The 71,178-nt window shown below is 42.1% G+C and overlaps 4 protein-coding genes across 9 annotated transcripts in view; 2 read left to right on the top strand and 2 right to left on the bottom strand.

Moving 5' to 3' along the window:
- tdrd7b (tudor domain containing 7 b) overlaps positions 1-10,296 on the bottom strand; it is a 13,733-nt gene extending 3,437 nt beyond the window's left edge. The window contains exons 1-12 of the mRNA XM_030780177.1: positions 10,087-10,296; positions 9,378-9,522; positions 6,597-6,756; positions 4,668-4,750; positions 3,757-3,980; positions 2,981-3,564; positions 2,439-2,628; positions 2,129-2,240; positions 1,675-1,877; positions 1,383-1,517; positions 766-849; positions 29-163 (exon numbers count right to left, since the gene is read on the bottom strand). Coding sequence (XP_030636037.1) covers positions 29-163; positions 766-849; positions 1,383-1,517; positions 1,675-1,877; positions 2,129-2,240; positions 2,439-2,628; positions 2,981-3,564; positions 3,757-3,980; positions 4,668-4,750; positions 6,597-6,756; positions 9,378-9,522; positions 10,087-10,296 — 2,265 coding nt within the window. The remainder of the gene's footprint in view (positions 1-28; positions 164-765; positions 850-1,382; positions 1,518-1,674; positions 1,878-2,128; positions 2,241-2,438; positions 2,629-2,980; positions 3,565-3,756; positions 3,981-4,667; positions 4,751-6,596; positions 6,757-9,377; positions 9,523-10,086) is intronic.
- An 11,146-nt stretch (positions 10,297-21,442) lies between these two features.
- sh3tc1 (SH3 domain and tetratricopeptide repeats 1) lies at positions 21,443-38,042 on the top strand. Its single transcript, XM_030780174.1, has 17 exons — positions 21,443-21,913; positions 22,837-22,908; positions 23,994-24,124; positions 24,422-24,527; positions 24,823-24,966; positions 25,430-25,628; positions 25,718-25,794; positions 26,037-26,232; positions 26,440-26,570; positions 30,450-30,488; positions 30,650-32,341; positions 34,083-34,263; positions 34,985-35,135; positions 35,362-35,484; positions 35,844-35,994; positions 36,388-36,584; positions 37,009-38,042. Exons 1-17 carry the CDS (start codon positions 21,772-21,774, stop codon positions 37,270-37,272), a joined length of 3,996 nt encoding a protein of 1,331 aa, XP_030636034.1. The 5' UTR covers positions 21,443-21,771; the 3' UTR covers positions 37,273-38,042.
- A 671-nt stretch (positions 38,043-38,713) lies between these two features.
- htra3b (HtrA serine peptidase 3b) lies at positions 38,714-46,823 on the top strand. Of its 6 annotated transcripts, none has more exons than XM_030780199.1 (9): positions 38,714-39,414; positions 42,432-42,531; positions 43,395-43,617; positions 43,922-44,116; positions 44,320-44,352; positions 44,614-44,728; positions 44,875-44,932; positions 45,109-45,204; positions 45,833-46,823. In XM_030780199.1, exons 1-9 carry the CDS (start codon positions 39,003-39,005, stop codon positions 45,999-46,001), a joined length of 1,401 nt encoding a protein of 466 aa, XP_030636059.1. In that variant the 5' UTR covers positions 38,714-39,002; the 3' UTR covers positions 46,002-46,823. The 6 variants fall into 6 exon arrangements, with proteins under 6 accessions (XP_030636059.1, XP_030636061.1, XP_030636060.1 ...); XM_030780201.1 differs by having other exon boundaries at positions 44,614-44,738; positions 44,888-44,932; XM_030780200.1 differs by having other exon boundaries at positions 44,614-44,744; positions 44,882-44,932.
- A 3,663-nt stretch (positions 46,824-50,486) lies between these two features.
- acox3 (acyl-CoA oxidase 3, pristanoyl) lies at positions 50,487-70,867 on the bottom strand. Its single transcript, XM_030780182.1, has 18 exons — positions 70,808-70,867; positions 69,988-70,180; positions 69,383-69,616; positions 68,719-68,793; positions 67,297-67,386; positions 65,813-65,956; positions 65,489-65,577; positions 65,070-65,166; positions 63,438-63,620; positions 59,597-59,719; positions 59,112-59,232; positions 58,561-58,683; positions 58,156-58,269; positions 56,077-56,192; positions 53,713-53,887; positions 53,304-53,371; positions 53,077-53,163; positions 50,487-51,392 (listed from the first exon to the last, which is right to left on the bottom strand). Exons 2-18 carry the CDS (start codon positions 70,153-70,155, stop codon positions 51,273-51,275), a joined length of 2,127 nt encoding a protein of 708 aa, XP_030636042.1. The 5' UTR covers positions 70,156-70,180; positions 70,808-70,867; the 3' UTR covers positions 50,487-51,272.
- Positions 70,868-71,178: the final 311 nt, after the last annotated feature.

Below are 71,178 nucleotides of genomic sequence, written 5' to 3'. Positions count from 1 at the left end.
ATAAAACCCTCCCACTGGTTAATCTGACCTGGGGAGGAATGGCGATGAGGTCACGCAGGAAAGGAGGCGGGACTTCCCTCAGCTCGATGACCTCCACAGAGGCCTGGACGCCTAAATCCACAAACAAGATGTCTAGCACCCGACTGCCATGCAGGTTAGTGATCTAAGACAAACAACAGAGGAAACCGCAGATCATTCATTTATTCACGCATCTGCAGAGACCTGTGGCTGGCTGAGAGACGCTAAGGGGCGGGGCTGACCTGTGAACTAGCATGATTTAGATTTGATCAACTTTGAACTGTGATGGATATGCAGTTTATGAACCGTGCCGTGAAGACACATTCCCAGAATTAGTGATCTTGGTCGGTAATCCCGCACCATGAATGGCAATACCTACACTGCAGACAACTACATGTCCCATGAAATATTGCTGCATTATCAACAGTCAAAAAAAACTTAAATGACAGATCTTATTTGAAAACATTTGTACTGATGTGGTGTAATACACATTTAAAGAGTTAAACATTATATATTATTTTATTGGTTATTGTTATGTCCAAAATGTAACAAAGCCAGAGTCGGCATAAATCTCAGTCCAACGCATGTGCGCTTTTCGCTAAAGTCATCATCCCGTTTTTGTTTTTTGTTTTTTTTTTAAAGGCCAATCAATATTTGTTTCGGCAGTAAATCGCTGAGTACTGAAAAAGTCCTTTGTTCTGGGGGGCAGCTGTTGACTAATTCACGAGTCAACGAACGCTCCCTTACCTCAACACGGGACCATTTGCCTTTGTAACGAGCCAGACAGATTTTCCCACAGAAAGGTCTGGAAACCAGTGACTCTGATGTAACCTGTTAAAAGAGAATGGGACTTCAGCACTGGCCATCTGCCATTCAGGAATTCAATGCCTAATGAGATTGGATTATCTGTGAATAATGTACATTCAAAATACATTTCACTGAGATAAACTACCCCTTTAAATTGTTCTTCTGTGCTGAAAAGTTACATGAGATGCAGTTTTTGTGTGTTTCTCCAGAGTCCATATCAAGACAGTGAAAAGACCGTTATTGTAATATCAGTCAATTAGTCATGGTTCTGAACCCTGCGGTTTCTTTATTTAACGGTGTCTAAGTACAGTTGGGCTGTGGGCAGAGAATCTATCTTGGGTGTGTTGTTACCAAATATGTGCCATCAGGTCACTGTTTACTAACGATTACGTAGCTCATGTCTGACAATCTGATTACAACCAGTAATCCCAATCTGGCTCTGCCCGCTCCCCGCACCTTTCCATGACGAGTAGCCAGGGAGCGCCTGCATACACAGGCACAGAGATGGAACCAGTGAGAATGTGTGAGAGAATTCTTTTTTAAAGAGGCAGCGATACCTGTGAATGAAAATAAGCTTCGGTCTTCTCCAGAATCTCGTTGAGCTTGGCTAAGCCTCTGGATGGAAGCTGGCAGCAAAAGGTCCCGTCTGAACATACGCTGGTTACACTCACGTTCATATAGGCACTGTTCACCTGAGAAAGACAGTGTCCATATCAGTCACATTAAGGTGCACTCAGAACAGCTCAAACAGTCGGGGTAGTTTCCATAGAAACGAAGAGAATTACACTGCGATGCCATCAACAGGACTGATGGAGGAAAGAATGTGGCTGCTTGGTGAGGCTGAAGTACCTGCAGGGGGCTCTCCAGTGACTTGTCCTGCATGGCTTTCAAGCAGGCGGAATTGATGTTGACGTCATCGTCTTGCGACGTGTCATAAAGCACCACCAGAGGGGTTTCCTCCCTCTGCAAAATCTCAGCCAACAGGATCTTTCCACTCGCCATGGTCTCAAACTTTTTAAGGACCGCTGACTCATGACAAAACACCTCGAGGCCTGAAAACACACACACACACACACAGACAGACACACACACACAGATACACAGTCACACATGGTCAAACACAGATCAAACAGAATGTTCCTCCAACAACATCACTTGATTCAGTGTCAAGCTACTTCAGTTTAGAGGAACAGGTGTGAAAAGAAAGTTTTGGGTCTGAATCCAGTGAGAGACTGGGGATGGTGGCCAAAAGCAACAATTTTGAAGATTTAAAAATGATAAGTTTTGAAACTTTGAAACTTACCAGCCAGTTTACATTTTGTGGCCTGGAAAGGCAGTCTGAAAAATCTCTCGTGCAGTTCCAGCAGTTTGTTTTTGTTGATGACTTCTGAAAAGCCATGGTCCACATAATAAACCTGTCACATCAACCAGAGAGACATATCAAACTGTAAAATCTCAGGTCTACGGCAGACGTACTTAAGAGAAAAAATAGTTTCAGGCACTATAACTGAACTCTCTTTCTCTTTCTCTCTCTTTGGCTTTCTCACTGTCTCCAGCTATTGTTCTGTAAAAATTTAGAGTGTTATTTTTGTCTCGTCACTGTCACATCTCACCTTGACCTTGTTGGGCATGACTTCAGAGACTTGTGCCCGAAGGACTTCCTCCTCTTCCTCAGCACGGACAGCGGCCAGCTGACCCGGTGACGGCGAGGTCAGGGTCTTTGCTGTGTTGTCCTGTCCATAAAATTCCTTCATTTCATCCTCTAGTTTCTCCTGAGCCTTCGAGTAGCCTTCCCCAATGTACCTGCATTCACACAGAAACACACAGACACGGTCATGAACGACATTTCATCTCAAGGGGCACGGACCTGCATGACTTCACAGTGGTTCTTCCTGCATGTCCTGAATCAATGAAGTGCACTTTGGCTTAAAAACCAAATTTGCTAAGGTTATCTGCCCGACAACTTTGAGTTAATTACTTGCATAGTCTTCTTCAAAGACTTCAAGTCAACCAGGCTTCTAACTATAGCAAAGGATAAAGACACCAGAGCTTTCAAACTCCAGGTACTGTGGTCATAAAGTGTCTACGTGTACGTTAGTCGAGAAACAAGCTGAAAATGTCCCCTAAGGTTGAGGAACAATACGAGTGGTCTTGCCTTAAAATGACACTATTGGTGTTGCTGGCCTCCACCACCAGCACTGAGGGGTACTCCTCTTTGGGAATGACAAGTGGGGGCACAGCCTGGACACTGAGGCGTCTCCCGGCCTCCTCCCTCGCCCGCAAGTCGGCCATGTCCGTCCGGTTACAGTTCTCATCCTCCTGGGCCTTGACGTACAGGATGGCCCTCTTCGGATTGTCCGGCATGGGGTAGTCTATGGTGCAGATGTCGGAGAGCAGGTTCAGGTTCTCCAGGACGTACTCAGGGAGCTTGCTCTTGTATGTGTCCTGGTAGAGCTTGGGGAGGGCGTGGGCCCAGAGGCCACTGCTGTACTTCAGGAGGAGCTCCGTCAACTTCTGCTTCAGGTCTGGAGACAGGACCTTGGGGGACGACGTGGGGCTTTGCGTCGACCCAGAAGGCTTTCTGGGCGACGGCTGAGCGGGCGTGGCGGATTTCTGGGTGACCGCCGAATGCCTGTCCTTTGTAGTTGTCGTAGGACTGGAAGGGGTGGTGGTCTGGTTGGCGTCTTTAGCGGGATAGACTAGTAACTCCTGAGGCTTGCTACTACAGGGCTTCTCAACCTGCAGAAAAGAGGGGGAAATACACACAAGACTCAATGATCCATGAAGCTTATATTTTTTGTAACTACACACATATAAAGAATAAAATGTTTGCTATTTTTGACGTTTCTGATTAGATAAACCTTTTAAGCAGTACTTAAACATTAAACAAGGCCCACGATAAGTCGTCAGTAAGGTCACTGTGGAACGTACAGTGCATATGTGTGTCCAGTGCTCCAGGTCTTTCAGAGCCTCACTGGGCAGCTCCTGCTTGTAAAGCTCGCGATACAGCTGCGGAAGCTTGGACACCCAAAGTCCGTTGCTGTGTTTGTTCAGCACCTCCTTGAGGCGGGACTGGACCAGTTTGGGACTGTAGGAACCCGAGTGAGGCGTCCTGGTTTTTGACGGCGGTGTACTCTCATTCAGATTGGCAGGAGCTATAATATATACCAACCAACATCAGAATGAGGGGAAAAAAAGATAAACCTGTGGGCATGATTTTGTGTGTGTGTTGAACATTCTGGTTGAAGATCACAGATTCTTAAAGGTCATCTCCACATTTAACAATAACCCATTTGAAAGATCACTGCTTCGAAGAGCGTCTCTGTTTAATGTTTGGTAGATACACAACGTTTGATTAATACAAATTCCTAAGAGCGTTCATTCACATGGTTTTCTGCGTGCCAGATGACCCCAGTGAGAGATCCAGAGCTATGCCTTGCGGAATGGCAGTCCTAGCCCAGGGGGCGAACGGATGACTCCGTTTTCCTTTTCGCCTGCTAATGACAAGTCCATATGTGGCATCTTTGCTTAGACAACCAGTGCCTGGAGCCTGTCTGGAACCTTTTAAAGGATCTCCCAGTGGAAACATAAGCCTGTTAAAGTGTCTGCATGAGTATTTAAAAGCAGCGACTAGAGCCAATCACGGAACTGTGAAGCCTGAGGAAGGGAGCTGGCTGTGTGCTGAAACAGTAGTGGGTCACAGTTGGTAATGAACTTTGCTTTGAATGGTATTCATTTACTATATATGCTGTCATAATTGAGAGTCAATCAGTGATCCATTCCTCCAACAAAGCCAATAAACCAGTCATCCAAGAACGAGGAACTGGACTGACTGGACTCACCATTGCTCTGCTGAGGGTTCCTGGAGAGGTGGGCGTGTACTTCCTTCTGGAATCTGGAAGGTAAGGTCATCCTCTTATCTGACCTGGAAACAGATTTAAAGCCTGACTTTGAACTTTGATCTCACCAGAAATCTGTTCTCCTTAAAACCATTGGGTTCGAAGAAGGTGCAAAAAAAATCTATATATGAATTGAATAGTCCATAGTTCACAGCGCTGTTCTGATTTTGCAATTTTTAACTGAAACAACCCCAAAAACCACTCTGATTTCACCCACCTGCACTTTTGCTCTATATACCAGTCTCTTTTAAAAATGCACAAGTGGCTGCTTTATTGGAACAGTCTGGTACACACAATATCCTGCTATTCTCAGTGTTCACTCAAAACTCACATTTAGTTAACCGCTAACGCTAATGGAGTTTTTGAAATTCTTATTCCTACGTGGACACTCTGTAATTGTGCAACCTTTGGAGATGTGAGCAGGTCATCTCTATCAGCCCCCCCCCCCCCCCCCCCCCCCCAAATCTGCCCCTGTTCAATGACCAATGCAGAGATTGAAAGTGGGTCACTGGGTAGACACAAGACTATTTCACTGTCTTAACAGTTTTTTTGTTTTGTTTTGTTTTGTTTTATTATATGTTATGGCTGAGTCTTTCTCATTAAATCAAGCACTGCACTCAAAAATATATGAGAGAAAAAAAAACCCAAAAGGATAGAATGATAACATAGCAAAGGACACAATTCAGAAGTTTGCATGGGAACAATGTCTAACTGGAACTAACCCAACCCTCAGAGATCTTGAGAACGGAACACCTTCAGTTCACTTAAAACCTTCAACAATGAGGTGAGGCCTGACACACTCAGGTCAGAGGTCACACAAACATGTTAACCGGATTTCTGACAACATGGCATATCACTTTTCCTGATCACTACGAGGAGAAAGCCAAAGTAACGTGACAGGGGGTTCGGGTGACCCGATTTCAAATGAGCGGCCCACCCACATTGTTCTGAATGAACTGAATGGGACAGATAAAATAACGGTGAAAGATCCTTCCATGTTCGATTCTGGGGTGTCAGATGGATAAAATCGCCACCCCCTGCCCCCCCCTCACCCCCTTCCTCCTTCCATACCAGTGAAAATGTGCTGATTCACTGCAGGCTGGTTTAGAATAGCTAATCTGGGAGACAATGAAGAGGGATTAGCCGAACCATGTACCCAAGGGCTCAGCGATGCCATGGCCAGCTCCATATACCCCATTGTGTGTGTGTGTGCCTGTGTGTATGTGTGTGCGTGTGTGTATGTGTGTGTGTTTGTGTGTGTGTGTGTGTGTGTGTGTGAGAGTGAGAGGGGTGGGGAGGTTGCAAGTGATACAGAGAGAAAAAGCTGAACAAGTGAGGTCAGTTGTTTGCTCTGAAAAGTATTTGGCTTGAGAGCACACACACACACACACACACACACACACACACACACAGCGTCCGTTGCATTGCTGAATAAGCATGAGGTTTGCTCTTTCCACTCAGCTAAGCCATACACTGATAGCTATTCCAATTCAAGTCAGGCGACTGTTGGGAGAAACACAGGCAGCAGGGGAGAAATGAGAGGAAAAGAGACAGATTTAGCTACAGAAGAGTGAATTAGGACAGTTCTGCTGCAATCTCCTACAAATCAGACTCACTCGTCCTCATCTCTCTCATGTCTTTTTTTTTTTGCTCCTTGTTTTCTGGCCTTTTGTTCTTTGATTTTAGTCTTATTGTCTTTGTGGGTTTTTTTTCCCTCGGTGACCTTCTTTTTTATTTCCCCTCTCCTTCTTGTGAAAATCCTAACCTTTTCACGTCTCTATGGCAACCCGGCAATTCTTCTTACACGAGCCGTTGGGCCTTACAGAAAAAAAAAAAGTTTGTTAACTTCGGGTGCCGCGCCGTTAACCTTACCTGTCCAATGGGAGGGAGGATTTTCTTGTCGGCGTGTTTGGGGGTTTGTTTTGTTCCCTCATGCTCCCCTGCCGACCGTCCCCGTAACCCCCAGACCGTGCTCCTCCGCGCCCCAGTCTCCCTCTCTGGTCAGGTTGCCTGAGAGAGGTCCTGGGCTTTGCTATTAAAAAAAAAAATACGGAGAATGTCAGATGCCTGAGTCCCTCACACACACACACGCACGAACACGCACGCATACACGCACACACACTCACACACAGACACTGGATGAAAGACCTCATTACTGTTAATATTTCAGCCTCTCGGGTTATGATGTGTTATAGCATCTACCACAAAAAAAACCCCAAAGACGAAATATCCTGTCTGAAGTGATCCATACTGTTTGAGACAGGACAGACAGACAGACAGACAGACAGATAAATAGATAGACAGATAGATAGATACTTTTCTGATCGCAATACTGTATGGTATGTGCTCAGTAAATATTGCTCAGTTACTGTGTTTTGATTCATAGCGCCATTAACTAATACGATTACTTAATTAGTATTGATTCAAATGCTTATGGCTGAGTATTTGAGTATGAGTATGACTTTCACTCACGTTTTCCAACAAAAACTGACATATATTTGTCTGTCTCAAAGATGACTTTTTGAGTTGAAGAATGCTATTGCTGCTTTAGATAAAAACCATTAACACCATCACATGTAAAGAAGCATTTGGGTAAATGTGATCTGAACTTGGTATGACAGTGCCTGGGACTACGCTCAGTCTGATCAAATATGACACAGCACTGAGACAACAGGCTTGTAACACTGAGACCATTAGTTTTCAGACCAGTTCATCCTTTACATGGGTGACTGCACACATGTTCCATTTCAACTATGACATCATACGTGCTTTACCATGACAGCACTGACAAAGCTGTGACATCATCTAAGGTCTGGCGTGATATTTATAAATGACAGTTAATATGATATGAGGGTACCCTATCTCACACAGTGCATTCCCTTTCTCACAAAACAGACTGAATGCCCTCACACACACACACATACACACACACACAGACAAACAGACAGACAGACACACACCCACAGACACACGCACTGGATAAAAGACCTCAATACTATTAGGATGTCAGCCCACTGGATTATGATGTATTATAGCATCTACGATGAAAAACGCCCAAAGACGAAATATCCTGTCTAAAGTGATCCATACCGTTTGAGCCAGTTTAAACAGGTGTACAGACAGAGAGACAGAGAGACAGATAGATAGATAGATAGATAGATAGATAGATAGATAGATAGATAGATAGATAGATAGATAGATAGATAGATAGATACTTTACTAATCTCAGGGGGCAACCCAGACAAATAACAAGTGACAGGTTAAAACACTAGAAGATTCCAACAAAAGTAAATATAAGACCATAAACAGCATCATACTGTTTCTGCCAAACACCAACAGGACACAACAAATCTACCACTCTGACATAAAAACCTACATGACATCATAGTACATGACATCACACAACACGACATCATACAAGATGACATCATACCTCTCAGTCTGAGTCTAGCGTGATGATATCACACACATTTCGGTCTTTTCCTTCCCTCTTAAATACAGAAATTAGCCTCCTTGTTAATTTTCCCCTGTGGGTGAAGCTGGGTTTAATCTCGGTCTGCAGTCGTCTTACCATTCCCAGAAGCAGCTGCCACACAGACAGCAATAAAATCCAGGTTAGCTGACGAGAGCAGGAGCAGGCAAGGCAAGACTGTGATGCAGCAGCTGAGGTGTTTGCTGACTAACAGCAAGAGCCAAAAAAAAAAAAAAGGAAAGGATGGGATTTTTTTTTTCAGACGAGACAAACAGGCTTAGCCGGGGTTGCGTTGGCGAGTGATGTGTCACCTCCTTCGTCTTTCCTGCCTCATCAATACATCTATCTACTGCTCCTGGAAGCCGCACACTTCCCCTCCTTCTCCCCTTTCTCTCATATTCTCTCTATCTCCCTCTCTCTATCTCGTTTTCTCCCCCTATCTCCTTGTCTCAGTGGAGAGAGAAAGAGAGAGAGAGAGAGAGAGAGAGAGAGGACAGATGTCCTTTTCTTTTTTGCTGTATCATGCCACAGCGAGGAACCGATCCAGTGACTGGCTGTGTAGAGAGCCTCCAGAAGCAGGAGGCTGTGCTTACAGTGTGACCCAAGCGTTTGGTTTTTATTCTTAGCACTTCCACACAGCCCTGCAAGTCCGCAAAGGGAAACTTATGTGGGCCAAGAGGACTCTGTGCTATCTGCAACATCCGCGCCAAAATCGAGAGATGGAACACAAAGGCCTTGTCTGTATTATTCTTGCTGAATAATTTCACAAAAGTAAAACAAATGGATGAAAAAAATAAAACAGACTGCTAACATCAGCTAATGAAGATGGCAATGAAAAATGCAAATCTGCCCCAACGCAGGTGCAAATGAATCGCATTTATATGACACAGAACCCGGTACATGGAAAAGCCAACGTATGCAAACCACATTCATACCTTCAGCAAACATAACTTAATATTACAAAGTTCACTGTACATATAGCAGACTGCTGATATGGCATCTTATACAAATGTATCAGAGCCAAACAGAGAGTGAGAGAGAGAGAGAGAGAGAGAGAGAGAGAACCACTGGAATAAAGACAGAATGCTAGCAAGACGAACTAGCTTACAAACAGAATGCATGTTTGCGCCCCCTCACACTGTGCATACGCTCTGAGTTTTGTTAAAAGTCGAGAGCCTCACCGTTCAGTACAAGGGGAGCAGCGGGTTTCACTCTCATTTGGCAGTTCACCACCTGCGGTCGGCCCGTCTTCTTGGCTGTCCGCTGCCGCGCCACCAGTTTGGTGACCTGGGCCATTTCGTGACTCACCACAGCGAAACACATCACCTGTGTAACGGAAAAGAGGGTCAGTCATTCTTTAGTGTCTCTGACCTTACATGACCTGTCCAAAATCTCTGTCAACTCAAATCTTTCAGCAAAGACTCGGGTTTGTTTCTGGCAAATCAGACAAAACCAAGACAAAAAAAAAAAAAAGAAAGAAAGCTCTGATTTATTGTAGCATCTACTGAGGTAATTCAAAACACAAAAGACCTTTATTAGGGTCTCTTTACTGAGGAAAGTCTTTACTCAAAAATCTCTTTGACCAGGATAATGTGAGCTGAATGCTATCTTGGTTTAGCTGAATATATCAGTAACACAAGCTAGTCATTCAGTATTCTGTATCATCAAGAGTATGACGACTAAGATCAATTTCAGCAGTTTGACACAAGCTCAAGATAAACCAAACGATAGCGGCTGTAGAAAAAAAAAACAACAGACAATATCAGTAGTGGGTCCGACCCTGCTCCGCAACAAAGAGAAAAAATCAGCACCGGTCCACATCTACAGAGCACAGGGGCAGCGAAACTGGGACAAGTCGCACAAATCTATGCCCCGCCAGCGCCCGCTTACCTCCCCGGACTGGTTCCGGTCCAGACGGACCACGGAAGGCATGGTCTGGAGAAGGGCGTCGACGGTGGGGTGACCCAGCTGTTTGTGAGGGACGGGCTCGCCCGTCAGTTCCTTATATTCGCCCTGCAGGCGTGTGAGAGTCATGCTCCCGCTCTTACTCGTCTGCAGCACTGCCCGCAGCATCTTCTTTACCAGCTCCACATCCGCCATCTCCACCACAGCCGGGAGGACGACGCAACGGGTTTGGTTAAGCGTAAGGTAAAAAAAAATTAATCAAAAAAAAAAAAAAAATCATTTAGAATACATACTCAAGTTCTCGACAACAAGAAAACCAGGAGAAAGTCCCCCAAGAAATTCAATTGAGTTTGAAATGTTGGAAGAATATCCTCATTTTCAGTTAGACTGTAATTTGAAAGTTTCAGTTAGACACTGAAGTTAGGAGATACATTTGAATCGTGATCCACTGTTTTCAGTGTCACTCACTTTACACTTTAAAAATCAAGTCTAAGGCATAATGGGTGAAAATTCCAACGGTCTGTAACATTCATGGAATGTAACTCTGTCTCTAGGCAAATTGGCCAGAATTATAGGTCTTACATGCAAGTAAAATACAAAACTTGTGCTGTCCACAGATGTGTATCTTTACCTTGTAATTTCCCGCTGATTTGAACACAGGGTGTTGTTTTTTAAAGGGTAAGTTTCCTGTCTAATTTATTTAATACTGCTGACACTGTAGGGCTTAGGTTTTGAACCCTCTGTTCCATTTTCATAGGAAAATTTCCCATTGGAAAGAGACAGTGGAGGATGGATAACACAAAAGAGACAGAAAACAGAGCACTTTATGTGTAAACAGACATAAATCCAATCCAAGCGCAGGAAAGGACACAAAACAAAGTTTAAAAAAATCAAACAACTCTCGCTATCAGCGATACCAACGGCAAAAAACATTCATTGTGAGCATTATCAGCAACTGATAAAACAGACCTAATAAAGTCACTTATCAAAATGGCAGACTTGTATAGTTATAAACTGCCACCACAGCATGACAAGCACTGTGTAGCAGCATTACCTGTAAATGTTCATTATTTAACAGGATCTCATTTAAATGATGATCGATTATGTTTCTCGGTTTCATGAGCAGGTTGGGTATAGACACTCGGAAAATGGCTACACCTTTTGGACACACGTTCTGAAATTCTGAACATGTTGAAGTCTAACTGATTAACTGGCTTGTCTGACAATATCATCCGATGTAATTTACTTTGATTGAATCAAGCAAATGTGATTAACAGGTTTGTGTTTGAACAAACGTTTCTTTCGTGCAAAATGTTGGTAACTTAATTTCGTGCAAACCCAAATGTAAGTTTTGTTACCGCTGCTTGATTTGGTAAAATTATATCACGTGGTCATTACAGGCATATAATAACATAAAACGCTCGTGCAATACCTACTTAAATGTCCTATTAAACATTTAAACTCACTGCAGCCCTGGAAAAGCAAAGAAAGGTCCTGCCACGAGCGCCTTCTCAAAACAAAGGCAAACAGGTTGCGCAGGCACTTGAACGAACGGTATGTTTCATTTAAAGAAAAAAAAAACAACGTTGCCTGTGACTGATAAAACGAAACCGAAACACTATCAAACTCTTTTCGGCGCTCAAATACATAAGACCATCCAAGACTGCAAAGACTGTTGAGGTTTGCAACGACAATTTCGACTTGGAGTTTTAAGCACAGAATTGACACACCCTTTCCCTGGGAAAACAGTTCAACTGTTGCCAGTTGAAGTTCGTGTACAGTTCGCACATTTGCTTAATGCAGCTGTTGAAGTTGTTTAGACCCTACTGAAATCCAAGACCAAAACCAATAAAATTAACCTCAGTTCGCGATACTTATCTGCTAAGTAGTCAACTTTCACAAACTATTGTCATTGATGGACACGTCCGCGAGCCACAGCAAAGGAATTTAGCCTGGACAGTAAATCTCGCGCTGACGTCAGTGTCACACACCCGCGTCCACAGGGATAGCTACTACAGCCGGTAACAGTTTAATTTCTGTCATATTTTTTCCGGCTGTGGTTTTGCAGAAGACTCCATGGATTAAATATTTTCGATTTGTGTTACGCCTGATCGAGTCTATACGAGTGTCAACTGGCGATAATGCAGCCGAAAACAGAAACCGGATAGTTCCGCACACTTGTCACTCTCTAATCACTTCGTGGTCATCTACTGTAAACACTAGCTGTAAGCGGCTAGCATACTACAGGAGTGCGAACAATTAGCAGTATAAGAGATTCTCGCTTGGGAGTCAATGAGTTGTCTTACCACGTTGTGGATGTGGGTTGGACAGCACCGTTTACGAGTCGGCGACCTGCACGGTGACTCTTTCGCCTGTGTCCGTTCCGCTCTGTCTCCGCTTCCCTCCTCTCCCTCTCCCGGTGCGTCTCCTCCGCTTTACCGAGCCGCCCGTTGAGCTAATCCACCACAGATATGATTGGCTAACTTGCTTCATCCCTTCCCAGCTAATTACACATTACCGCGCAGGCGCAATAATAACAGGAGCGCATAATGGGACCGTATCCCTGAATTCTACGGTGACCAAAAATTGAGTCTTTTCTATCCCTTTATTCTTTCGGCCTTTGAAAATGTACCAGTTCATTGTGTAATTGTGTTAAGTGATCTCGGAAACCATTGACAAAGATTGCCTTGTGTTTCCTCTGATATATAAATAAACCAGTGACATCAAAACCAAGGTGTCGCATACATGAAATGGATTATGTAGGGTACTGGAGGGAAGGCTTTGATCTATCCTGGCCTGTATATTGTCTTTATGATGAGACGAATGAAAGCACACTGACAGTCATGCAAGGTGAAACGTCTCCTTTGCCTTTGATCACTTATTTGATTAAAAAAAAAGCAAGGTTATGATTTAACTAATAATATTAGTAATACATAAACTCTGATCGTCTGGCGTCTGTGGTTCGCTTCTACTTTACTACTTTTTATCACTAATTGAACAAACAGACGTGTGCACGTGGAGGCTGCAAGAAAAATAAGTGGATGTCTTATAACAGAAAACTTGGTTTGAATTCAGATCTGTGCTGTAGCCATGGTGCCTCCCTTTGGAAGAGAGATGGAATTACAGGCAGTGTACGTGTTCAAGGGACGGGAGATAGTGTGTGTGTGTGTGTGTGTGTGTGTGTGTACACACGTGTGTATGTGTTATGGACAGTTTCAACATGACAAGGGAATCCAAGTCCTAAATGAACATGATTTCAGAAAGAATCCTGCTGTTTTTTGTAAACTACCAAACCAACAAACTTAATGCAAACATTTTTAAATGGTGCAGAATGCAGCTCAGAGGATCTGTATTTACTTCCATCACATTACATACACAGGATGTGGAAAATTGTCCTGTCAATATAATTACACAGGTCTGAGTCTGATTCACTTATTTGAACATTACGAGTAAAGTTAGATTGAAATATCAGGAATATGAGTGATTTCTGCATGTTATTACACTTTTACTATCTCAAAACATCTCTACATTTTTATTATTATTATTTTTTGCATGTGTTATCCTTTTGGGATAAGCTGTATCCTTTTTCACTTCTTTAAAAGTAGGCTTGGAAAAGCCAATTAAGGCTAATTAAGGGCCAGCAGAAAGTCCACAAACTGAACAGATTCCCTAATTTCTCATAAAGGGGAAAATAGTTGACTTTACTCATATACAGTATATCACCCCTAACAATTTCAGGAGAGAATTACTTTTCTTGTGAAAGTTATACATGTACTTGTAAAAACAGAAGTATTTAAGTTTACCAGTGAAGTGCTGAGCTGGTTTGATTGTTTTTTGGGACATGCCTCTGACATCCACAGCCAGCCAGCTCTCAGCTCTATCACTCCCAATTTGCAATCAACCCTTTTCATCTGATTACCAGTGTCACCTGCAGTTTACTGACCAATCACCTGCTCTGTATGTATAAGGTTTTCTCTGTATATGGTCATCACTTTGTGAGCTATTGAGTGGGGTTTTTTTCACATATTACTGAACTGCTGTTTTCTCATTGTCCTGTACTTCCTGAGTCTGTGTATGGCTTTTGCCTGGTTTGTTCAATAACTGAATTTTGTCTTACGGATTTGGATTTGGGATTCATTCCGTGTTGCTACTTCCTGTTCATTGTGGAGTCTAGCCTGACCTATCGACCTTTACTTTGGATCATTGTGAGTGATTTTGTAATAAACTTTGCGTGTCCGTACTTGGATCCACAAATTCCATCATTAGTGCCCTTTGCAACCTGTGTCTTACAGAATACAAAACAAGAACAAATTAACCACAGTAAAAATGACTTATACACTGTCACACTGAATTAGAGTGGGAAGCACTGCTAGGACACACTTCTGTTGGGAGACATTTTTAACATTTTTTTTAAGTATGAGTATAAAAATGTTGCGGTTAACGGATTGAACCCAAATGCAGAACACAGATTCTAAATAAAGTTTTGACGGGGTTTTATTGAGAAAAATGGGAAAGTGACAGGCAGATGAGAACACACGGAAATTGCAGCAGAAGAGATGGTTTATGACAGGTGACTGGGTCAGGACGCGTAGCAGATGAGTAGCCGGGAATGACAGACCACAGGCAGGTGAGTAAGGCAGGCGTGTGGTGGGTGAGAGGCAGGAGCTGAACAGGCGGCACAGGGAGATAACCTGTTTACCAAAAGAAGAATATTAATACAATCGACCAATCAGACTTATTCTAATACGTAAACAAACGATAACCTTACCGAGCGAACTGAGGCGACGAACTGACGGTGCGTGGTGGGAGAACCGGGGTATAAATATGGCAGCGGTGATGAATGGATGAGAAGCAGGTGTGCCGCTAATCGGGATCTGGAAACGCTACACCTACACACAAACACACATGCAGATACACAGCAGGGGGAGCACAGGAGACACAAGGGAGGGGGAAACACTTAGAAACACAAGGGAAAACGAAACCAAGAGCACAGCTGAATCAGTAACAAAAAATAGTCCCAACTCTGTTGAGATCCTATTCTGAAGCTGAAATATATTAATCCTCTAGTTATGACTCAGTCGTCTGATTCGGATCTAAGTCACTTCAAACCATTCCACTCAAGGACATTAAACTATTTGTCCTCTGGAAATTTTGTATAACTACTGATGTCAGGACTAGTTTCTGAGCCAGTATTAGATTTTTGGAAGATAGTTCATTGAGGTTTATTCTCAACTAAACTTTGCACCATTTTCTGCTTTTTTTTCCCTGCTATACATTCAGGTCTTTGCCCGTGGAAGATCTCCCTCTTGCATGGAAGACATCTAGCAGCACACGTCAAATGTTTTGTTCATGCTGTTGTGTTGTGTAACTGCAAATTAGAAATGTTTTGCATTATTGCATAATGTCTCTGTTTTGAAATTGAGAGGACAGGCAGCATTTGTATTAAACTACAGATAATGTAATAACACAATAATAATGTAATATTTAGTAATTTGCAACATAATAATACTGGTAATGTAATTAATCTCCTGACAACATCACACATTTTCTCACAAATTTTTCATTTGACTGGTCGCTCTCCCTGCTGGCCTTTCTCATTGGGGGACGACACTTCTTCTACCACTGTTTCCTCCAGATAGTAAATTCTGTAGCTCATCACATTCCTTAGATTGTCTTTTTTTTATCATATGTACGTAGACTGAAAGTTATGAGCAATGGAGGGAAGGGGTTTTTATGCTGTGAAAATATTTCCCTATAAAAAACATAGAAATACACTAGATATAAAGCTTTGATGTGTATGGTGTGAAGGTGAGTGTATGTGTGACAGTGTATGTACCTTTCTGTCAAGATCCCCTGCGAGGCCTGAGTAATCAAACTTCATGTAGCGTAATCATCACAGTGGAAGCCTATTACACACTCATACACAGTATGAGCCACTGGAAGTCCAGTGCTGAGTAAACACAAATAGAACATTTAACCTGGATTTGACCTTTTGACACACTTTTTGCATGAGAGTGTGTTTGTCAGTGTGTGTTTGTGTGCGTGTATGTGTTTGGTAAGGGAAAGAATGGGTATTGACATCCTTAGTCTAAAACAATGGGAGTTAGTGAAGCAAAAATTTGAGTAGAAATATTTTGCAATGAATGAATTATTTTAATGATTTACTTTGAAAAAAAAAGTTTTTCACACTGAAACTCTGATTTCAGTCAGGTTTATTTTGGCAGGCACATAACTTTATTTGATCTGTTCATTTATTGGATTTAAATCAATCTCTAAGGTAAAGTGTGTAGCCTCTCTCTTTGTGTGTGGATGTGTTTGGCTAATCTACAATGATCTAACATACAACTATCTGTTTTCACGCTTAAAACACACCTTGTACAGAATGTTGAAGAACTCGTTGTTGAGATAAAAGACAGCCAACACATGCTGAATGGTGTTCGTGTCAACAGCTAAAGAATCACTAATTCACACTGTGCTTTTGCACACTCCACAATGCAATATACAATATTCTCAAAGTGCTCGCGCTCACTCTCTCTCTCTCTCTCTCTCTCTCACATACACACACAGACACACACACACATACATACATACACACACACCTTCCTCCCTTTTCCTAGCCAAATGTAAAGACTCCCTTGTCAAAAACACATTGGAGATCATTGACAAGCCTGGTTGTCCCAGCCTACTTGCTACAATATACATGTACATTTAAACTCACATTATTAGCAACAACAAAACATTCTTGTTACTTTACCAAACCAAGTAATTAGCCTATTGTAATATTCATATACTGATACGAATATCACAAACTAGTTTTACATTATGTCTTCCTGCAATCTCACTGTCTTACTTTCACTATTATGTCCTTGCCTTCAACACTTCCTTTACACTCACAGCCACTGTTTTTTTTTAATTCGCTTATTTATTTTTGCACTGTAGGCAAAACTGCTTCTTAAATACCCATTCTCTTTCCTGAAATGAATGCACAGTCGTGATTTTCATCATGCTCTTTGCAGGTCAGTGCACTTTCAATCTAAATTATATTTGTTATAATACGGAATTTTTGTTATCTCTTCATATTTGTTATTCTAGTCATTTTCTTACTTGTTTTTCATTTCACATTCCCTGTCGTCCTTGACTGTTGCCGTGCTTTGGAGACTGTTACCTGGTTCGTTGTCGTTGTTACGCAGGGTTCTACACTGTCTCATCTCACTCGTCAGCATCACTTTATGAAGACATCTAGGACTTGGCTTCTGGCACAGATGTACTGCAGAGAATATTACACCGATCTGGCCACTGTGGAGTAGACTCTAACGGAGACGTGAGTCAAATTGTCGGCACTGCGAGTGACAGTTACAACGGCTCAGCATGTATCGGACTGTTTTCAGATTGCCTTCAGTGGTCCTTCTCAAAAGATAGCTTTTACAGCGAAGGACAAATAAACTTCTGGAAATTTCTCACCTTCTGTTTACACCCAATTCTGCAAAGTGACAGTAATCATTCTGCGCATCATGGTTTTACTAAATAAAACAGACAACGGTAGCCTATACTCTGGACTATAGAAATGTTTACTATTTTATTTGCGACAATCTTAAGTGTCTGCAAGTATTTACATCTGCAATGTTTTTGATACACACAGTTTTCTTCTGAAAAAATCAACAGATATTTGATCTCATACTCTTAGGTTTTCAACCCCCCCCCCAACTCTCTCTCTCTTAGATAATTACTTTACCTTTTTTTTAATTACCTAATTGTAAAACTACATAAACGGTAGATTTTAGTATATCTGTTTCTGTAAAAATGTCAGACAGAACCTTTCATTTTAAGGTAGGCCAATCTATGTTTTGATTCTATCAGAACAGTCACCGAAGACTAAAAAGAAAATTCATTCTCCACAAGCCAATGACAGTTACGTAGCACGGAGGCTCAGCGGCATTGTGGAGAGCATCACACAGACCTGGCCAATATGAGGGAATGAGTCGGAGAACGAGATGATTGGCTCAGTTGGTACTAGCGTTGGTGCTTTGGGATTGGACTGTACAACAAATAGTCCTGCAATCCACAGAGAAATTGTCCGGTCTGGACGCTTCTTCTTTCAGGTTCTGGAAACCCGGAAAACTGCACAAAACCCCAAAGATTCCGTATGGATTCTGCACGAAACTGCGAAACCCGTCTCTCTGCGGCCATCTACTTTAGAGGTGAAAAGAGAGAAAGGCGCTGTATATCAGGCGTCTGCAAATATCAGATAAATTATTCATTTTATTTCCCCTCTCGCGGCTAAACTGATACTAAATTGTCATATTTCCATTAACTAAGTAATCTCTCGACTTCTCTATCTGTAATCCTCCAGAATTATCAACGTCTGGCCTCACGACACTGGACCCAGAATATGATAACTGTGTGTTGCCCTTGTCATTTATTTTGTGTTAAGTTTGTACACAAACACAATTATTCATAAACACCGTGGGAAAATGAAGTGTTCCACTCGTGTCAACTTCATTCTGTCACGGCCTGTGAGGCCTGGGATACAGAATATGGACCCAGAAGCAGACTCTTGAGAGACTGCATTTAAAAAGGTGATTTTAATGATCAAAAATTTCAGCAAAACAGATAACAGCAGGCAGTGTTCGCAGTTAATTCACAAACAGGCAAAAATGGGGATCAGGCAAAAACGTGGTTTGAGTCCAGGCAGAGTCCTAAATAACTAGTGACCAGTCCAATAGAAAAGGCAGAGGTACAGAGGAGGGTAAAACAGTTATCAAAAGTGAGCAGGCACAGGTCACAGACGAGGAGGGAATTACAAAAACCAAAAGGGCAAGACGAGAGCAAAAATCCAGGAAACATGCAGAAGTCAAAACATGAGCAAAAGTCAGAAAACATACATGAAATCGCGAGAGAACCTTCCAAAAAGTGGCGAGGATAATCTGGCAAGAAGTGAGTGGTGAGACAAGGCTTTTAAAACACAGACTAATGAGAGAATGGTGAACAGGTGAGTAGAGGGAAGGCTGGTGATTGGTGCGAATACAAAAATGTGGAGTGGAACCCAGGAAACAGAACACAAAACGGAAGAGAGGGGAAACGTGGTTAAACAGTGGAAGGACCAGGCTGGATTGTGACACGTTTTTGGTTTTCCTTAGTGTTTGCAGTTGGTTTACGACACAAATTCACCTCCCAGGAAGATTTATCAGTCTGAGATTGAAACCTGGTCTTACAGAAGGGAAGAGATCATTCAGATATTCGGGGGGGGGGGGGGGGGGGGGGGGGGGGGTTCTTTCTTTTTTTTTAGTCAAATAAACCCTTTTCCCATAAATGCGTCCCTGTGGCTTTATGCAAAGTTGGTGATGTAATGTGAGAAGGCTCAGGCATACTATGCTTATATATTAAATTCTTCACCTATGTTTTGCATACGCTTAATTACAGTTTCATAACACACAACATTCGACAGTTCCGTGAGGAAATGATAAAAAGAGGATTGATAAGCACAACAACTCTTCGCGTGTGACGCACTCGTAAGCTAGAACCATAGGAAGTAGTGTAAGGACTCAAAACAGAGCCAGAAATCGTAAAGAGAAATAGTTACATAGCACAGACGGACACCTAATTTGTCGATTCAATACTTAATGCACGTGTAAAGTGATTCGAGACTTGTCTCAGACTCAATATAAGAGACTCACAAACAATGAAAGCCTGTGTGGGAAAACACTGGTCATGGCCGTGGCGGCCATGGTGAGTGGACAAACCAAAAATGAACGTTCGCAAACCGCGAACAGAAAAGGTATAGAGAAGACAGACTCCGTGCGGCGTTCTAAACCCAGTCAGGTACAAAGTTCCGAGTGACAGCTGAGGACAAGATTGACTAAGCTTTGGAGTTATAAGGAGGTATTCTGAGGTATTAGAAGAAATCTGAGCGTGCGTGCGAAATTTTACAAAATGTATTAATGTGTTTTTTACGCCCTCAGATCTAACGTGCTCTTATGTTTTAATATTTTGCTTACGCGATGGCCCTATTTTGACGCTACACCCTCGCAGGAATCACATTAGTAACAATTATGCAAGGAAAGTAATATTAAACATTATTCAACTGATTTAATTCCAAAACCGTAATGTTCTGGAGTGAAATTCAATACCGATTTAGTGAAAGGTTTAAATATGTCTCAGGTGGTTCATTTAGATCAATATTCCAGTGACACTTCTATAGTGTTCCCTATTATTCGGCGCGTTCATCTCTGGAACTTGAACTTTCCCCCCTTAACTTCTGAGTATACGTGTGAGATTATTAATATGAGAAGCCTTTTAAAATGCTCACTTTATATTGGGATTATGAAATACCATACATTTACAAGATGTTTTTATGGGTTGCCTGTATGTTGTCTAATATAGGAATGCTGTAGACAATAAACTCCACCAGAGGGTAGCACAGACCTTAAGGTCGCAAACAGAGTACTTCCAAACGAGAGTGTGTAATAAAGGAATGAACTCCAATGCTACTAGAGACCAGAGAAAGTATGTGTGCTCTGTATAACACTCTAATATGTAATGCTTTGCTCATGCTACATTTTCATTTGCAATGTTCAGATGAATCAAATAACTGATTTCAAATTAAAACAACACAACATCAATTTACTCAGCGTTGTAATGTGTCATAATGGAACTAGACAATGTCCCTGAACTTGATAAATGTCTGTGAAATGCCGTATTTTGTGAGATCTGACATTAATGGTTTCCCTCTGCTAACATTCCCTCTATTTCTGAAGCTGCGACAAAGAACTGTTATTTAAATAACAGCAACCACAATCAGTTTAACAAGATGGTCAATCTGAAATTAACCAGATCGTCACAGAACGCATCTTAGTCGACTATCTAACTCCATTGAGCTAACACTCCACATCTCGAGTACAGGTTCATGTTTACTCTCTTTCAACGGAGGAACTTTGGATAAAACTGTTGGGTTTGCTGGTTTACAAGAAAAGGTAACATTAACATTAACCAGTGGTGATTATACTTTCTTAATCTAGATTCACCAAAGTATTTGTTTGCCATGTCATTGGTCGGATGGAGCCTTTTAGTACAATTAAACTCGCTTTAATATTTTACATTAAAGTGTAGGCCTAATAGAAATCAGTTCGTGGGTGTGGGCATGACCAGAAAACTCGCCACAGGGGGGGAAATGTTTGCAATGACTCAAGAAAATCGCTTTGTATTTCTTTAAACCATGGCTTAAAAATATTTGCTCAGTGGGTGATTATTAACCTAACCGAACGTCATCTTTAAAGAAAAACGCACGGTCCATAATTTATCACGATTTACTCGTCGTCAGTTAGTGGCTGACGTTTGCAAAAAAAAAAAAAAAAGAAAGAAAGAAAAAAGTTTGCCTTCTTTGACAAGTACCGGATTCCGCGCACCCGTTGGGGCCGCCTCCTTTTGCGATTACTGTATTAAAGTTTATCCTTTTCCTTTTGTCTTTTGTACCCAGTACATTCCTGTTACGCGCTTAGCCAATACTCAGATGTAATTACCTCTAGATGTAGCCTGCTCACTTCAGTCCGTCTGTCTGCGTATTTTATTACGGAATCTGCGTACAGGGAGCAGAGCGCGTGATGCGGTGCACACAGAAGTCGGCTCCACAAGGAATACGGTTCAAGAATAAACGCGAGTTAACTTCCAGTCAAAATGACAACTGTTGCTCACAGACACTCTATAGCTGGAAACGGAGTAGAGTCTGATATACGACGTGGATCCGTTCGCCGCGAGCTTTCTTTCGAGTATACTGGCAATGAATTGGTCATGAACAAGGACACCTTGAAAAGCATGGGTAAGTTAGCCCAAAGCTATGGTTTATATTACCTTACTCTAAGTAAATCAGACCTATGTTATATTTAGTAAGTTTAAATAAGCATGCTATCTTTATTGTTGCATTGTAGTATGTGTTTGGGTTTAAAACTCATTCTATTAATGGACGTATACTATATTCAGTTAGATGACATGGAATGGAATTTTGCTCAATTTCCGAGCTAAGTGTAATAATAATTATAACAAAGCGTAATAACTTGATGAGTCGAATCTCGTGATTGTGCTGAGCTTTAACAAAAAATGTTGGTCCCAGGTGCCCAGAACTGGACCTGAGAAACCCAGATGTCTCTGTGTCATACTTTGCAAAGAAACATATATACAGAAGCGTACAGTCCCAGTATGACCGTTTTGTTAATAGCACTGCATTACTTTCTGATTCGTGTCATGTTTTATTTGGCTTTAAAAACAGAACTTCAGCGGATCAGTGACATTTTTAATACTGAATAGCGTTTGACGGTTATAGTCAGATAACATTATTACCATTCTCGTTACCCCTGGCCCCGTTTCCCCCGTATTCGACAATATAAAAAAATCCATTGCGCGATATCTGTATCTGGAAGGAAATGACTGAATGGAGACTCTCACTTCCACATAGGTGGTTCATCCTCAATCACTGGACCTTCAGTGTTACTCCCTGCCCCGGGAGGTCTGCCCCTCCAATTCCTCAGGATTCTGTCTGCCACACTGTGCAGTCTGATAGCTAGGACACTTCTCTACTGAATACTGTCCACCGCGCGCTTTAAATGCGGTCTGATAGAAACTGTATGCGGCAGAAGCAATGTATTGTACTGCACGCAGTTAAAGCAGTACGATAAAATATAGAGGAATATGTGGATGGATGTTGGATAAAAGGCAAATAATAATGCAAAAATGTCTCCTTTACAGAACGTAAGTTCTCAAGAGGAACAGGTAGTCTAAGAGGAAACTCTGCTGCCACAGAAGACAATTTCCCCACAGGTAATAAATTTAACTGTAACTACTACAGCATCCACTCAGCAAAACTCCACTCCGTGTCGCATTCCTCTCTCACTTATACACGGAGAGTGGATTGAAAGTTCACTCCACAGGCCTCGTTTAAAAATTACAAGTTTGGTGTTTGACAAGTGGAGATAAGTTAAGGTTTAACTTGAGCAGCAGGTTTCAGACTGAATCATGCTGACCCGCGTCTCATTCTGCCACTCATCATGTTTTCAATATAAATACTCCAAATTCATGGACGAGGGGTGGAAAGATCAAGGCTCTTGTTTTTATAGCTGCACTGTATCGAGAGTATGAGCTACTGTATTGGATTATGTTCAAATGACAACTGCAGTTATCCTGTTCAACAATGTCTACTTTTCATTCCTTCAGCATTTACGCAAAGCACTAAGTTTGCATCTGAGTTTTCACAGGTTTCTGAGAAATATTCAAAGCACCAAAAGTTAAGCCAAATGAAATAATCCTTTTATTCTCCAATTAAAAAAAAAAAAAAGAGCCAATCAGACCATAGTCCATAGAATTCAGTAGAAATTTGAGTATGAATCTTTGTTCACAGGTCAGACTCACTGCCTCTGGGAAGAGTTGTTACTAAAAACACACTAAAGGTGTTCTATTTTCTTGTCTTAGACCGGAATAAGGGTTAAATGCACTTGACTCAACTTTTCTTGCCCCGACGAGGTGCATAGGGACAAACAAGAGAATTTTAACAAGATCATGTCATAGACCTTAAAGTGCTCTTTAACAGTCATTCATTAACTCATTGAGTCAGTGTGTCGATTTACTGTCATCTGACCATTGCGTAGGTTCGTCTCATTCTCGGTTACAAATTAAGAGAGTAAATCCTCTGTGTATATTGTACTCGGATATAAAACTTTTTTTTTCCCCTCCACGGAGCTCTACTGATTTTTATTGGGTCATGTCATCATCGCTCAATACAGTAACATTTTTGTGCCATACACATTAACTAGAGAAAAATAGACTTGTTTTCCGATGTGGAGAGGAGCTGTGTGGGATGAGGGTAATGGACTGGTGTTGTGTTACTCGCGTTCTGTTTCCTGTCGCAGTGCTGGCTCTGCAGCTGGCCATGGTGGAGGGGCCAGATCGACTTCCTGCCGATGAGAGCGCACAGGAAGTGCTGAGAGGGAAGCTCCGTTTGCTGGAGGCTGAGTCGACACAGGTCACGACCCTGATCTCGGTATGGTTTTAGACATTCAAAAAAAAAAAAAAAAAATGTGCATGAAAGCATGACCTTGCATATGCATAGGTCAACACTTGGCTGTTGACCCAGCATTTATACTCATAGGGAAGAACTCTGGGCTTTAATTCATTTTGTGCATGCACTGACATAAGCCCTATACGTGTTTACTTAGGGTTTATCACAGTGACGTGTCTAAGCTCCTACACCAGGACCTGGGTATTGTTGAACCCAACAACGTCAGACTGTACACACTCTAAGACTTAATTCTTTTTTCTTTTTTTTAACTTTTCCTAGGAACTTTCAGCACACTTGGTATCCATCAACAGTCAAGAAAGAACTATACTCGTCACGTTTAAAACGTTTGAAGAGATATGGAAGTTCACCACTTACCACAAACTGGGTTTGTTCTCACTTTCTACTCCTCATCATCACCATGAGCGATATTTCACATCAGTCATTTGGAAAACCTCGGGGGAATTCTCATTGAATGACACTTGTTGAGATTTGTCCAGAGAACTAGTGCTTTGGTCAGCTGGCGATATTACAATGACTGTGGAGGAGAACCACTCTTGAAGGAGAACCACAGACAAATGCTAAAGTACTGCTGCAGTGAAATCTCACGATACGTTAGAGCAGTAACCATGAGACATGCGGGTAATAATGCCAACACCGTGTGTTTCCGGACTGTTCTTTAGGTTTCTTGGGTCAGTGTATGGAGGATCTGCTCCTGGATCAGGAGTTCTGGCTGAGCTCCTTGAACCAGGAGGATTCTGGAATTGAAATCTCGATTAAAGAGGAAACTCTAAACCTGATGCGTAAAGCCATTCTCATGCTAGAAGGTAACGCAGTAAAATGATGTATACAGCAGTCATTATGCAATGTACCTTAGGTCTGTACTACTGAATCTTATCAAGTTTCAAGTTTATTTAAAGCCCAATATCACTGTTTACAGTCTAAAGGGGCTTTACAGGCCACAACAATCAAAATCAAAACAGGACGGCGACCCCCCCCCCCCCCCCCCCCCGACTTAAACCTATTTATCAGATCAATAATTTATTTTTCCAATGCAGTTTAATAGCTTAAAGGAGCAAAGGCCAGTGATTACTCTTCAGGTTTAATTTCTCTAATAAACAGTGTTAATGGGTGAGCTATAAATTACATCCACTATCATTTGTCAATCAGTATTTTTATTTTTTATATAGGCACACACACACACACACACACATATATATATGTATATAATATCTGTGTGGTATTTTTGCTATGACAGTATGATCCTGAATTACATTTTGATTTTCTCAGGGTCCTTTTTTGGAATCTGCAGTGCAAACCAGATGTTTGACAGCTCCACGTCTGGCAGTGACCTGTACTTGGAGAAAGGGGATATTGCCCTGTTTGAACCACCTTTCCTGGGCTCGGGGTGGACTGTACTATCCCTGACAGACGGATCAAGGGGAACCAAACCCAAACCGGCACTGGAACCCGTGAATCCCTTTCACGAGTGAGTAGGCCCACTGTACTCTTTCCCCTGTTCAGCTTTACCAGAAAGAAAACATCTCGGTCACACTTCATTTTCTTCTGTGCCCTAAGGTGGTTTCTGAAGTCCGTTTCAGAAAACGTTTTAGTTGGTGGAGGAAAGCTGACTTGCAGTTTTCCCTTTGAGTTCGGTAAGGAGATGCTCTAATCTTTTGCTTGTTCTTTGCCTTACCTCAGAGCATTCTGATGCTGTCAAAGACATACAATACCTTCAGCTTCAAACCTTTTTTACTCAAAAATAACAGATAAAAATACTGTCTCGGGCAACCATGCCCATAGGATGCTGGAATTCACACACACACACACATACACACACACACACACACACAGGGCCTTTAGGGGCATTCTGTTTAAGGGATGGACTCTCTCTCAGCTGTAGGCACCTGTGAGGCGACGGAGGAGTACTATGGCGAGGGGCCAGACGAGCTCAGCTTTTCGGCTGGTGATCTGATCGTCATCCAGGGCCTTCTGGTGTCCTGTTTCGAGTGGTTCATGGGAAAACTGGAGAGGACGGGCAACGTGGGACTGGTCAGGACCAGTCTAGTCAAAGCCACTGATTTACTTTGTGAGTAAGTGCCTACGTGTTGACCTGTGGTTGGGATTTAACCCTGTTTTCAAAGAGAACCAAACTACTGGGACTAAGAATATCTCTGTGGAAGGAATTTTTCCACAGTGATTAAATGAGAACTGTTTTAGGCGCCCGTCTGATATTAGAGACTACTGTTCTATTCGGTCCTGACTGGATGAAGGTTAAATGTTATCATCTTGTGCTGCAGATCCACTGAGATCTTTTTGGAAGAAGAGGATAAAAGGATTGTGAACCTTGACCAAGAGAAAATCAAAGAAGAGACAATTGCCTTCTTGACAAAAACATGCCAGAGTGACGTAGCCAAGATCTACAAACTTGGTAAGATAAATAATCTTTTTCCCTGCATTCAGAGTTGGGAAGAAACAACTTATGTTGTTGAATTTCCTAAAGCCATTACGTTACTCTAATCCTAAATGCAAAAGAAAATTCCAGAAGCCACGCTTACCACCCCATCTCCTGGCAGAGAACTAGGAAAGCAAAAGTCAAGCTTAACCCAGAGTATTTATTCCACAAGTGACATTTGTAGAACTTCATCAACAAAAAGCACAAAAAAAATCACATGAAACTGCCTCTAACATGGTGGCCGCTCTGTCAACATTCTTTTAGGTTTTAATTTTTTTTATTTTCGCCTGCATAGGGCATCTGAAAATGGCAAGGAACTAAAGCTAGTGCAACATTCGAGCCTTTAAACAATGGGCTCAACTTATTCAAACCAGGATGAAAAAACATGTCGTGCAGAAGAATCCACTTCTGTTCTGCTTCGGTTCACACTTACAGATCTTGACCTGAATTGAAAAATTGCAGGATTATTACATGAAGTGTTCTGTCAGTATATTCAAATCTGATTACATTTCCACTGATTCAGTAGTAAATTCTGGGAATGCAAAACCATATTGCATTCTCATTTATACTGTTATTTATTTATTTATTTTTACATTTAGGGTATAAATAAATGTATAATAATAATGATAATAAATATATGTAGTAATAATAATAATAATAACAATAAATGTATTTTTAAAAATGGCATGTGCGTTGTCATGTCTTTGCGGTCGACTGTGAAAACTAGTAGTTAGACTTAATAATGATTAGACTTTCCCCATTTTCAAATAACCCCAATTCACTCACCTTGTTTCCAGGGCAAGGTTTTTGGTGCTCGTACGCCAGGGGTTAAATTGCTGATCATGTGTTGAAAAATACCATGAGTCACTTCTTTAACATTAGTAATTATAGCCAAAAAACATTCTGATTATATGTAGGGCTAGGATGCCTCAAATATACACTCAAAAACGTGATTTTCATTTTTTTTTATATATAATCTAAGCTGCTTTTCAATAACCTGAGATGATATTTTATGTATATTTAAAACACCTAGACGGCTGGCATGAATTCAGATACGTCGGACACACCACAAAACTCACACACAACTCACACACAGATACGTCGGACACACCACAAAACAAATTCCCCCGGTAGCCAAGAATAAAAAGTTGACACTGACCTGTTCTGGACAATCTGGGATGTGGAAATTCCCCAAACAAACGGCGGGTTGTCCAATCCTGCTTTCTCCTCTGTGATAATCAGAAGAGAGTCTGGTCAAAGTGTGCATGTACACACGGGACTAGTTTTACCAAAAGCAGACAGTCTAGTGGAGTGACAGATCAAAGAACATATTCTTTGTACATTCTTTGCTTGTGGCTGTACTGAGAAAATGTGATCACAGTGCACAGCCATGTCACACCAATGCAACAAAAATAAATAAATAAATGAATGAATGAATGAATTACCAACATCCTAACTGTTTGGATTTTATTAAGTATAAAAATTAGGGACGCCCATGGATTCCATAACAGCACAGACACCTTAGAATAGTGAAAGCTGACCTACATCCCAATCTTGCTCAACGACAGGACTAGTCCATGTATTGACTGGAACCATAAATGTGCGAAGCATCTCAGTGCTGCTGACTATGGACACAAAGACACACACAAAATGAGAGATTATACAAATGCCTGAGAAACATCACAGTTTGTATCAGTTAAATTTCTCTGGTCAAGCAAAAAGAAAAGAGCGAAAAAGAAAAGAAAAGAAAAGAAAAGAAAAACAAGCAATATTTAAAGAGCTTGTTCAAATGACAAAGTAGTTCCAATACGTATTCCAATCATTTCTTACCATCGTCGATGTTAAGCGCGCACTTGTTTACACAGTTGGCAATGTGATGGGGCAGCTCGTGCTTGGGCATCAGGTGGCGCGCATTGAAAGGGCACGTTTTCAGTTGGTTCGCCAGTTCTGGATGGTTCTAAAACAAAACGTCACCACAAAGACAATTAATCGACAGGATCGACGTATTCGAATATTCCGCAGTACACGCTGCGTACCGAGTATGAATCGTATTTTAAGACACAACGAGCTAATAGCCTGCTTCTCCGGAGACTCGCCAATCTGACTCGGAGAATCCCAATACCTAATCAGGGTCTTCGACTCTACATCGAGTTACTGGAATTGAGAGTTACTGGAATTAAATTGCCTCTGAGGAAGTTACTGGAATTAAGCTGCCTTCCACGCTGTATAACTTATGCATTGGGTTGTTTTACCGCCATTTTTCACGATATCTTTACATTTCGTACTGTTATTTGCCAGCGACAGTTTGTCGATAGATTTCACTGAATAAAACCTTCCTTCAGCCGTAGCCCTGGCTATCTTACATTTGTTTCTACTATAGGGTATTATGTTTACAAAATGAGCGCCCAGAGACGACTGTGTACAACTGTCAAATTAGGGTCAAAAAAGCACACATACACACCTTACGGCACTTAATAAAATGGTATGGAATGCGACAGGCCCGGATCTTGTGGCTGGGGTCGTAGGGACACTGCTGTAGTTTCTCTGGGTCCCAGCAATCCTCCAAGTCTGTAAGCAACAGCCGCATGTCATGACTAAAGATGTAACAGGAATGAATATTTCCATTCAGGACAATTCTCGAATGATCAAGCATAAGAATCAATTTTACCATCTTTCTGCTCCCAGGGGCTCAGTTTTCTGTCAGAGTTAGTGTTAGTCCCAGATATTACTGAAGACATTTTATCCGAATGAACAGGGAGCAAGAGTAAAACCGCAACGTCCAAGTTTGCAGGCCACGTTACTACCTGACACTTGTGAATTAGCCAGTTACGTTAGCAAGACTCTAACAGCAAGCAATCAGACGTGCAGACAGTGAGACAGCTACAGTGCCCTTATTTATATTAGTTTCGTTTACAGAAACAAACAGTGATCATTTAATTCTGCTAAATGTGCGCGTTGACAGTACCGGAAATCAGTAACTACTTCCGCTGTACGTGCCAAGATTAGACTGTTGAAATAACACGTTTAAACCGTGATCTGATTCAGATGACAAATGCGTTCTGGAAATGTATGTTATTCCTGGTGTATAATATAATATTAAAAATGTAGGTTTGGCTGATGGGCTAAGATCTAAGCCATTACAAGTGCCGTTTTATATAGTAATCAATTGACATTCGAAGACAATCCAAGAAGTTGCTGCTGTTAGCGGGCAGTTAGCGAGTGTGTGTAAATTCTCCATCACTTCCCTTGTTCATTATTACTTTTTCCAGCTAAAAAACTTTCATTTTCATTTTCATTTCGACAGGGATTACCTCCCATAACTGTGAACTCGCCTGCTGAATAGTAGATTTATCAAAAATGGGTAGTATGGACTGTCAGTAGTGCATATATCTGAATTTCGATCTAATATTATTATTATTTGTTTTTATTTATTTATTTATTTTTACAGTGGTTATAGAATTTCTGTCAAAACGTATGCTTCATTCTACAAGAATACCTAGTATCTCTCATGTCAGAGAAACTATTATGAAAATAACCTCAGTTATTAACTGAAATAATCTGTTTAAAATGAATTGGAAGAGGACCTTGTTCAGCAGAGATATCTTTGCCATAGTTACATTCTTGGTGATGGAGTAAATGGTATTCAGATGAAAGGCAATGCTTATGGGGCAATGTGATCTGATCGATGCACTTATTGTAAGTTGCTTTGGTTAAAAGCGTCTGCTAAATGACAAATTGTAAATTGAAAAAAATGCATTGTTTGTTCAGGTATGTTTAAGATTTGTATAGTACATTTTAAGTTTCCTGTAGAATTAAATATTCTATGTAATTAAGCCTAATGTTTGTATTCCACAGATCTGACAAATCTTAATGGAGTTCCAGGTGTAAATCAGAGTATGTATTCAGCTGATCCTTTTCTGTTTACACCAATTATTCTTGTTTCCCTCATTTTACATTTTCACATGGCTGATATAGATCGCATTCTGTTTGCGGTTGTTCACCTCTCTCTCTCTCTCGCTCTCTCTCTCCCTCATCATCTATGTATATGTATGTAGATAGCTGTTCCAGAAGTAATGATCTGAACACTGGAAATCAGGACAACCACAAAAGAAAAGTGATGCACATTTTGAGTCAGGTAAAGGAACTGCATGGAGATGCATCTTCACCAGCGAAACCAAAGCTCAGAAAAGACACAGACACCACCAAGACAGAGGAGCCTGGGAAAGCCCCGTGCTTCACTGTGTGCTCCGACCATAACGGCCCCAACACAGAGAGTCTCCAGAACCTTCTTTCTTTCCTGGACAGCCGTGAACATAAGTCAGATTTCCGCCTACTCTACAGAGCTTACCCGGAATTCCTGCTCTCACACTTCCAAGGTCACTGTGACGAGGAACACCTGGTGGCGTTCTTGGGTGAAGCGAGGGAAATGGCACGAAAACAACGCCTCACCTGGGCACAGAGTCGGATCTGTTTTCTCCTGGGGCAGCTCTGCGCGGGCAGGTCAAAGTTCTCCCAGGCGCGGGTATACTACGAGGAATGTCTCGCCGTGCCCAGAGACAATTTCACGGACATGTTTTTTTTGTCAGCCATTTATTCCAACCTGACCTTCATCTATCTCACGCAGAAAAATACAGAGAAGTATTTTGCTCTGTCTGAATGCTTCGCCGCCCTGTTGATGGCTGTTCCCGATGCCCTATCTGATCTGGAGGACCCAGAGGTTTTAAAGTACGTCCTGAAGAAAGCCATTCTTTCCAAGAACCTGTCTGCTGAAGCCCGAGCTTGCTTCCTCTTGGCCAAGCTCCACCTGAAACTGGGAGAGGGGATGAGCGCGATACCATTCGTTGAGCGACTGCAGATCCTTTCTGACGAGCTGCCCAGAGTCTGTGAGCCGACCCGTAGCCAAGGGTTTCTGTTGCTGGCGAGACTCTACAGCGACCAGGCCCTGCCTCGCCTGGCCGACAGCGTGGCGCGTCACGCTTCGCTCCAAGTCTCGTCCACCGTCTCAGACTGCGTGTGTGGTGTTTCGCTGCTACTGGAGAACGCCCCGCAGCTGTACGGGGTTAGCATCCCTACACAGGTAGCCCAATACCTGATCCGTGCAGCGGCTTTAACTTCAGCTCATTTGGAGTCCACTCTAGGATATGCATCCGCTCTGTGTCTGTCCTGGCTTTTCCATAAGCACAGCTTGCCTGACAGGGCGGTTCATTATATGCAGACCCTCCTTGACCAGGCTTTCATGTCCAGCATCAACCAGTCAGATGCAACCACCGCCTTCATCTGGTTAGCCTGGTTGCACATATGCAACGGTCAGCCCTGCAATGCGTTGGACATCCTGGACGGAATTTTATCTTCCCTTCCGGAGCACTGCACCTCGCAACTGGAGGGCGTGGTCTACAACATGCAGGCCATCGCCCTCAGTCACGCCGGGAACGTCCAGCAAGCTGCGAAGAGCTACCAGGCTGCCGTGGAGATCTCGGAGGAGTTTGAGGATTACCACAACTGGGCTGTGGCGCTGGCCAACTTTGGGTTCCTGTGCCTGAGGGCCAAGGCAAAACGGCTGGCAGAGAACCACTTAACGCAGGCAGTGGAGCTGTTCTGTCAGCTAGAGGATGAAAATCATGAACTCAGCTTTATCGCTGTGCTCCTGGAGCTGGGACAGCACTACATCGCCAACGGTTACCACAACAAAGGGAAGATCTACTATGAGTGGGCTCTGCTGATGGCCATCCAAGCAAATCACCCTGAGAGTAAGTGATCTTTGGCAAAGCATATAGTTTTGCATATAGCGAATGTGAAAGTGCCAGTCTCTGTCTCTGTGCACTGTCTCTAGTCTTCACTGAGTAATGAAATTGTTGACAGTTACCATTAAAGTACATTAGATCAGTGGATACAAAGTACATTCACCACTGCTTCAGCAGAATGGGCTATTTCAGGTCTTGTACAGTTGCATTTAGACATAGACCTCTAATAGGAACGGCATGTAGTTGTCACCAATTCTCTGTGAAGCCCACAGTACCTCAACATTTCGTGAACTGTGGCTAAATTCAAGTGCAGTCCAGATTTCGATATAATGCATTTAGCATGAAACTGTCAGTTCTGCTAATGACACAAATAGCAGGCTCAAACTAGGCATCCAACTGTTTAACGTCCTGTGCAAGACGTCATGTGATTTATATAAAGATATAGTTGCATGCATGCAGTTACTTTTTATAGGCATACCGGACGATGAGCATTTACTGAAAACCTACCACATATGGTCATGAACACTTTTATTTTTCTTGCTGATATTTTCAGTGAGTGGCCTGCGAAAGCAGTGTTTCCAAACAGCTGTGGTTAAGGTGGTTAATCATTCTGTTGATTATAGATTTAGTGAGCTGAGGAGTAAACAGCCTGTAAACTGTAACAAAGCCGCAGAGTTGCGACACGCTTAGATTTTACTCCACATTCTGTTCCATTTTGTGTCACATGAGGGCATGACTATTTTTTTGTTTTCGAGTCCAGTGGTTTAAAGTTCTTTTCTTTTTTTTTCCCATGCACCAGTGCTTCACATCAAAGAAATGTGGTCTGTGCTAAGCTGGGAAAATATTGGAAGTTTCCAAAATTTCCAAAAAGTTAAATGCAGGTTTGGTTGCATTCTGAGGTAGGATTTAGAGGGAAGTGCCATTTCTAGCTATACTGCTAAAACATTATAATACATGGAAATCCCCGGACTTCGCAGCAAATTAACTTTACATGTATCAACTGAAGTCCCTCTCGCTTTTCACTGTATTGCCCTAAAATGTGTATTATATTTAACGTGGAGAAAAAAATGGTTATATGGGTAAATAATCTTAATGCTTAATTGAGAGGTATTTACAGGTATCATTTACAGGTATCATAGAGGTTCCTATTATCTATGGATAACACAAACTGTGCATGGCAACAGATGGGCCACAGTCTCTAACTGTACAAGAACTGAGTGTATCTACAACTTATAGATATATTTAGTTCTCATACAGTTAGAGACAGCATGCACTACAAGTCTCTGTGGTGCGACTGGTTAGTGCGTGCGGCTGTTAACCGAAAGGTCGGTGGTTCGTGCCCCCCCCAGGAATGTTAGACTTGTACCTGCTGTGGCCCGGCTGGTTCGTAGCTGGCATCACAACGTGAGTGTTGGGGGTTTGAGCCATGGATTGGTCGGTGGTGTAGTGCACGCTTTCTGAACTCTTGACAGGACACTTAAACTTGCTTTTGGGGCAGCCCGTGGCCTAACAGTTGGAGAAGCAGGCTTGTGACCAAAAGGCGCTCAACCCCCAACTGCCCCTCGCGTAAGGATGGGTTAAATGCAGAGGTTAAAGTTCACTGCTCACAGTGTGCGTTTGTGCAATCACAGAGATTTAATCTTAAAAATTTAAGGTGGGTGTTTATCTAATAAAGTAACCGGTGAGTGTATGTTCTCCTTTATACAATCGGGCTACAAGTAAGTCTGCGGACATGCTTTTTGTCCAGGCGAGCTGCAGGCCACCCGTCGTCTGTGTCACCTGTATGAAGAGGTGTGTCCGGACCAGGCCCAGTGCATCATCTATAACGAACACCAACTGGCCCTCATTCACCAGACTGGAGACAGGAGCCAGGAGGGAGACATCTTAGAGAAGATCAGTCAACTGTATCTGAGTCTGGGAACTGAGAAGTTAGTCAGTGTTACTAAATAGAAAAGTACATTCGTTGTTAAGTTTGATTTTAAGAAAAATGGAAATGGCCAACACTGTACAGCCTTCTGCAATAACGTGTGGATTTAGGGTCATATTTGTGCACACAGATTTACCACACATTACACGTACACTAGAAGAATTACTGAAATGAAAGACAGTTAGAATTAGAAGAATTTGTGAAATGAAAGACAGTTATGCATCCATCAATTTCAGAACTTTGACGACAGTCATAGCACAGAGCACACCATTTTGTAGAGTTGGTGCTTAATGTGTTTTATCTAATTGTGTTACTGGTTGCTATGACAGCGGAGTTGTTCACTAATCTCTAATGCCATCAAGGGAGGAAGTAGCATTGCATAGAGTTTTTAAATACTTACTTGGAATTTGTCATACTACGTCTTGATTCTGACATATTAAGTCCTAATTGCAGCTTACTATTACACAACTGCAAGACATTAAATTACAGTTGTGTGATACTGTGCGAGAATTCTTGTGTAGAACTGTCAAATTGTGATGTAGTAGTTCACAATTGTGCAATACCAAAATGCGAAGACTGGAATGGGCATTCCCTAGATTTACGCATACTAAACATGTAAAAACAACAACAACACAACAACAACAAAACAGGATTTTGATAAGTTTGATGTTATAGTTGGATATTATCTTTTTTCTCTCCCCCCCGCTTGCCTCATGTGCCAGGGCAAACAGATCTGCCTTGGAGCATACTAAACAGAGTCTGGGAATCTTCATCGACCTGGGGAGGAAGAAGAAGGAGGCACACGCCTGGCTGCAGGCGGGAAAGATCTACCACATCCTCAGACAGACTGAACTGGTCGACCTTTATGTGCAGGTAACGAAAGGCTTTACCTGATATTTCTCATTAATGGGATGTTGATATGGGGGTAACATCCTGTGTTAATGTGGTAGTATGTTAATATGTATATGTAATATGTTAATATGCTGTGTTAATATTTATGACATCATACTTTGTTCATAAACAGTTGACAAAATGATTATGTCTGTCCGTTCAGTTTTCGGTCCTGTTACGATTGCTTACCTTGTTTCCTATTGGACAGGTGGCACAGGAAGTGGGCCTGGGGACAGGAGACACTGCCTTCATTTTGGAGCTGCTAGAGGCAGCTGGAGATGTCTTCTTCAATGGGACACAAGAAAGAGAAAAGGCTGTCTGTTTCTATCGGGTAGGGCAAAACAAACAAACAAGAAAAAACGATTGAGTTTGATTTGAAAATGTTGAATTTTATTAATTTGTAGAGTACCAGAAAAACACTACCAGGGAAAAGACATAGGACATGTCTCACACAATATCAGGTGTATGTAATGCACTTCTCAGTAGGTTATTTATGGAAAAATTGATGTTATCCAGAACTGTACTAAGATTTTGTACCAAATAGTGCATTATGTTTTCATTGTTATCTCTACACGAATGTGTTTTGTTATTGTAATTGTATGGCTGTGTGTGTGTGCCTGCGTGTGTGTGTCTGTGTGTGTGTGCGTGTGTGTGTGTGTGTGCGTGTGCCTGCGTGTGTGTCTGTGACAGGACCGAGCCCTTCCCATTGCAGTGAAGACGAGCAGTGTACACTGTCAGCTGAGGCTGTGTAATAAACTAGCAGAGCTTCTGCTGCAGTTAGGCCAACACAGGGAAGCAGTGGAGTACGCACAGACTGCCCTGGACATCAGCATCGGCCTGAGTGAGTCACATGCAAACTCACACATTGCACTTTAGGATCTCCGTACTGGAGGAAAAAAATTTTGTTTGCTTGTTTTGGCCCTGGACTCAGTTCACATAATCAAACTGATCAAGAGCATCACACCCTCTGCACAAATTTGAATGAGATGTTTTTAGAACAGAAATGTGTCCTGAAGCAGATCTTTAGACTGGAACTAAGAAACACCAATCATGATAAAGCACCGAGGAGGAAGAGGAAGGACACATATCTTAAAACCCGATTGGTCTCCAGCTTTCACAGGCAACCAATGAAAAGCCATTATGTCAGTTCAGTGTCTGCCCATGAGACCAGCAGTGATGTCACAAACAGATCTATCCAGTTAACCTTTCTAAACCTCTCCTGTTTTGACCACAGAGGATCATTTAAATGAGCGCGTGGCTTACCATCGGTTGGCAACCCTCTACCACTGCCTGGGTCAGTTTGAGATGGCAGAACATCACTTCCTGAAGGCCCTGTCACTCTGTCCCTCACCCCTGCAGTTTGACGAAGAGTCTCTTTATTATGTCAGAGTCTACAAGACTCTGGGAGACATCATCTTCTACGACCTGAAGGTGAGAGGAGCCTGAGTTTGTCTCAGGAACTCCATTGATTTAACCACGCAGATGACAGCTGACTCTGTGAGCTTGGAGCGAATGTCTGTGTAGGCCTGTAGTAATCCACCAGATTCTCCACTGCAATTGTAAATGTAAAGTGTGGGTATAGGACGACTCACCATGTGTGTATGTGCAAGTTTGCACTGTGGCCAGAAGATGGCAATATTGCTTCAACCAATTATCCCAATTCATTCTTGCTTTGCCAGTCATTAGCACACCATAGGAGGTTCAATCCAAATTTCAGTGAGTATTTGTGTAAGTGAATGTGATACTGACACCTGAGATGCTACAACTACAGTTTAAATTCTACAATGTTTTGTATTGCTCATATTCAGATATAACATTGAACGCTGTGATATACTTGTTTCTGTCTGTCTCTCAGGAGCCGTTTGATGCGGCGGGGTATTACCACTTAGCCTTAGCCGCTGCCATGGACCTGGGAAACAAGAAGTCGCAGCTGGCTCTATGCACTCGCCTGGCAACCGTATATCACAACTTTCTGATGGACCGCGAGCTGTCGCTTCACTTTTACCAAAGAGCGCGAAGCTTCGCCGCAGATCTCAACGTGCGCCGCATCAACCTCGCGCCAGACCACAACTTCCGTACCACATCACAGTACAAGACTACCATCGGGACTGACAGTTAGAGCCACGTCGTATGTAGGAGAAAACGCTTGAAATCTTCAAGTTAAGCTTCCATCACTGAGCTGAACAAATCTTTACCAGTGTTCCACAAAGCTCTCCTCAAGCCTCTTTACCCCGGTGGTTCTTTTTCTGCTGCTGTAACATCCTAATATCTATTCATGAAGTCCTTGAAAGCGGTCAGAGGCGCTTGTGTATCAAGAGAAAACGGGTTACAGTCCCTTTCAATGAATGGCAACGATTATTGTTAGTGTCAAAATGTTTGTATGCCCTGATTTGTGCTAGTTGTGTATTTAATGTGTCTATCGAGTGAAAAATCATATCGTTTACACAGTATTTTGAAGCTCTTTAGAGGGTCCACGAGACCAGACACATTTCAGATATTTCTGAGAATGAACCGTCTGTTTCAACGATGCCAATAAACGATATTTAAATAAGACCTACATGGGTTGATTCAAGCAGCTTTTGGGAAGTCTACCAGATGTGGGGAAATTAATGATGGAAAAAGACAAGAATTACTCTGAATAATCTTTTCCTGTAAGCAAATTAACAATGCTGGTACAATATTCCGGGATTTTGGGGGAGTGAACTGTTGTCTAACTAATCCGTTATTACCACGCGGTTGTTCAAATATCTTTGGGATCGTCTCCACTGAAATGTGTTATGACTCTTGACCTCAATAAGAGCAGATAGATTTCAAGCTTAACAAGACATCCCTTATTTAAGTGCTGAAAATGATTGGCATTGTAGTCTCAAATAAATATGTTCACGGGTGCTGAAATGCGCATGACTTGATTTATAGCTTTGTTCTTGTAATGAAAACAAACATAGGGAGTCTGTCTGGGCGATAATTCTCGCTCCTGTGGAGCCCCTGGAAGTGCGCGCTAAAAAAGAAACCAACATCTGTGCTTACCGCCCAGACTCAAATGGACCAGAAAGCGTTCATAGCACGAACATGCTCTCATAGTTACCACACAAATTACTCAACAACTTCGCACGTTTGTTAAATACCCCAAGAAAATATTGTGTAGGCAATTTCTATACGATACATGGGGCGCGAAATATTTTTCATTACTTTTCCATAAATGTCAATGCTGGCCAGTTATCTTTGACATAGACATAGGCTCGTATAATATTTAACTGTGGACGGTAAGGACAGTATCGGGTGCTGTGAGATACTGTTACATAACATTTATACGGTCAATAGGTTAATCTATCCATGAATAATAGTACGTCGAGGTTGCGTTACTAGAGGAACGGTTCCCTCCTGCCATTTAACTTTGCGCCTCCGGTGCTTTTACATCCCCGCCTCCAATGAAAAAATACAACCAATGAAGATGACTCTGCGGAGACTGGTCAACAGCCTTTAGTCGGACAGTTACCGTCTCGTGGGCTCAGGGTCATAAACAAAACTGGGCATTTGGTAACTGACCTTATTTTTAAATGGACGTCATCATGACTCAACAAAGGTAAATTAATCAACAAACAATCACAAGAACCAGTGTGATTCACTTTTGGGCGATGGAACTTTTTTGATTTCTGTTGATACAAAAGACTGGAGTTTTGCAAGGACAGCGCTGTGCGCGGAGGATACTTGAACTCGCATCCTAGAATTGCCACAGACCATCACGTAAGTTATTGATTTGCAGTGGTCACGGCTGGACTCTGGTGAATACTTTTTCGATTCCTTTTCCCCCCAGTTTTTAAATCCACGTTTTTCACACAAACCAAGACAATGCGTGTGGCACTCTTGGCGACGGTGACTCTGTTATACATCAGAGATTTTGTCAGCGGTGAACCCAAAACCAAGTGTCCCACGCGATGCGATGTGAGCAAATGTCCAAGCCCGAGCTGTCCAAGTGGCTACGTCCCAGACCGCTGTAACTGCTGTCTGGTATGCGCCAAGGCAGAGGGGGAACCGTGCGGGCGCAAAGATGATCTACCGTGCGGAGACGGACTGGAGTGCAAGCACCCGGCAGGAAAGCGACTTTCTAAAGGCGTTTGCCAATGCAGGTACAGCAGTAAAGTGTGCGGCAGCGACGGAGAAACATACGGCAACGTTTGCCAACTCAAGGCGGTTAGCAGAAAAGCTTTGCAGCAGGGGCTACCCGGTGTCACTCAAGTGCACAAAGGACCGTGTGAAACCAGTCTAGGTAAGACGAAACTTTCTTGGAAATAAAACGTGGATTACGGTCGTAGCAGTGATATCTCATATGGGTTACTTTATTTCAGACGTGTTCTCACGGCCCCAGTGTCAGTGTGTGTAAAATACGACTCTTGAGCGTTTGCAGTTTATTAACAGCATATTGTGTTGACATGTAAATCACGTCCCTTTTATGTACGAGTGTAGGGAAGTAGCTCTCATATCTTACTGTTCCTGCTCCAAACATTTTCGTGTTCAAACGAATTACAGACCACCAAGCAGATGTTTTAAACAGCCCACGCTCTCATTTGCCTCTGCAGAATCCAGCTGCCGGAACGAACGTAAACTTCGTGCTCGAACGAAATGTAAAAACTCCTAGGTTTTCTTTGCAGACCCCCCCCCCCCCCCTTTTTTTTTTTTTTTTTTTTTTTTTTTTTTTTGTTATAACTGAGGCTACCACTATGTTCCCTTGCTTCCAGACAGGGGGTTCTGCCCAAACTGCAAGCAGTTTAACGCAGTGGCAGCCCACCCCTGAGAGATTCCACTGTCGATGAATGCTCGTAATTTTTGCTGTAAAACTGTAACGTTGCCGGCCTCCTATAATTCCCGTGCAAACAGCATGACGCTCTGGGTCCGATGGCTCACTAAAGACGCGTTGAACAACACAATCCTGACCTCACACCCCTAACCTTGTCTTAGGCCAGACACACAGCTGGCAGCTGCAGAAAAGTGGAGGACGTCAGGGGAGACGGCGAGGAATAAAACAGAAGGGTATTGTAGTGTACCGAAACACACACAGCGTCCCGCTCTGAACTTAGGCTGGAGGAAAACGGAAGCGCCATCAAGAAGAACTGACATTGCTCGTTTAGAGAGAAAAAAACCGAACGTGTCCCAATTCTGACCTGGATTCAGTCTCTCACTCATTGCAGAGAAACTGGATCACGCAACGAATATATTATTTTTGCTACGTTTCAGTACACATCAAGTGGACATATTAGGGTAAAAGTAACAAAAAATATATATTTTCATTACTACAAAGTAGAAATAGCACTGAATGGTGCAGTAAGATGTTTGAGTTATGTGGTCATTCTCTTACATACTAACCCAGAAAGGCCTCACGGATCTGATCTTGGAAAAAAATGGGATTACACAATCTGGATAATCTGACCCAGATTTTAAAAAATGAGTTTTTCTCAGTTCATTGAGATCTCAGGATGGGTGGTACTGCAGGAAGAGGGCAGACTGGTGCTTCCCACAGACAACCTCTCCTCAGACCTCATTAACACCACATGGCCTTGAGTGCGATCCAAATATTTAGAGGTGTGATTGTTGTGTAGCATCGCAGAGGAAATGGATCAGCAGCTTCTAACAAAGCAAGGCCCTGGAGATATGGGGAAAAGAGGAAAGTTTTGGTGTTGGAGAACAGGCACAAAAGATAAAGTGTCTCTGTTTGGTGATTCGACAGGGCTAGCTAAGTTTTTGTGTTCTCATCCCATCCTAGCTGGAGCTGTTGTCTTTGCATTGGTTTGCCTCAGCTTCACTGCTAATCAAGTCATGAGACTTAATAACTAGTCATTCTAGTGCCACCGCCAAAACTATCTGTAGCTCTACCATCTACACACCGCTAAAAGTGGATTCTCTGACATATTCCACATTATGGTCCTAATAACCAATTAATGGGAAGTCATTAATCTGAAGCTCAGAAAGCTATTAAAGTATTAAGGGTTACTTTGGGTAAAGACTCAGATACCCGTTCACATAAACCAACCTCATAGTCTTTCATTAGATGTTTGCCTAAAAGCGTCAAACTTACCATTATTATATCCAGTTACTGATAGGTTTATGGACTGAGGCCTCCACCAAACGTTTTTTCCACAATGCTGGCCAATACTGTGCCACCAGCTGGTCTTCTAATGGCTGGTTTCTCCAGCTCAAACTTCTGAGGAAAAATATAATGATTCAAGAAGATTGATTGTGTTGTTTAAAGGGTTTTTAGACATCTCGACCTTGGAATCTGGTGGCTTGTTGGGTTTTGGGCTGGTTGGAAAAAAAAGAGGAGTCGTATTTTTTTTTTTGATCTATAATGGTCCTAGTGACCTCAAATCTGTCCCACAATGCAACTGCAATTTGACCCATTTTACAGAGCCACGACAATCAGAATGAAAAATCTCTTTGCTCTCTGTTCATGAGCCATGACTAAATGAGGTAGTCGTTTTGGAATGTGCCCCTGAAGAATTTAGATTCATTCCATTTATCTTAAATAACTGAGTGTGATTTATGGCAGTTTCCCCTAAACGGAATACCCATAGAGTTTCCACTGGTGAAAAGCCAAATCTATGTTCCTGCAGATATATTTGGTTCAGTGTTGAGTTCAGCACAAGCCTGTGTGACACGTCACAAAATGATATATACCATATCATCCATTTAGGTCACTTCAAAAACTGAACAAATGGACTCTGTGATTGGCCAGTCTGTTTTCACAGTGTTTAGGGCTCTCCCATTGGTTCACTGACCTTCTGGAAGGTTCCATTGGTTATGATTGCACCAATATGAATTTGCAGGACCCTGGTCTTAAATTTGAGGTTATTAGGACATGTTTTGGGTGTTCCCATATGTGTGTGAGCTTTTGGGCTCATAGACTGTGTGTGTGCCAAGGCGGTCACAGGAAACTGGAGTCAGCTGTCCAAGACCTGTGTGGAAAATAACCTCAGCCTAATTACTGTAACTTCATACTAAACACACCTAAAACACTCACACAGTCAACAAAAAGCAGGAGTTAAAAACCACCTGCCAATTTTAGACCCAGTTATTGAGGAGGTAAACATCCTGTGTATGAAACACATTTACCAAATTTGGCATACAAGGGGGTTCATAGTTTTGAAACAGGGGAGTTTTAGCACTTTGAGTCAGCACATAAAATTTAAGGTTTGTTTATGACTGCTGAGGAGTTGCTGTCTTGGGGCCAATAACACTGTTGGTGGGTGCGTTTATTAACATGAGAAATTCTTCCTGCTAGTATAGGTCCAACACATCCCAACAGCCCCAGGTACAGATTCAACTTCATCGCTGATGTTGTGGAGAAGATCGCCCCTGCTGTGGTTCACATCGAACTTTTTCTCCGGTGAGGTTTTCTCATCCACTCTTTCTGTCTCTCCTTCTCTCTGTCTCTTTTTTTTCTCTCTCCTCACTCTCTCTTTCTCTCCCTCCCTCCCTCTCTTCCCCCCTCTTCTTTCTCTCTCTTCTTCTCTCTTCTCACCCTCTCCCTCTGACTCTCTCTCTCTCTCTCTCTGTCTCTCTCTCTTTTTCTGTTTGTGTTTGTAAAGGAAAATATTGTAACTGAAACAAAGAAACAAAACATCCCCCGAGCCATGTGAAAAGGAAACCATACAACGATATTCAGTGTAACCATAAACATAGAACAAAATGTACATGTTAGGGGGGAAAAAAGAAAAGACAAAAATCTCCAAGGTGTAGTGTAAACATGTGGATCACTGGCTATCAGAGACACATGTGTCCAGGGCCAGCAGCGGATCATCGAGAAGCTCAGTGATATGTCCAGCTGTTTCTTACAAACACTGATGAGTCACTCAGCATCTGCAGAATGTCATCTTAAGAAAACAGAAGAAAACAAAAAAACTCACACAAAATACGTGTTCACAGAGTAAAGCTATCTGTCCAGCTCAGACTTTGGCTCTGCTTACTATTACAATCATCAGAGTAGTTATGAGTCATGGAACCATAGCAACCACTAACCTGAAAGGAGGCCAGCATTTAGGACCATATTCTGTGGCTTTTGTGCTTGACATATATATTGTTTTTTGGTATGTTTGTTTGTTTTGTTTTGTCTGAGCAATCTAATTTGAGAGTGCTTTCAGCCAATGCAAAATCAACTCAACTTAATACAGTTGCAAGCAGATATGAAGAGTTCATTGCCCGTACATTATGTACAGTACACTCAAAAATACTCTATCACCCCGTCCCCAGGCACCCTCTGTTCGGCCGCACCGTCCCGCTGTCGAGCGGTTCGGGTTTTGTGATGTCAGAGACGGGTTTGATCGTGACGAACGCCCACGTCGTGTCGAGCACGACGCCCGTGTCCGGCCAGCAACAGCTCAAAGTTCAGATGCACAATGGAGACGTGTACGAGGCCACCATCAAAGACATCGACAAAAAGTCGGACATAGCCACCATCAAAATCAACACGCAGGTGGGAGAAAACACTCCTACAGCCGTTTAGGGGTCTACATTAAACTCTGAGCATGTAACATACAAGCATTGGGCACAGAAACCAAAAGAACTAAACGGAGTAGTCAGTCCTTTTCAATCAAAGCTTTTTTTTTTTTTTTTAAGTTTTTGTTTATGCAGAAAAGGTTTCTTTCAGGCTTTTAAAGATTTTAACATGGTTTTCATTCTGCTTGGGTGGAGTGAATTCCTGATCTGTTTTGCAATGCAGGGCTCAAGTTCATGTGTTTCTGCTTAACTACCACTCCTCTCTCTCTCTCTCTGTACAGAAAAAATTGCCGGTTCTGTTGCTGGGGCACTCTGCGGACCTGCGGCCCGGTGAGTTTGTGGTGGCAATCGGGAGTCCGTTCGCGCTGCAGAACACAGTGACGACGGGCATCGTTAGCACGGCACAGAGAGACGGGAAGGAACTGGGTCTCCGCGACTCGGACATGGACTACATCCAGACTGATGCCATCATTAACGTGAGACATATCACACAGATATTTCACAGCCAAAGCACAGACTAAATAAACTTTACAGCATTTTACTAACAACTATCAGACCAAAGAGTTTGAATTCACATCAAGGTGCTGTATCTGTATATTTTGACTGATTGCTGACAGTCGATTTATGCTAGCATCCACAGCAATGTTGATGATCTTTGATCTCCCCTCTCTTCTCTTAGTATGGCAACTCAGGTGGACCTCTCGTCAATTTGGTAAGTATTTTAAGTCATTCAGAAACACTAACTGTACTGAACATTTACAAGCTCCGTATGGTCTAAAATGAGTTTGTAAAATCCTATATGATGTTATGAGGCATTCCCACACTGGTTGGCTGATACAGGCTCACTATAAACACAACTGCAAACAAGCCCAGGAATGTCAGGTCTAAAAGGGAATTCTTATATCTGTGTGTCTGCAGCTACAGTTGAATGATGTTTTTGTGTTGTTTTGTTTTTTTGTTTCTCTGTCGTTAGGACGGAGAGGTGATTGGAATAAACACTCTGAAAGTGGCTGCTGGGATTTCCTTTGCCATCCCGTCAGACAGGATCACACTTTTCCTCAACGACTCGCTGGAAAAACAGAGCAAAGGTAGGGACTGTATGGGGTTCCGGATCATTACGTATGGGGCTATTGTGTTGGGGTCGGGCAGTCATATTGTCCTATGTTGACTTGATGATGATTATAGTGATTTTGGTGTTGAATTGTAAATTATCAGAAATTTTTTTTAATCTCAGAGGTGAGATCACTGAAGAAACGCTTTATCGGAATCCGGATGCTGACCATCACATCAGCGTAAGGAGATTATGGATTCCATATCTATTATGTCATGGCATTTGCTAGTAATCATTAGGACAGATCTAACCTGAGCTGATGAAGTGAGACAGTTGAGTTGGAAGGAACTCTAATACTCCTCTGCCTTGGGTAACTCTGTGTTTGACCATAAAATGGCATATATCTCTCCGGTCTAGTCTTGTAGAGGAGTTGAAGCAGCAGAACCCAGACTTTCCTGATGTTAGCAGTGGGATCTATGTACACGAGGTGATTCCTGATTCCCCCGCTCAGAAGTAAGTACCCTGCCTGACAAAGCAAACACCTGAATCCAATGTCTAAATCAAACGGCTCCACGCAGCTACGAGAGTAAACTCTCTGATGTATGGGCCTCTCTCTCTCTCTCTCTCTCTCTCTCTCCCTCTCTCTGTGCTTGTAGAAGACTCAAATGTGATTGTTTTTTGAAGTTGTTCTTCATCAGGGTCTTCTTTTTTTTGATTTGCACCCATTTTTCTCCCTGATTTGGCACATCCAGTTCCCTGTACTCTCATAAGTCTGGGTCTCCTTTATCAGGCTCTGGAGTCATTTTAAAACATCTGCTTTGAATGTGTGGAGAGGTGCAGACAGATGGATCTCTTTCAGATGTAGAACCGTTGAGTAATGTAATTTTTTCCCTGTAATGTTCTGGAAAGTTCTTCTTACGGATGGAGGTGTAGATAGATCTGTGTTACACATGACACGTATTCACCTGAACATACATGTCAAACATATACATAATTTACTGTATGTATTTACCTGCACATCTGAACCTCTGGAACAAGTATGTGGACTGACTGAATCTGCATAAGTCAGTTAAAAAGTAAGCTGTCAGTCAAGAGGAACTGGCTGTGTGTTAACAAATGAATATTCAATGTTTGAATCCAGGGGTGGGATCAAGGATGGCGACATCATCGTTAAGCTGAACGGTCAGCCCTTGATGACCACCAGCGACCTGAAGGAAGCGCTGTTGGAGGAGACAGCCCTGCTGCTGGAAGTTCGCCGTGGCAATGATGACCTGCTCTTCAACATTGAGCCTGATGTCATCATGCAGTGATGTGAACGAGGGCGGGTGGGATACGTCACACAGTGGAACTCTAGTGGCCTGAGCCCTTGGTCAGCAGGGACATTTTAGCATGGACATGTAAAAGGCCAAGTGCTGGAACAGGTTTTCCCTTATTGGAAGAATCTGATTTTTGCTGGCAGTTTTTATGTTGGCTGATTTCATGAGACAGGCCTCGCTTCCTCTTGAAGCAGGTTCAAAGACAACTGCAGTAGTTCAATACACAAGATTTCAGATGTGTTTTACTGTACAACCTGACAACGCTGCTCACATTTAAAAGCAGCCACATTTGTGCCTCCAACCACCATTCCTCAGCTAACTATAATGCACACATGTACCAGTGTTTGATATAGCCAGTGACTAGCCATGAATAGTCATGAAACTTCATGAAATATGTTACTACAAATAATAACTTTCTCATTGGCTTTAAACGCCAACTGTAAGTTTGCTGTGAAAAACACTGCGGTTTGCACCAAGGCACAATTAACTGTAACTGCCAGAATGTTCCATCAGTGAGGTCATAAGACAAACTATCGTGTCATAACAGGTTGTAGCATGACATCATCTTACAGATGTTACATCATTGTAATGACACAGTGAATAATGTCATAATGACCAGTATCCAGTAGGAGAGAACATTCACATTTCTTTGCAGCTGTATAGAAGTGCACCCAAAACATCCAATTGCTGTTCATTTATGATGAATCGGAAAAGTATTTCTGTTACACATATACACAATTTTTTTTTGGTTGTTTTTTTTTAATACTTGTCAAAAATGTTTACAGTATGTCTGCTGATTAGTTTTTATATTCCTGTTTTCACAAATAAATATGTCTTTAGAGTTGATCTCGATCAACTTTATGTGTTTATATGATCAGAACAACCACTCTTCTCTCTGTTTGTCTTGAGTTCATTTTTCATTTGACCAAGGGAGATAAAAGAAACATTTTTAAAATAAAGTGTGAATTTTGCTCAAACAGCATCAACAGTACATTATCCGTTGTCATTTTCCTGAAGTGACGAAAATTCAGTTGTCAGAGTTTGGTCTGACAAGTCGGTCATTAAAAATTACAGCGTAGCAAAGCCTGCTATTCCTCGTTAATTTATTACTGGTTGCCTCATTCTGAAGGGATCATAAAAGTGAATTGCAGCCCTGCAGTAAAAATAAAAGTGTCCTAGGGCTTGTAAAACCAAATGTAATGAATTATATCATTGGATTTATTTATTTGCAGCGTCTGGTACCTTTCTAAGGGACTACACTGTCCAGTGCTTTCTGATTTCTTTATTCAAAAGCATAAATGTGAAATCGCTATTGCTTGTTCCAGTTGGTCTGAAGGTAGGTTTTTTTTATGAAGATGAACAATGCTGTTTCTTTAGCCTTTGCAAACTCCTTAGTATTGCAGAAATTATATATGTGCATTTTGGTCACTTTGACTGATCTACATCACCATCACAAGAAAAAAACCCTTTGGCCTGGAACAACACAATTTGCTTTTTGTTTAAACAATTTTGACAGATCATTAGACTGTACTCCAAATGAAGAGATCACAAACCTTCAGTTAACTTCCAAATTTCTTCTTCATCGTCCTATTAATTTGATTTATTCCCCAGAGTTAATGAGATATCTCCAGAAAAATGGTGTATTTAGAAGAAAATGGAAGCCAAAAAACTATATCCCACATAAGTTTTGCTGGTCTACCATATTATTTCCCTTGGCCTGAGGACCAGGAGGCTGTGGCATCTCTGACAGCTGCAATTTAAAAAAAACACTGTGCAATTATGTTTCTCTCATAATGACAGGGTTAAATCTGATTCTATAAATTGAGACATGTTCATATGTAAAATTTAGCCAGTCAGTGGTTTAAGCATCTAAAATTATGCTATGCAAGATACCCTATCCTACATTTTGATGTCTATAAACATTAATATAGCTAAAACTAATGTCATATTCTGTTTCAACAGGATATAAATGTTTGCCCTCAATTTTGAACATTCATGGCCGAACAGAGCGACTTCCGGTCTAGTCTGGAAGTTCTGTGACATCTTTAAAACATTTTGAGCTGGTTTTTGTGCTTGAAAACTACTGTTTATAGCAGTGGAAAAAAACGCTTATCGGAGTCAAACTGTGCTGTCTGAACCTTAAAGCGAAGCAAGGGTCACTGGAGCCTGCATCAGCAGAACAGGAAGCCGCATGGAGTCAGAGGGGAAATCAGACATCTGTCATTCAGACTTAGAGGTTGGGGCGGAAGAGTTAAATAACACAAGGACAACAGATGACCAGGGGTTTTTTTTTTTTAGGCCAACGTGGTTTCCAGTTATTGACATAAAAGCACGGTGCTGGTGGATGAAGTCGTTTGCTGACATGCCAAAGCGGTTTTTTATTTTTTATTTATTTATTTTTTCGGTGGGGTTTTGCAGAAAACCAGTATAGCCAGTTAGATGACTGCTAAATGGTAAATATAGATGTCTTTCTGAGAGAAGAAAAAAAAGAAAGAAAATGCAGAGACTGATCTGTATAAAAGTGATGAGTGAGTGTCTGCTGAGAGCATTGAAGATATGACAACTAGGGAAAAACACGAATGGTTACCGCTGAAGTGAAACTTAAGCTCACACTTTGGACAGAGTAGGGTTTAAAAACCACAGGACGTAATGCATAGCATATGCATGTTGAAGTAAGCACTGAACTGTGTGTTTGGCTGACCACATTTGTGTGGGGCCTCTTAGCTTGTCTCTCTAAACCAGAGACAGTGGTCTCTCCCATTTTCTTTAGACCAATTTTCTCTTTAAAAAAAGATACGTGACTCTGTCACTAAAGCATGACTCAGAGGTTTCTGTTTGGCCTAAACTGCAGTTTTCTCCACATGTGCAGACTCAGTCCTGGGCAGAGACGGTTATGTTCGCATGCTAGCGAGTTCTCTCTTTAATTGAGGTGGGTTTAAAAAACGCTGTGCTCCAAATAGCTGACCCAACCAACATCAGTAAGTTCTTCAGCTCTGCAGAGAGCAGCTTTTCACGAACTCGGAGTCTGGTTTGTTCGGCGTGTGGGGGTCAACTGAATTTGAAACACAAACACAGACTTGGCTTCAGACTCCCCTCTCTGTTGTCCTGAGCACTCTCTAGAGTTTTTACATGAACGTGTGGAATGTGGGGAGAATCACATATGGCCATCCAAACAGACAGAGAAAGAAAAACATATCAGGACAACAGCAGGATGGAAAAAAATGGAGAGAAATGCATGGAGAGAAATATTAGTCATTAGGTAGATAGATAGACATGCAGATAGACATAAGGATGGACTGACAGACAGACAGACAGACAGACAGACGGGAGACAGATGGACTAACCGACTGAAAGAGACAGACAGACGGATAGACAGATAGCTTGAGAGCAGAAATGTAGATACAAAAAAACAACTAATGCACAGTTTCAGAGGAACTGATCTGCTGCAAGGCGCGCACACACACACACACACACACACACACACTAGAGCAGTGAACACACATACACACACTATGAGCGAGGAGCAGTGGGCAGCCGCTGCCACCGACACCCAACTCTAGGTCTTTTTGCCAGTGCCTTGGTCAAGTACTAATCCTAGCATACGTGTCTTTGTGGTGGAAGGAGACTGGAGCACCCAGAGGAAACCCACACAAGGAGAACATGCAAACTCCAGAGCACCCTGAGGGTACCCACACAGGGAAATCATGCAAACTCCACACAGAAAGGTCGGCTGGGATTCGAACCTAGGGAACAGTGCTAACCCTCACCGCCACCGTGAACCTGCAGCACCTGCGAGTGGAACTTTTATCCTTCAGACGACAAAGGCCAATCCATTACATTCAGGCTGAGGAAACCTTGAATGGTCTTTAATTAGGACCAGAATCACCTCATATGGAAGAATTCACAATTTCCATGCTGTCTGAGGGAAGACTCCAAGCATGGACTTTTATGGACAAATTCTTTTAAAATCTTTAAATGGGTCAAAAAAAATATTGTGTGGATTGTTAAAGTCTGAGTTTAGAAACTTGGAGAGCTTTGCATTAAATACGTAATTGAATTTTCAAGGACAATGCCTTAGATTAAACACCTCAGATTAAAAAGGAGTCTGGCCAATCTCTCTCAAAATGCCAACATCTACATTTTGCAAGCAGTCCGCCGAGAGTTGAAAGTTTACTTAGGCATACTCTGATTATATAAAAAAAAACGGCTAGTGCATTGTGTCATTGAAACTAGAACACTTGAAGTAATCCTTGATTACGGAAAACGGACAAGATGCATCACAAAAAAAAGGTATACTATTTCAAGTCTGTCAGGAAGGGGGAGGGGGAGCCACGTTGCAATTGTGCAAAAAAAAAAAAAGAAAAAAAAATCAGTTTTTCATTCAGATGCTAGTGAGAAATGGTAGAGAGCAAGAAAAGCCTGACCCAGTTTTATGCTAGTTCAACTAATATTACAAATGAATCTTTGGGAAAGTTTTCATACAGGTAGAATCTCTTTAATTATTTTCACAAAAAGATGAATTATTTTTTTTTCTACAATTTAAATATATCACTATGATGTACAAAATTAACAACACTCATGCACAGATCTGACTACGGTTATGAGCACCATTACAAAAATATTTCATCTGTTCTCTTCTTTTAAAGTGGGCATTTTCCCACATTGACTTAGTTTAAGGACAGAAGACACATAACACATTTTTTTAGTGTTTGTTAAAACAGTACGGCGAGGCAGAGAAGCAAACTGCTGTGTGAAATGTTTGAAGTGTTTCTGGTGCGGTGATTCTGTGAGAATCAGTTGCTCTTTGGTGGCCAGTGCATAATCACCCTGCATCTAACGGAATTCCAATGCTGTTCCTATGCTGTTCCCGCTGTGTGAAGTTATTTCAGAAAATAACTGATTATTTATTTCCATTTAGCAATGATATTTTCCCTCAGTTAAGGCAGGCATTCATATACTTAGCATATGATTGTACAATTACAGTATGAGAGGCTCTGTAGCATGTGTGTTTTCTCCTCATTACACCCAACACCGATGAGCGTGGAGTCAATGAGTGATCACTCTGAGCACAAAGCAGAATTAATGGGTCACAGATGTCCCGCCCACACTCGTGATTATCTCCCAATCAAAACTCAATCAAGAGCACCACATGAATACAATGGCAGAAACTTAAGAATGCAGGCTAGAGCATCAAAAAAAGTGTAGGGTGGCTTGGGTCAAAGTTTTGTGTTGTCATGGAAACTCGGCCCCGTCACCCGGGACACGCTACAGCTTGGCTCGGAGACACCCAACGTCCGGCTTGTCGAAGCAGAACTCTGCCCACCAGGACGGACGATCCAGAACATCCTTTCCCTGAGTAACTGTGGCCCACAAGTTCTTATAGAGCTAAAACAGGGAGAAGAAAGGACAAAAAAAAGCAGCTGTAGTGTAAAGGTCACATTCTTGTAAGTGTGTACGTTTTCTCTGTAAGGCGTAAAAAATAAACAAATCACAAAGTCAAACTGTCAAACAGTTTAGTTAGTTTGCTAAGCATGAAACACAAACTAAAAATCAAACTCCACATTACACCACAAGACGTTGTGCCATGACTTTTTTTCGCTCAGAGAATGTCTCTAATCGACTTTTGTCACAGAGCGGTTCAGACTGGTTCCAACCACAAAGACAAGGGATGTATGTACGTAACTCAATGCCACAAAATTTTGCCTTAGGTCTGTATCTGAGAGCAATTCCAGTCGTCCTCATTTGACCTAATTAACCATCATTTTCTGCATTCTTTTTCGCTCATTTGGCAAATCTAGCTAAACTCCCCTGAACCCAAAGCCAGAAGGCTCTTCCATGTTTATGAAAATGGCATTTAAAGGAACTGTGTGGGAACGGGGATTGCTCCAAGTCCCATCGACGAGGTCGACACGGCAGGAGGACGCACTCAAACTGAACGTGTGTGAGCTTTCAGAAGTGAGACATTGCTTTTTTTTTACAGGAACAGAACAGAGAAGAGCCAAGGAAAGGAGGGCCCTTTTCCAGTAAATTCCGTCCGAGTCATAAATAAGGCCAAGGGGAGAGTCTGCCCTGTCAGAGGATTGAGTTTAGGTGAAAATGTCTGTGCATGTGTGTGTGTGTGTGTGTCGCTGTTTTGTCATAGGTCTCGTAACAAACGCCTTCTGTTCTCAGCGGAGAGTTTTCTTTAAAGACCTCCCGTATCCTTTAACCACGGTTTCACGCCTCAGCAGGCAACAACTCTAAAGTGTCAAAAAACCCAACTCTCTGAGTCTGAATCATTGTGACTGATGTGTCTAGTCTCCATCAGGCAGAATCATCCCTCCAACATTTCAGAAATATTTATAATCCCTCTGGGGTACTGACAACTCATCTGTGACTGAATGTCCAACTAAAACTAAACAACGACATTTTACTTCTGCTTCAGGACTGGGGTTTTGCGCTTGGTGACAATGTTGGTCACAGCAAAAAAAAAAAAAAAATCTATTTAATGACGGTTGATTTAATTACGTGATGTCTGTTTTGTTTCCTTGCAAAACTAAATGGTGTCTCGGTTCCGAGTTGATTCAATAATATTTTCCATCAACGCTGTGTCTTCGTGGGCAGACGGTAATTTGTTGAGACACTCTAAGTAAACTCAAAACGAACAGAAAACATCTGTTATTACAAAGTGTTACACTAACAATTATTTTTATACTATGCACCTGCGTCAGTATTTCCTAATCCTCTCTCTTTGGGCTTTTCTGCCAAAATGAGCACTTATGATTTTTCTAATGAAATGTTTGGCGATTAGCTGATGTACACAGGAAGAAGGCAGACTCATGGCAGATTAATGCTGTATAAATTTCAGTTCAATCGCTCTGTTATTTCTATTGAGTAATCCCTCTGAACCTGAAGCAGTTGCCAGCTCTTTAAACTTTAAGCAGGAATTTTATCATTTCTCTGCTTCCTAAGTGAGACCATACCAAAAAGCCAGTGAAATCACGTCTGAGTCACGCTTCTGTGACTGTGACTGTGTGTGTGTGTGTGTGTTTTCTCAGCTGAGCGTTGAGCAATAGCAGTGCTGTCTTACCTCACCGTCTGCTTTGCCAATGGGTGAATTGAGGATGAAGTCAGGAGGAGCCATTACATCCACCAGGGCCACAGCTTCATCTTTCAACTACACACACAGACACAGTCAGACAGAGAGTGAGAGAGAGACAGAGACAGACAGACAGAGACAGAGAAAGAAAGAGGGGTAGGGATAGAGAGAGAGCGAGAGAGACAGTGTGTTTATGTATTAATAGAGGAAGTTCTCACCTGCCCACAGAGTGTGAGAATGGCCGTCTGGACAAAGTCAACTGGCTCTTTACCAGAGAAATAGCCACCTGTACAGACACACAGACACAGTGAAAACAGAGACATTAAAAATACAGACTTTTTAAAACAGTCTCAGAGACAGTGTCATGGAACCACAGAGAAGTGTATCTCTGTGTAATCTCTGACAGAGAGCTGGTAAAACTGTGATGCTCTCCTCCTGAGAGCAGTAGTGCTGTATCAGTAGTAGTTTTTTTATGACGGTTAGTTATGCCCTGGTAGAGGACGGTCATGTGGTTTTCTAATGATGGTTAGTTGTACCCTGGTAGAGGACGGTCATGTGTTTTTTTATGATGGTTAATTGTACCCTGGTACAGGACTGTTATGAGTTTTTAATGATGGTTAGTTGTACCCTGGTAGAGGATGGTCATGTGGTTAGTGAGGGTCCAGAGGCCATAGAGGGCACAGAGTCTCTGTAACACTGGTCTGAGATCAGCAGGAGTATCCAAATCGCGCGTCAAATCATGGAAACGCTGCAGGACCATGTGCTCAATGAAGACAATCGCCAACGAACGACAGTAATACACCTTCAGAAGGAGAGAGAGAGAGAAAGAAAGAGTTAGTAGGACCTTATCCAGACAGATCAAAATTCCAAAATAACAAGACAGAAGACAAAAAGTACTTATACGTCAGTCAACACTAATTAAGTACAGTAATCTGAATGATGATGTGGAGGGACAGAACATCAGTTTATTAGCCTGCTCAGGGCTCAGGTCAGTGACACTGTAACACCGTCCGACACAGATTATACACACACACACACACACACACACACAAACAGAAAGAGAGAGAGAGAGAGAAAGAGAGGGAGAGACCTCGCTGCTACCTGCTGTGTAATCTCTGGTCAACCACAAAGGGCAGTTTGAGAGTGTACACGACTGGAGGCCTTAACCATGCTAATTCTTTAGCCAAGTCTTTAACCATGCTAATTACATGCTGCTGGATGTATATATCTCTGTCACTGAAAACACCAAAGATGACATGTAGTGTCGATACTCCACACCGCACTGACAGGTTCATGGTCTTATGGTGTTCACAGTCATTAGAGATGACTGATATATCACCAATCACGTACCTCACACCCACACAGTGTTCCTCATCTGGACCCTCTCAGAAATTGTCATGTGGTGTAACTTCACAAAACTACACATTTTGATCTTGAGGAACCCCTTGGTTTTGATCTCTTTTCTATTTTTTTTTTTTATTATTTCTCTCTGATGTAGCAAATAGTACAACTTTTCACTCCAAGTTACCATTTATCCACCTCATTTAAAAGTGAAACCACTGTGGCCAATCACAGCTCTGCCCCACATGCATTTGTACCTGTTTGGAATTCAAAGTGATCCCGTATTTCAATTCATAAAGAACTTTTCTTGTGATGTTTTTCATAGCTGGGGATTTCAATAATTACGCTCATTGAGGACATTTATCACTTACAAGTAATGGAGATGACCATATCTAACACACCACATTAAAGAGGAAAACTGGTGTTTTCATTGTTGCACTCACTGTTATTAGGGTAAATGGAGGTTAAAATCAACTTATCATGTGAAGTATATGTAATGTAATAGTGTGTGTAATCCTTGACTGTGTGTGTGTGTGTGTGTGTGTGTGTAATCGTTGGGTGCTGGGATGTTGTAATGCATGTGAATCATTCGCTAGCTATCATAGACCAATGAAAACATGAGACAGATATCTCCGTTTGTTTAGTTCATCTATCGTTCTGTGTTTGCACACCAAAAAGGGGCGTCTAAGGCGGCCACACGCTGCTCAGCTCTCTTGGCAGGACTGGGGCTTTTTTTCCCTTTCTTCCTCTACATAGTTTTGGGGCTGGGGTACTGACACATGAATAACAAAGTTCAGAAGGGGGAGCAGGGTAGGGAGGTGGGGAGCTGAAGAATAACAAGTGAAGTCAGTGTTTTTGGGTGGAGTTGGTTCTGGAGAGTCTCCAGGTTCTCTCCGGTTCTAGGCATTATGTCATGTGTGTTCTCCTCTCGACCCCTCACATGTCTCTGTACCATAATAAAACCCACGTGTACACGCACATACACACACACACACACACACACACACACACACACACACACACACACACACAAAAATGTTGAAACACGATCCACATTCCGGAAGATTCTATTACAGACTGTTTGGGTCCAGCTATAGTACACTGACGTCATCAAAAACCTGCAAAGCTTTCACACGCACTCCATGTGCTACCAAAACATGCGAACGTCCTGCCTGCATTTCAGAAAAAAAAACCAAGGGCCTTTTTTTGGTGGGGTACACACACATAACAGCCAAGACTGAGATAATTCACAGAAAATCCTCCACCAGCAGGTGTTTAGGACATGTCCGATGGTAGGACAAAATGTCAAAGCACTGATCTCAGTAATCACATTGCAAAACTGCTGATAATGTTCTCTAAACTAAAATCCCTGCACACCAGTTTAAAGACAGAATAACCAACATGTATTAACCTATGTAAATCCAGTTTTTCATTTTGTGGAAGCAGGGAATGAGGGAGGGAGAAAGAGAGAGAGAGACAGAGAGTAGTGAGAGAGAGAGAGAGAGAGAGAGAGAGCATGTGTCTGTGTGTGTGTGTCTGTGTGTGTGTGTCTCCGTGTGTGTGTGTGTGTCTCTGTGTGTGTGTGTGTGTGTGTGTGTCTGTGTGTGTGTGTGTCTGTGTGTGTGTGTGTATTTCAGAGTGAGGTTGTACCTGGCTGTTGTTGCGGGCATCAAAGTCTCCCAGACCTGCTGCCTTCTCCAGGGCCAGCTTCTTCTGACTCTCCCCCAACAAAAAACTCACCAACCACTTATACGCCGCCAAAGGCACTGCGGACAGTAAAACCACAGCACACACACACACACAAACACACACACGCACACACACAAACACAAACACACACACCCACACTGTTACAGTGCAGTCATGTCAGACAGGAGGCCTCTGTTTGTCTATGTCATTTCACTGCTGCTCTTCTAAAATGACCTGTGAAAAAATTTGGACACAAAAGGCGCGGGAAGTTTTTTTTTTTTTTTGGAATAAAAAACTTTATCTTATGAAAATCTCTCCCTGAGTCCTGGGCTGGGCTTCCTGTGATAACATCTCTTTAATTGCTAATGCACACGGGGGAACATGGGCTTTGGTTTCACCAAAAATGTGTCGGAGAACAAATGTAAAGTCTTGAGATAAGTATTGATGGGGTTTGAGTCAGGGCGCAGGATGCTCCAATCTTACACATGTAGCGTCTGTCTGAAGATATTACCATATGTGATTACAACTCCATATGTGACCGATCAGAGCAACTGGTGAGAAAACGTTTAGTTTTTACACCTGGAACCTAACTGGTGTCCTGGCCTTTCAATTACGTCAGAAAATAGCCACTGGTCACACACTGATTTCTTATACTTTCTTACTCTAATGATCCGGTCTGTAGCGTTACGGCATCACTCATATACAGCGAGAGTGTGAGGTCATGTGGAAACGTCAAAATATTTTGAAGCTAACGCGTGATTGGTGGTGAGACATGGCGGAATTTTCAGGATCCTGGCACTTCTGAATCCCCGGAGTGTCGTAGAGTAACCTGCATATGGTCAGTAACATCTAATGTTGTTTTTTTTTTTTTCTCCGCGCATCGTAATTTCACCGACATGTTTATGGAGTCGTTGGTCCAGTCTTGCTCAGTATGCCGCGAACACGACCTGCTGTCGCCAGATCACTACGGCTACAATGTTTCGATAGATTTCTCTGTCTGTTTAACGCACTCGTAACGTTGTTAAACTCACTCGCGCTTTTAAACATTCTTTTGACCTACCGGACACGTGGCGTGTCGCGAAGCAAAGCGTGACGCAGGCCAAATATTCCCGCTAACTGTTTCCCACCAATAAAAAAAGCAGTGCCTGCTGACCCCCTGTTGCTAAGCAACTTGAATCACCAGCTGCGGAATGAGGTCTCCAGATGTTTGGCAGATGTGCAAGGGCTCTGTTCAGCCTGTGAATCTCACTGTGGAACCTCCTCAGAGAGATAAAACTTCACCATCAAACAAAAAGAAATACAGCTGTTGTATTTTGTTGTGTGGAGTTTTTTTTTTTGTATTACTTCTGTGGGGTTTGCTTTGCTGAGGTCATATTAAGACATTTTCAGGTTTTTAGTCAATTAGCTGAGATAATTTTTCTACCTCCACCCTTTGAAACAAGTTGAAGGAGGTGGGTGTGTGTGAGTCTAGTCCAGTCCACAGTGATGAAATCAGTAAAAAAAATAAAGAGATTAGTGACTAACTGCTAGGCTGTTATTTCTCCAGATGATTTCTATTGTAGAACTGATACAGACAAAGCGCGATTATGACTGTATTATAACAACGGCTGTATGCTCACATGTTAAAATTTAAGATGTTTGTGCAGGTGCACACTCATATTTAACTATTTCTTTAAACAGAAAACAGAAAAATACTGTGCGTCTGAATTTCCCTTGGTAAGTACTGAAATGTCAGGACTATAGCAAGATGCCCTCTGCTAACTACACTCAACATGGCCAGATAACATAAAACAACAACAAGAAAGCATAAAGAGAGCGAGCCACATGAAAACAGAGACAAGCCTTAAGAATGATTTTCCCTCTACACTAAAATAAATGTGCTGCCTAAAGCAACAGGTCCCACTCATCAAACAAAATCACATATTTATCGTACTATGACAAAATATAATCGACATACAAGCAGTAGTGATGATAATATCAGAGGTTTCCGACGGTCGGTGTGGTGGTATGTGTTTTTAAAAGGCGAACCGCGGGCCGTACCTGCCGAGTCCATGCACTCCTCTGCTGACTGAGCCGTGAACCTGCTCTTCAGTATGGAGCCCATGTCCTCCAGGAAGTCCACTGACCCCAGAGGAGACTCAATCTTCCCTTTCCCTACACACACAGGACAAGGAAGCACGTTATCGACTTTCTTGACCCTCATCAGAAGTCATGAGCTATTTACGCAGAACCATTAAAAAAAAAAAAAGAAGACAGTTCTAGATTGTATGGTATGTATAATGTATAAAAGTGCTTGAGCAGGATTTGACAAATTCTGTTAGATGGGCAAATAAACCACACCAAAAACACGTTAAACTGGGCAGCATGCACTGACAGAAGGAATGGGAATCTTAAGGGATTTTTTTCGTCTGGAGGATCAGTGTGGATGAGTGCGGGTAGACTGACCTTGCTGTCTGTACTGGAGCCAGCTCAGCAGGTAGTTACTGGTCTGCTGCAGCAGGACGTTGTTGTCTCCCTCGTACGTGCAGTTCGGGTCGTTGTCGTTGCGAATGTCACCCAGGCGATTCACTGCCAGAGTTACACAAAAGGGGAAACAGCTGGTAGCTCAGATATGTGAGAGAGGCCGGGAGATGGACCCTGGCCAATCAAATTGCTCAACGGTGACAGAACTGGGATTTGAACCGTGTTCAGCAGATACAAGACACAACCCTGCTCTGTGAGACTCTGCCTGAACAGGTCTACCACTCAGAGAGAAACCTGGTTTAACGTACTGTTAGTTTTAATCAAATAATCAAACTCTGGAAGAGGACATCTCAGCCTCTGAATGGTTCTTGTTTGCTGCTCTGTGAGAATCTCTGGAGAGTTACCCAAGCTACCCAAACACTACAAAACCTACGAGGGATCTGACTGATACTAAAGCGACCAATGATGTGCTCACACAAATCATCTTGTTATTAGCTGAGTGGGTGTGGCTAAGGTGGGAACTTGGATCTTACTGGCCAGGTAACCGTGTCCTCCGCATGCCTCGCGACATTCCTGGATCCCCCGCTGAGCTGTCCATGAGCCCAGGGGTTTACTGCTGCATGAGATAGCATGGATCTCTCTTCCCAACTCAGCCTACAGAACACAAACACACACATATTAACAGGCACAGAGACACACACACACAGACACACACATATCCATGCATACATACACACACACAGGCAAACACATATACACGCACATATACAGCCACACATACACAGACAAACACATACACATAAATACACACACACACATACAAACACAAACACAGAATCCACTTAAGTCAAGGATCATCCTTATCCTACATCTGCTCTAAGTCAGAACCATCACAAAGTCAAGGATTTCAGGATGGACTAAAATAATCCAGTCCAATTTAAATAATCCAATGTAACATCATCTAAACAAAGTGACAAACTTTAGATCTCTAATGGTCACGCCCGGGTTTTGCTCTTACCTGCCTGTCACTGCTGTCTTTCATGAGGAGGCCAATCTGAAACTCCACAAAGTTCATGAAGAACGTTTTAGAGAAGTGATCCAAGGCATATGCTGCTGCTAGATATGGAATCAGACGCCATTGCTAAGAAAGAGAGAAGATGGAATGAGTAACAATCACTGCGTGAAAAGTGGTGTATTCGGAAATATCCTGACAAAGTAAACTTCCGCTAAACCTGCTGTTTTCCGGAGGTATTCGGATGCCCGCAGAACTTTGTCATGCGGACCTGAAAACTCCCGCAAATGTCCGAATACAGCTGTTAGACGGCAGTTTTCAGGCATCCGCGTGACCACAGTCGTTAGCTGATGGCTTGGCCTTTCAAATGCTAATAACAGTCAGTGGTCTAGGTGGGACTGGGTATAGAAGCCTGCCCCCCTTCCTCACTGTAACTTTCTATCAGTTAGCCTATATGTAATATTTAGCCGATATTTTGATAACCACACAAACTTCTTAGGTGTTGCATGGTGTATAATATAGCAGTGGTAGGCCCATGTAGCCTTTAATGTCATTGCTCTGTCGTGCAGCTAAATTACAATGGACACCTCAAATGGAGCATACAAAAACACACTGAAAACATAATTTAAAAAAGTCTAAATGAGAGGTTCATTAATTACATATTTGATGGTTATGCAACTGTCCTTTACTTGGGGTCAAAGGTACAGGGTGACCAGATGCAAACAGACCAAATGGGGGACAAGTAGTAAGTTTGTGTGGGACAATATGGGACATGTTACTAATGCTGAGAGATGATGTAAAACTTAGATATAATGTCAGTCTAACTGTATAAGAAACACTTGTATACACTTGCATTGATAGACATCCAACATGCATTGGCCATTACAGGCTCATCAAAGGCAACTGTACTTAAGCAAAGCAGCAGGCATCATACAGCTCAAGTCTTTCAAGTTGAACCCCTGACCAAATCCAACTATAAGAATAAATAAGGCTCAAAATAAAATATTACATAAAATAAAACAATTTCAACGCAAATCTTTATATCAAGCCAAAATCTCTATTGGATGAGAAGCATGGTCAGAAGGGATAAAAGAACTTTTTCCTTTCTTTTTGACCATGACGTCGGCTGACAGCGTTTATCTTCATATCTGTAAAGTTTTACTAAGTTTGGTTTTTGTGTCGTAGCAAAGAAATTCGTCGGCCCCACAGCTGCACAGTTTGATTGACGGCCGCCACAGACTCTTGATGACCGCCCTCAACGCTCTCCTCTCAGCCATTTGGTGAAAGCAAGGCTTTTAAAAAAACTCGCCTATGTTGCATTCTTACTGCTTTTGGCACAGCGCTATTAAAATAGATTAGAAACTATGCTCATGTGCGGGCGGGTAAAATAATGGATCCATATATTTTTTATTTCTGACAGTTAAAAATCAAACGACCAGCGAAAATGCGGGACATTATCTCAGTATGAGGGATGCGGGACAAAGGATACAGGACTTTAAAAAAAAAAAAGTTTGCAGGGCATAGGAGTTTTTGTTGTTGATTCTCGCTTGTTTGTTCGGAATGTTTCTCCTCAGTACGAGGACGCGCCCTGTTTTCAAACCACCCACTTAGAATCTAAGGTTGAGTCCTGTCCAATCAGTTTTCTGTGCGTGCATGGCGTAGAGTGACAGTAACCAATAGCATTGTGTGCAACTGCAGCGCGAAATTTGCTTTGGGGAAGGGGTTACCTGTAGTAAGGTAAGGAGAGGCGAGTCACTGAAGGATTACAGAAGTTGTACTCCGTATTATGTCGATAGTGTGCATTTTGAAGATGGCTTGCAAAAGAACACTTAAGTTTTCGAACGGACAGCGGAGTGGAGAGGCTACTCGTGCGCCGGGAATATCCAATTTTTCCAACGCCGAGTCCGAACGAAAACAAACAACTGGTGTCCCCGTTAAATGCATTTTTAAGAAGATGTCTGAACAGCAGTAAACGTTCATGGAGAATGTTATTCGGCGGTTGGACAGGATGGAGTCCCATCAAAGAGGCGCAAGAGGAGTCTGCCCGAGAAAAGAAGACGAGCGGGGAATAACTCTGTTTCGGTAAGTTTATTTCTGTAGCCTTCTGGCTTTCGTCTTTGACTGCCGCGCATTCTGATACGTTCACATTTCTTTATCTGCTTTATCCCTTAATGTGGTTGAATTTAACTCTTGTATTAATTTTGCTTCTACAGGAAGCTGTGCGGATAATGCATAATGCTGAAAACAACACGCACAGATATGATCCACGGACAAGGTAGGACAGCGTGTTTTGTTGGTAGACTATATCGTCGCGATTGTTTCATAGCAGTGCTTGGAATTCTAAACGAACTTTTAATCAATCTTCCTTCCTTCTCCGCTTTTTTTTTCTCTCTAGCATCCTGAAAGACCGATTGAGACTATTCGAAAGAGTTACCGGGTGAATCCAGAGAACAAAGAGGGGGGCAGGATCGCCACTCGAACGAGGCAAAGGAGGAGAAGAGTAAGTCAAAACATCATTTCCCTAGTGGTTCTTAGACTTTTTCTCCATTTGCTATTTTCAGTTATCTAATTTCTGTTTTCACTGTGTTTTGCATCTGCTCAAGGCCAGAGCTAGTGTTCTTTAAACTGAGGAGGAGGCTGCCATATGGAGGACCGCATCAGTAGATATAATTTCTGAAGGGGACGCCGCCATCTTGGATGGAAGGCCAGCGTGGGTCCTCCCGCCTAGCACAGAGTTGTCTGCACTGTGTGGGGTGCTACAGAATAGAGACCGCGGAAGCTGGGTTGTTCTTGGGAATGCTCAACATTTAGAGTTTCATTTATGCTCCCAAAAGCATTTGTATTATATACTATGATATTACAGTATATTCTGTTCTAATGTATTCTATTCTGTTATATATTGTACATTGATTATATATATATATATATATATATATATATATATATATATATATATATATATATATATATATAATTGTCAATTTATATGTCTTATATTATACTGTATTTGCTTTATTTATAATAAAATTTGTGTAATTCATTTTTGTTTGCCAGACTATCTATACAATCTACCTATGAACATAAAACAACACCACCACCAATAATAATAATAATAATTATTATTATTATTATATAAACCATATGAATTCATTTCTGGGGACCCACAATGGACCAATGGGGAAGGGTTTTAGAGGAGGGGCAAGACATTGCTCCACCAATCCAAAGAAAGACTTTTGACCAATTGCAGGATACCTGGTGGCCCAAGGTGTGAAGTGCAAATGTTCCCTTCCAAGCACCCCCAAGGGATTATTCACCATGGCAACTAAGGGCTCTAGGCAGACCCCAAAACACGGTACATATTCAGGAGTATTCCATGCCGCGTAACAGAGCTGCAAACTGCCGGATACAGCCGATAAGCTGTGGAGTATCCGGGAATATACAGGAGTATTCCAGGCCGAATACACCTCTTTTCACGCAGTGAATCAATATGTATGTGCACACACAAGCACAAACACACACTTGTCACCAAACAAATCAAAACTGAAATACAAGTAAGTTAGTTTGGAAATTTCTCTGGTGTATAGAAGACATCAAAAAGGAGCAGAATAATGTGACACAAGAACTAGCAAATACTTCATGTTATAGTCCATGTGTGTGCCTGTGTGCGTGTGTTTGTGTACCTCCAGTCTGCCTGTAAACTCGAGAGCAACACTGAGACACTCTGTGCTATCAGAGGTCCGATCCTCCAGAGGATCTCAGGTATCCTGTCCTCCGAACATTCCCGGTGCGCCTTTTACACCTGAGCCAAAATTGTTCTGGAAGCAGCGTGCGGCTGCCACCCCCTTACCTGCAGCTGGTACTCCAACACGGGAATCTCCTCGTCCTCCCTGGGCCCAAACTGCCGGCGCGTGGCGGAGAAACGCACTGCCACCGTCAACGCCAGCTTCAGGTTCACCACAGCCATCCTGCTAATGGAAACCCTGCCCCCCGACAACGCCCCCAGAGACGCCCCAAATCGCTTATTGGGGTCCTGGTAAAGAGAGAGGGAGAAGGCGAGGGAGGGAGAGAGACAGAGAGAGGGGTAGAAAGATGGAGAGATGGAAGGAGGGAGGAGAGCGTGAGAGGGAGAGACGCGTTTTCAAGGGTGAAAGCGAGCAAACGGGCATTCATTCATCCATCCGTGAGTGACACTTTAAACAAACAGAGATGTTAAGGATTAGCCAGGCGTTACTAAGAACCTCTCCGCAACTCGGACTGGTTCTCAGACTCCTAGCTCTGTTTGTTTTCTCAAAAGTCTCTTCACAAGTTTGCCGACAGTTCGGAATGGCCGAAGCCTAAGGAAATCCCTGCCCTGTAAAAAAAACGATGTTTGTTTGAGGTAAAGCGGTGGAATTCTTGCGAGCAGATCTAACATGGCAGTTAGAACAACAGAGCCCGTCTACCGCTAGCTTTACCATCCATCCCCACGTCTGAACACCCAGACAAGTTTAACATGGCAGTTTTCACTGAAAGAAGCTGCAAAGCCACCACAGAGCCACTGTATAAGCACTGGGGAGAAAGAGAACATGTATTCATAGGAATACTTTTAAAGGGATTCATCCGTGGTTAGCTAGGGCTGGCCGGTTAATCGAATTTTATTTTCCGTTACGATTTGGGCTTCCGATAATTATGAAAACAAGATAATCCAGATAAAATGATTATTGTGCCGCATTATTTATTTAAATGTATATATATATTCTATATATTATTCATTATTTATCTTGTTTACTTATCTAACTTTTTTTTTCACATTTATTTTTTCATTTGTTTTTCAGATGAATCATATTTGAAGTTTAAGATAATCCACTGTTAAAAAGACATGTTTTTTTTTTTTTTTTAAGTTCAATAAATGCATGATGTTTCCAATCATGTTAAATAATCGTGATCTCAACATTGACCAAAATAACTGTGATTAAGATTTTTGCCGTAACTGAGCATCCCTATATTTAGCAGTAGCTAACACTCTTTTTAGCACTAGTCAAACTGCTAGTGTGTAGCACGTTAATAAAGGTCAGGTCAGGATCAGTTTGGGAAACATAGTAAACTACAATATAAACATACTTTAAGTCTAATATGTTTCATTTTCATGCTCCACTTCAAAAAGATTTACATTTAAAAGCCTATTCTGTGCTCTGAATGCTTGACATGGTCGTGTAGGGCACGTAACGTGAATTCGTCATTCAAGTTGAAGGTCTGTTTACTACTGGGGCTGTTAGGTCATCGTTTAGAAAAGCGAGTAAAAATGCTCCTGGCAGTCCTTTGAGAAAAAAACAGAGGACAAAGAGGGGAGGAAAAGCCATAGCAAACTCCTGTGCTTAACAATTTAGTTGAGATTTCAGAGAACTGCCCCCTTAAGTTACATTCTTAGAAGAAAGAATTTATAAAAAACAAACAAACAAACAAAAAGAGGAACCAAATACATGAATGTTGAACGACTAACTTTGAATGGTGTTACGTATCGTCCGTCTGGGGTGACGTCACCTGTTTTGTTGAGCAGGTTTTCCCGTGGTATTCTCACGTTATGAAACACCGCAAACCTGTCGAAAACATAACACAACAGCATACACTAAATAGTCTGGTACTTTTAATCTTAAGAAAAAAAAAATATATATGATTTATTTAACTTTAATACACAACAAACTGAAAATTCATGTAAAACTACTCAAGATGATTCACATGCCCGTAAAAATGAACTGAGAAACTTTAACATGTACTGCCACCTTGTGGTGACAAGGGTGTGTCTCATCCCCTACCTCTCATTTATTTGATTTACTTGAACTAACTGGTACGTTTTAGAAGATCATGACTAAGGCCGGTCAAGCTCTGTTCGGTTCAGTCCATGAAGTGTTGTGTACTCACCCATTATCGATTCCATTCAGGCCCAGTTTCTTTCCCATGTCTCCCACCATCACCCCCGGCATGGCCAGCAACGTTTTCGTATCCCTAACCTGTCAACATTTTAAAAATGATCACATATTTAATCAAATCCAGTCCAAAAAAAAAAAAAAAAGGCTGCCATTTGGAATATCTTTGACCAAGTCAATGCTCCTGCTTGAATGAGACAGTGTCATTGTGTTTCGAGAGTGTTGAAGTATAACTGTCTCTAGTGCTCTGTCTAGTCGCACATTCTACCTAACACTGACCTGCCATGAAGATTTTTTGAAGCACGGAGTGACGACATACCTGCACGACGAAGGAGTGCAGACCGTGGCAGACTCCGTCAGGCGTGTAGAGCTGAGCAAACACCACAGCATGAGTGGCATTCTTACCCAGGTTCCCCACCCAGAACTTAGCAGCCTCAAAATCCGGAGTGTTAATCACAAACTCCTGAAAGTGAAAGTCAGATGCAATTTACCTTAATTACCCTCTAATTAAACGCCCCTTTAGAACTTTACTATGAGTTTATGAACCATCACAACATGACCTAGAATGACTGCATATCTACATAAGCACACTACCACAAAGAATCCATCCATGCATTTATATACCAGCATATATAAATATATATATGTGTGTGTGTATGTGTATGTATGTATGTAGTGTGTATGTGTGTACATATACACACACACACACTTATTTATGTATATATGTGTGTGTGTATGTATATATATATGAATTTCTGTTAGCCAGTAAGTACCGGTTTTTGCCTAGTAAAATATATTTTAAAAAATGATAAACTAAAAACTTGCCAGTGAAAACGTCCCAGTAGTAATGCTCATACAAAATGTTACTATAATGAGGGCTATCCTTCAACAGGACATTTGTGTTTTGACAGCAAAACAGCCTATTAAGAGCATTGCAAGCTGCAAAGACACACTGGACACGTCTGATTTCAAGTCGGCAGCTGAGGATTTTGTTGGAATGAAAAAAAGGAGAAAATGAAATGTTACCTGGCAGCCTATAGGTTCCATACGATGCCATGTAGGCCTAGCCTTTTTTTTATTAAACAGGCTACAGATGTTACAGGTCACAAATGTTTCACAATAGCCTACGTTTTAGCAGCTAATGTTGAGGTCATTGCCATTCTTTCATCAACCTAGGTGTACGTTATATTTGCGTTTGTAATAGACTGTTATTTAAACATGACTGGTAAGTAAATAAATTCTTTCCGGACACCAGAACGGCAAAAAAAATCATAGCGGAAACCCTGATTTGTATTTATACATATATATATATGAATATATGAATATTGTGACTAGTGTAACTCAGTAGTAACATCTGAAAAGATAAAAGCAATGTGTGGTTGCACAATTTTGCAACTGCACGTTACCCATTTTAGAGAATAACTGGCTAATGAGACATGGAAGAATACAGCTGCGTCGTATTTTGGACTCGACACTGGCCTCTGCATTGTATAAGACAACTATAAATACTTACACTGATAGGTTTAATTAGCATTTAACACATGAAGTAACAAACACTGCATGCATATGTAATGAGAGTTAGGAGCGAGATTGTGCAGGCGGAATACAGGGCAAAGTTCACCGATGCTGCACTGAGACATAAAACAGACTGTTATCTGGCCCAGTTCTACAGATCAAGGTGCCTGGGACGTTGCCTCTGCCAGGAGCAGACACAGTTTGGCACAGTGGGTTGCTGGTGAATGTGGGGGCTGCTGGGGGGGCGGTGGTTTGGGGAAGAGGGAGGGTGGGGGATGGGGTGCATACCTGAGTGCTGGGGTCGTACTTGGCCGTGGTCCTCATGCCTCGCGTGTTACTGCCATGACTCAGCTCCGTCAGTGCAAAGCACCCGAACACCTGCACAGAGACAGAGGACAGGCCGAGAATCAGACAACCACCCAGTCACATCTCCACCTCTCCACTTCTCCTCCAACTGATCAGGCACGGGACTTCATGTTTGAAAAGCGTATAAAGAAATTGATTTTACTCTGCAGAAAAACAGCAGTGCACACCAACAGTCACCATCTGAGTCAGTATCTTTAAACAATCACAGGGGGTGATGTGTACAGAAACACACATTTTAAGGGAGAGATTCTGCACAAATTCATATACACACAGGCACGCGCGCACACACACTCACACACAAAGACACAGACATCTGTTGTAAGAATGCTAACCTAAAATAATGCATGTATAACACAACACTGTAAACAACCTTGGTAGTATTCTTATGAGAGAGACAAACTTGTGGCCGTTTTTCTTACTAAAAAGCTCTCATGTGTCGGAAAAAGGCTGATTCTCACTTCTATTCATATGAGTGAAATTCAGAAGCTTCTATCTTATCTGTGAAAGCTGTTAAGTCCACTGGATCAAAGGTGATCAAGTTACGTAATTATACAAAGATGACTCTGCGTTCTGTTTGGCACTTATATCTGTATCAGTTCAAGGTCATAAGGCCAAAGTATTCCTTCAGCCCTCCACAAGAACAGCACCATGAGTAACTCTCTTCTCCTCACTGCATAAAAACATTTTAGTTATTAACTCATATGCACCCAGGGTTAATTTTTAGCTCTCCCATTTACAAAGGGACTGTACTGTGGTCTTTGGGTTTTCAGCCATTTAAACACCAACATAATAACTCAAGAGGAATTGGCACCAATAACAGACTACTATTAGGAATTAGTATTTTCTAACAGCTAGTGTAAACTAGACCCTAAAACAAACTATGGGCTAACGAGGAAACTGACAGGTCCCGCCCCCTTAACTGAACTTCTTGCTTTGAAAACAGTAACATTTTATTCAAGATTCTAGAATGTTAAGCGTTCCCACCTGCAAGAACTTGCTTAACTCTCCAGAATGTTACTGTTTTCACCTGGTGAGTGACAGAAGCACCGAACATAATTTGACCGGCACAGCAGCAGGACTCTGTGGACTGGCACTTTGCTTCCGCCAGTCCGCGGCCCCTAGTCTGAGAAACATTGCCCTAAAACGAGCTGTGTGCTGGCTTTGTGTTTCCATGGCAACACTGAGAGACAGAAAGACAGTTCGCTTAGGACACTGACCTTCAGGGACTTTTAACCCAGAAAGTGTTCACGTAATACACGTTTGACAGGAGATGACACTGCAGTTGCTGCGAGACATAACATATAAACTATCAAAAAAGAAACCCAAGCTGCAGAAACGACTTACCATCATGTGTTCAGTGTCTTGTACAAATTTATTGTGCCTCTGAGATCCAGAATTGGCCACTGTGCCCCCAAACATCTGAGAAAAACAAACAAACAAACATGATAAAGTCATTGAGGTAAGCCATGTCAAATAAGAGTTTTATGACCTAATTTTGAATGCTAGACTGCTCACTTTGAAATGAATAGTTGAGAGCTGACATAAAACAAACAAGTTATTGTTCAAATACCACACACGTAAATGTAATACATGACAACAACACACACACACGCCATTTCCAGGTAAAAGTAAAGTTACTATTAATGTTTGGTGAGTGCAAAATGGTAATGACACCAAAAGAACACAAACAGCAGAAGATAACATAGAACGCAGTATTATATATGTGAATAAAAACCTTTTCATGAAATGCAAAAGAACATCTCCAAATTTACTAAAAAGAAACTGGGAAACTAGAAACAAGAAAGGGAAGGTGAGGGTCATGGGAAATGTCCAAAATTCCCAAAATATAGACTCTACTGCTTATTACACTCCTACTCCTTATTACGCCCCTTATTACATCTGAACTGATTTCCAGTGCCACTACATTAGTTTGACAGAGTTGACTGCACCCTGTCTTTTGAAAGCTGCTGGGAGTTGTGGAGAGAAGAGATCCCCTCGGCTGACTCACCCCTTTGTTAAGGAAATATTTGGATCCCATGCTCCAGTCGTACATGCCCAGGCAGTCGTTTAACACTATGGTCTTCCACGGGTTTGCCATCACATCCTCCTGGGTCAGGAAGTTGTACTTGAACAGCTGCTTGCAGCGACGGAACGCGAGTTCCCGCACCTTCTCGATCGGGACATCCTCGCCTGGCTGCCGCGCAAAGATCGGATCATTCTCCAATGTCCGGAACACATAGTTCTGCTCATTGGGAAGGCAGGGGGAGCGAGAGAGAGAGAGAGAGAGAGAGAGAGAGAGAGAGAGAGAGGGATGGAGGAGGAGGGTGAGAGAGAGTTAGAGAGAGAAAGAGAGGGAGAGAACAGAGCATATAAAGGATGAATTTTTACTGTTATTCAAGAGTGGTACATTTTAAGACACTGGCAAATTAAGGAAACATCCTGTCCTATAACTAGCATGTTGATCAAGAAAAAGTTAACACTGAAAATGACAAAATACACCATGACACGCTGCTGAAACCTGAAATGAGTTTGACTCTATAACGTCTAGCCTATAACAGCTAATAAATGAGTACTGACGTCACGTTCTGAACTTACAAACAACCACAGTCTTACCTTGAAAGCAGTGATTTCTTCACCATCCAGAAATCTCACCATGTCCTTCCAGCTGAAAGATGCTTTTTTTCGATAAATGTCTAAAGGTCCGCTGGGTAGGTCCGGAATGTCTACGTCCATTTTGTGGTTCAGGACAGTGCTGACCTCTGTGAAGCTGCTTGCACTCATTTCCAGAAAGGCACTTTTTTAATTCCTTGAAGAAGAAAAACGCCAACCTTATTAGAGAACTAGCTAGCGGGTTAGGCACATTTAACGTCACGGCATATGGGCTGTTTACAAATAGGTCTTGACAAAAAAATTCTGCCGACGCTAGCCCACGGGTATTGAAAATAGCGAATCACCAAACAGCTCCACATGAAAACTTCAACTTTGCTATGTGTACTAACACATTTGATTTTTATGTCTACAAACGCTGATGGTATTAAAAACAAGTCCAATGTCGGCACGATCAAATACGTATATCAAGTGTCTTCAAATTCCTGTTTGACAGAGCTGCGCTTGTATTAATTGCTGCACTTAATTGCATCACAGACACTGGCTGTTTCGTGCAGTGGAAACAAGTGTTACAGACCATTTTTGCGTAGTTCTTCTTACACAAAAGGAAACTGTCAATATGAAAATAACATGGGTGTTGCAGTTTGTGAGATAAACACAACAGGGTCAGCAAACCACAGCTAATAACTGAACTACAACAAACAAAACAGTGTAATCTGACGGTCTGCGTTTGCAAACTACGCAATTTTCCGAATATGATGTCCTTTTCAAATTTCTGTATAACCCATGAATATCTGTACGAAGAGACGAAGCAAGCAATACGTACCTAAATGTCTTCAAAAAGCTACCACTAAACTTTACCCTTGTTACATTACCGCACTTCCCAGGACGTGAATGACGACTAAATCCTGCGACCGCTATGCACAACAGTCACTGTCGTGAAAAAATTCTAGTGAAGTGTGATCCTATGCGGTATGGTTTCCATTCGTCTGCTTGTACTTTCATTTTTTCCCTTTTCTTTTCTTTTCTTTTCTTTTCTTTTCTTTTCTTTCTTTCTTTCTTTTTTTTTTTTTTTACATTTTGACACGCTTGCTCCGTATGAGATGGAAGTTCTTAATTTTACTTTTATTTCTGGTTTGGTGTTGCAGTATGTTGTTTTATTCTTTTCCTCACTCTTTTCATTTAACGTTACACACA

The sequence above is a fragment of the Chanos chanos genome, chromosome 7 (genome assembly GCF_902362185.1).
Source record: "Chanos chanos chromosome 7, fChaCha1.1, whole genome shotgun sequence".
NCBI lineage: Eukaryota > Metazoa > Chordata > Actinopteri > Gonorynchiformes > Chanidae > Chanos > Chanos chanos.
The sequence above is the reverse complement of the archived record's forward strand: the minus strand, read 5'-3'. Positions and strand labels throughout refer to the sequence as shown.

Coding starts and splice junctions, on each gene's coding strand:
- htra3b (XM_030780197.1), top strand. CDS start 39,003: ATGCGTGTGGCACTCTTGGCGACGGTGACTCTGTTATACATCAGAGAT. Junction 39,415..42,431: donor CAAAGGACCGTGTGAAACCA/GTCTAGGTAAGA, acceptor CTGCTAGTATAG/GTCCAACACATCCCAACAGC. Junction 44,933..45,108: donor ATGCTGACCATCACATCAGC/GTAAGGAGATTA, acceptor TCTCCGGTCTAG/TCTTGTAGAGGAGTTGAAGC.
- acox3 (XM_030780182.1), bottom strand. CDS start 70,155: ATGAGTGCAAGCAGCTTCACAGAGGTCAGCACTGTCCTGAACCACAAA. Junction 58,684..59,111: donor AGGACACGGTTACCTGGCCA/GTAAGATCCAAG, acceptor TAACTCTGGCAG/TGAATCGCCTGGGTGACATT. Junction 53,164..53,303: donor TTCTCACACTCTGTGGGCAG/GTGAGAACTTCC, acceptor CTGTGTGTGTAG/TTGAAAGATGAAGCTGTGGC.
- sh3tc1 (XM_030780174.1), top strand. CDS start 21,772: ATGACAACTGTTGCTCACAGACACTCTATAGCTGGAAACGGAGTAGAG. Junction 22,909..23,993: donor AGAAGACAATTTCCCCACAG/GTAATAAATTTA, acceptor TTCCTGTCGCAG/TGCTGGCTCTGCAGCTGGCC. Junction 25,795..26,036: donor CAGTTTTCCCTTTGAGTTCG/GTAAGGAGATGC, acceptor ACTCTCTCTCAG/CTGTAGGCACCTGTGAGGCG.